At 37.5% G+C, this 72,089-nt stretch overlaps 2 protein-coding genes, 1 non-coding gene and 3 pseudogenes across 6 annotated transcripts; 1 reads left to right on the top strand and 5 right to left on the bottom strand.

Moving 5' to 3' along the window:
* Window positions 1-1,236: 1,236 nt before the first annotated feature.
* LOC107829301 (ATP-dependent DNA helicase homolog RECG1, chloroplastic/mitochondrial) lies at window positions 1,237-30,271 on the bottom strand. 4 transcript variants are annotated; one of them, XM_075248409.1, is made up of 18 exons: window positions 30,150-30,271; window positions 29,892-30,065; window positions 28,866-28,948; window positions 28,644-28,779; window positions 26,810-27,337; window positions 26,618-26,730; window positions 25,224-25,479; window positions 24,425-24,588; window positions 22,342-22,423; window positions 19,448-19,537; window positions 17,978-18,211; window positions 14,516-14,587; window positions 14,136-14,288; window positions 12,471-12,614; window positions 11,037-11,195; window positions 10,278-10,361; window positions 9,330-9,902; window positions 1,237-1,642 (listed from the first exon to the last, which is right to left on the bottom strand). In XM_075248409.1, the coding sequence occupies exons 2-18, from the start codon at window positions 29,931-29,933 to the stop codon at window positions 1,550-1,552; spliced, it is 3,006 nt and encodes a 1,001-aa protein (XP_075104510.1). In that variant the 5' UTR covers window positions 29,934-30,065; window positions 30,150-30,271; the 3' UTR covers window positions 1,237-1,549. The 4 variants fall into 4 exon arrangements, with proteins under 4 accessions (XP_075104510.1, XP_075104511.1, XP_075104512.1 ...); XM_075248410.1 differs by having other exon boundaries at window positions 26,810-26,979; window positions 27,088-27,337; window positions 29,892-30,193; XM_075248411.1 differs by having other exon boundaries at window positions 26,810-27,043; window positions 29,892-30,193.
* Window positions 30,272-42,389: 12,118 nt separating this feature from the next.
* Window positions 42,390-45,612, bottom strand: LOC107829273 (serine carboxypeptidase-like 50; annotated as a pseudogene).
* A 647-nt stretch (window positions 45,613-46,259) lies between these two features.
* LOC142178600 (uncharacterized) lies at window positions 46,260-47,502 on the top strand. The gene is made up of 3 exons (XM_075248456.1): window positions 46,260-46,450; window positions 46,514-46,697; window positions 46,891-47,502. Exons 1-3 carry the CDS (start codon window positions 46,260-46,262, stop codon window positions 47,500-47,502), a joined length of 987 nt encoding a protein of 328 aa, XP_075104557.1.
* Window positions 47,503-51,769: 4,267 nt separating this feature from the next.
* Window positions 51,770-54,786, bottom strand: LOC107829292 (serine carboxypeptidase-like 50; annotated as a pseudogene).
* A 1,919-nt stretch (window positions 54,787-56,705) lies between these two features.
* On the bottom strand, window positions 56,706-58,085 carry LOC107780130 (serine carboxypeptidase-like 50; annotated as a pseudogene).
* A 9,234-nt stretch (window positions 58,086-67,319) lies between these two features.
* On the bottom strand, window positions 67,320-67,426 carry LOC142178772 (small nucleolar RNA R71). Its single transcript, XR_012707025.1, has one exon. It is a non-coding gene; the product is annotated as a small nucleolar RNA R71 (small nucleolar RNA).
* Between the last annotated feature and the right edge of the window lie 4,663 nt (window positions 67,427-72,089).

Here is a 72,089-nt window from a genome sequence, read left to right as displayed (position 1 = left end):
TGCATTAGAGTAGATTATATATATCACACTTCTTGAATGCGGCTCTTCTCGAGATTTTGCGTCAACGCGGAATACCGAATTGTCGTTTTGATCACTTAGTCGGCACCTCATTGTTAAAAGTAAACACAATGGAAATCACAAACAACACGCACACGGTTGGAAAGGAAAACCTAATCTGCATAAAAAGTAGAATTGAAACTTGAAAGGGCTCCCAAAAGACACAATATATGGGGCCAGGGTTGATGATTAGGTTGGAACCCACTCAGAAATATGCACTTAAATTGATTATTGGAAAGGGTACAATAGGGGCCAACCTGTCTGCAGCTTGTCTTATACTTAGTGAATGTCCATTGACACTCCATTATTACCCATCTCAGTTTTTACCACAAGAAGTACGTTTAACAAATTGGGTCGATTATGTGAACATGCTAACATAATTTTAGTTGACGTGTAAAGTATATATAGATTTTTTTTTTCATTGTGGTCCTACTTTTCGCTAAGTCCATGTAAATTTCAAGATATTGTAGATCTTTGGATAACTTCTTTTTAGGCAGTTTCGCACTTTATAAATCGTTATATCTAGAATTCAACGCGGGAACATGATCAAACCATCTCAAACAACCTCTCATTTTATTCGTGATGTGTGCTACTTGGACCTTCTGTCTAATTTGATCATCTTTAATCTTGTATAATATTATATGGTCGCACATCAATCTAAACGAGCATAACTCAGGGATACTCATATTGTGAATATGCATGACTTTAGCCCAGCATTCACTCCTATATGTTATATAATTATTCAACAAAACTTACCTTTTACTTTCAAAGATATCCTTCTACCAAACATCTCGATCGCACTTCTCCATTTCGACCATCCTAGTTTGATAATGTGCAACATTTTCATTTATTATTACCGTTGAGTGACTTCTTCATTACAAGAAATAATTTAATAATTTTTGTAATACTTAAGTAAGGTTGAGCAACTTTTTTGTTACAAAAACGAATTTGGGGACTTTTGTACAATAAGATGACAGTTGAATGACCATTTATAAAACTAATTCAAAAAAAAAAGTTCTAGCTTTGAATTAAGCAAGTACTTTTTATTTTCTGATGATAGGTAACAAAGTAAGATAAGAAGATTAAAAAAAATGTGAGGTGTAACTGCTACTACAATAGTCTTCACTTCAGTACCAAAGCATATAGGGTCATCTCTCTGACATATTAAAACCTGGTATGTACATGTGAAATAGGTCCTCTATATCAAGAAGCAGAAATGATCTTCTAAAGACATAGCTGTAGCAGCTTACAAGAGTCTTACAAAATTGGATATACAATGAAAAACAACCCTTTTACAACATGTACAAAAATGAAGTTTTTAATTGATGTACATCAAGTTCTTCAAATTTTATACATATGTTAGTTTTGCACAGGGATTGGCAAAGACTATGCAACATCTACAGTGGAGTGTACATGACCTGTAAAATTGGAACCACAATGCTTTCCCAGAAACAGTGAAGTAGAAATCTTTATGCCTCGTTATAGCTGGAGATTAGTCGCCTAGAAGACATAGCGGCTGCCTCATGCTAAGTTCAGCCTTGAGGTTTGGATATTTCTCCAGATCAAGAGAATCACCCAAGATTTTCTGCAAGCATGATCAAGAATATCTTAGTTATGTTTGGCAGAAAAAAAGATAAAATGAGGGGATCAACAGAATATACAGAGATGTCAAGTAAACAACAAAGAACTAAAGACCAGAAGCTCTGAATAATTAGCACATCCATCATAACTTTTAATCCCACATTTCACAATCATTTACTTCCTTTTCACAATAATAATATGATAAAGCCAGAGTCAGGTGGGAAATGGGTAAATGAAAGAGAAGGGTATCGAATTTAATAGAGTCAGAATAGCAAATTAGTTTTAACATCAAAACCTATTAGTCACCAAATTACCAATTCACCATCTCCAGCGAGCACCACTAATAGCCTAATCAAGGCATCTAACTAGGAATATAAATCTCTGTTACCATAAGCTGCAAAGCATGAAATTCTGTCACTTCCATCACACAGCTAATGTCTATGAAGAAACTATCTCACTTGCAACCACTAGATCAATAAGCAGCGCAACATAATCTATCCCATATGGTCTCATCTTTGTCAGACTTCATTTTCCAAGTCAAAAATAGTTTATTCCCAAACTTCTTCCTTATTCCAATTAACTTTTAGTTTTTGTTTGTGTTTGTAACCAAGTCACCATGAACTAAAAGAGGTACATTAAGATAATTCGTCATCGAAGAAGAAACTAGATAGATTAGAGAAGGAAAAAAAAAAGACAATGATAAGAAAATGATAATTTTGGATTGATTCAGGAGTCCAAGTTTGAGGCAGTATCAATCTAAGAACCTCCTATGTTATACTGTTCAATTCTCAACGGAAAATTCAGTTGATAGTTTATATAGTAATAATAAATAGGATTTTTTTTTTTCAACAACAAATTAATCTCCATTAGCTCTTTCTGACAATAATTTTTCAAAAATACTTTATTTTTAAAATTGGTTTTGTATTTAAATATTTTGTACATTTGTAATTCTACATAATCTATAAAATAAGTCTCACTATTATACATTAAATGACACCTACTAAGAAGAATGCTTGACATTCGCTCTACCTCAACCACCAAAGCAAGTTCATGAAGTGAAGATTACCCAAAACTAAATAAAGAGACAACACCACATTCCCTCAACCAAAGTGAGACACTTAATACTATGTGAAAAATGTGAAGAAAGAAGAGATTTGAAGAATGGACAACATAACATGGGACCTAACATTAGGTAAACCAAGAATCATGATGGGTCTAACTCTAATACTATGTGAAAAATGTGAAGAAAGAAGAGAATTGGAGAAGGTATTCTTGATTATTCCCTCAAACATGTTGGGATTTAAATAGTGTTTAGAAGTAATCCATGAAATGAAAGAAAAGCAATTTCTACTCATAATAATACAATTACAGGAGTCTAAACCTTTTCCATATTTACAAGGAACGGGTAATTGCCATAAGAAATGGACTTTGGGCCTAACTCAACCTAAAGTTAGCTCATAAGTTGAGAATTGCCCAAAACCATATACGGAGAAAAAACATATTCTCTCAACAATATGGGATACATAAACAACACCAATAAGATGAAATGAGCAGAAATTTGTATATATTGATAGAGGAAATAACCATGTAGAAAAGAAAAAGGTCGTTGCCACTTGAGCCATTTGTTGGGGAACTTGCAAGTGCAATATAACTGGGGTTGGTAGCACGTTTAATTCAGGTACAAACATCACAGTATTAAATCATGTCTACCGAATACTAGTCCTTGGTCGCATTATATGTAATTGCTGGAGAGCTCCTTATCAACTACCATCTACTTCAGACTTCAAAAATCCCTACTGAAATCTTTTTCAAAATACAAACAAACAATATCTTCCTACAATTTAGTGAATTAGCTAGGATTATCATAACTAGTGGTAATTTATGTTACGCGGATCCTTAGAAAATGCAACTACACCCATATAGTATCCTCCAAAATGTTTTGAAGGATCCGATACGGATGCAGAGACATTTTGGACGATCCAAGCAACATAAGTAGAAACAAGTTAAAATATATCTTGATCTTCAAATTTCTCCCAGCGTTAGACTTGATCACATAAAATATGAACAACAATCCAACATAAACATTATTGGATCCATCATAGATAATATGGAATCAATATTTAATTTTTTAATAAAAAATGAAGACACAAATTTCAAAACCTCAGTGGCAACAATTTTCAAATGTTAAAGAATCTATGCTGCAAATTTTGAGAAAAATACATAAATGCTTCCTCAATTCAGTTTGAGGATTAAGTAAATGATTTCACTGTGTGGAATATTATCACGGTATACTAAGTTGTTGAGACAAAACATTATGCAGATTAATTTGTTTCTCACATGCTTAATAAAGTGATACAGAAGAATAAAAGATAAAACCGACACATTTATCGAAAAATTCTAGAAATTTTAATAGGCATACCATACCTTATAACATGTAATCTAGAGAAGAAAGTACATGGTTAAAAAAAGAACAAAAAAGCAAAATACGACAATGTTGCATAAGTATGGAACCAGATAGTAGATTTGAAGATGTATCATGAATATGACATGTTTTTGAGATCTAGGAAGCACCGCAAAAGTTAGTGCTACGTAATAGTGACAGATCAGAGGTAGATCCAGGATTTATACTCTATTTGATTCAAGCTTTATGTTCTAAGCAGTGAACCTATTATATTTCTAAAATTATGAGTTCAAACCTACTATTTGTTGCAATCTTAGTGAATTTTTACGCATAAACTATACTCTGTCGAAAGGACTGGATTCATATGTGTTAGTTTACAGATATGTATAGTGTAGTCTTATCCCACATTGGAATAGGAGTAATATCTCCTTGTAGTGTATAGCTATAAATAGGGACCTCTTGTATTGTATTTATCATCCGATATCAATAACATATTTTCTCCTGTGCCTTCTCACATGGTATCAGAGCATTAGTGAGAAAAGATCGTTGTGCGTCATTCCAGCGTTAACCGGGAAGAAAGAACTTAGTCATCGTGCAATTTTTCCGGTGACCTAAGGCTTATCTAAGTGAAAGTCACTTTCTGTCAGTGTTGTGCTAAAACCAACACCACCAAGAGGTAGATCATCCTCCGACGACCAACCCCTGAAATTTTATCCGGCAGAAAAGCCGCCACGCTCCTCCACGCGCCGGCAACAACTTTTCCGGCGAGGGTTCCGGCCATTTTTTCGCGAAGCTTCTTCAGGACAGTGTGCTCTCCTCAAAATTCCGAACCTACCCATCTAATTCAAATCAAATTCCTACCACTTTTATATTTTTCCGGCGTGAACAGTGACCTTTTCCGGCCATTTTTTGAAAATATTTTTTCAGGACAGCTTGCTCGCAAAGGAATTCCGAGTCTATCCATCCTGGTTACGACAAATTCTGACAACTTTGGAATTTTACGGCGAGCTACAGTGTTTCCGGAGTGAACAGTGTTCCGGCACAGAATAGTGTTCTGTTTTCCTGCTGTAAACAGTGTTTGCTATTTCTTCAGTTTTCTCACAGGAGTTACTTATTTCCACTTTCAAGTTAACCCTACTACTACAAATTGTAGCGATATGGGAACCGATACTTTGAATAGTCGGATGGTTTCTTTAGCAGAGTATATTGAGTTCCTTCAGTATAAAGCATGTAAGCAGACATCTTCTGAGATAGCTTCTTTTGTTCAAACAGGTAATAGCGTGACTTGTTTCTCCCAATCTTCATCCTCTAAGTCTTGGGTCATTGATTCAGGTGCATCAGATCATATTTCTGGTAACAAATCTCTTTTCACTACTATTTCGTATTCTCAATCTCTTCCAAAAGTCATAATGGCTAATGGGTCTCAAACCATGGCAACTGCAATAGGTCAAGCAAGTCCACTTCCTTCCTTACATTTAGATTCAGTCCTTTATGTTCCCAATAGTCCTTTTAATCTCATAGCTGTTAGTCGCTTAGCCAAATCACTTAAATGCGTTGTTTTATTTCTTGATGACCATGTTTTTATACAGGAACGCAGTACGGGGCGGATCATTGATACCGGGCGTGAATCAAACGGACTTTATTACCTTATCCTTGCTAAATCACATGGACTCACATCTTGTTCTCCTTCTACAACTTGTTCTGTTACTGATTCACCAGATTTATTACATAAACGGTTGGGACATCCCAGTTTGTCAAAACTTCAGAAAATGGTATCTGGTTTATCTCACTTGTCAGCTCTAGAGTGGGAGTCATGTCAGCTCGGTAAGCATACCCGCTCCCATTTCCCTCGGCGTCTTGATAATCGAGCAGAGTCACATTTTACTTTAGTCCATTCAGATGTTTGGGGTCCTAGTCGGGTCAGTTCCACCTTGGGATTCCGCTACTTTGTCAGTTTCATTGATGATTATTCCAGGTGCACTTGGATATTTTTGATAAAAAATCGATCTGAGTTGTTTTCTATTTTCCAGACCTTTCACACTGAAATTCAAAATCAATTTGAGGTTTCTATTCGCACATTTCGTAGTGATAATGCACGAGAGTATTTGTCTTCCCCATTTCAACAGTTATGAAATCTGATGGGATTATTCATCAAACATCTTGTTCGTACACATCTCAACAAAATGGGGTAGCTGAAAGAAAGAATAGACATCTTATTGAAACTGCTCGTACCCTACTCATACAATCTCATGCTCCGTTGCGTTTTTTGGGGATGCAGTTCTTACATCTTGCTATCTTATTAATCGTATGCCATCTTCAGCTATCCAGAACCAAGTTCCATTCTCTGTCATGTTTCCCCGCTTATCTTTGTTCTCTCTTCCACCCCGTATCTTTGGAAGCACTTGTTTTGTCCATAACCTTACTCCAGGAACAGATAAGTTAGCTCCTCGTGCTCTTAAGTGCGTATTTCTGGGTTTCTCGAGAACACAAAAGGAGTATCGATGCTACTCTCCTGACCTCCAGCGGTACCTTATGTCCGTTGATGTTACCTTTTTTGAAACCCAATCATACTTCACAGGTTCAGGTCATCACTTAGATATTTCTGAGGTACTACCAGTTTCATCTTTTGGAGATTCAGTCACTCCAGCTCCACCACCTACAACTCCAGTTGTAGCTTCACCACCTATAGCTCCAGTTGTAGCTCAACCACCTACAGCTCTGGTTGTAGCTCCATCACCTATAGCTCCAGTTCCTCCACATAGTCCAGTTCAACCTTCTGCAGCTCCACCACTCTTGACTTATCATCGTCGTCCAGATCCAGCATCAGGCCCAGGTGATTCACGCCCCACATCAGATTCTGCACCTACTGCGGACTAGTCTCCTCTTAGTCAACCAATTGCACTCCGCATAGGTGTACGATCCACACTTAATCCTAATCCCCACTATGTCGGTTTAAGTTATCATCGTCTGTAGTCACCTCATTATGCTTTTATATCTTTTTTGTACACTGTTTCTATCCCTAAGTCTACAGGTGAGGCACTATCTCATCCAGGATGGCGACATGCTATGATTGACGAGATGTCTGCTTTATATGCCAGTGACACTTGGGAGCTTGTTCCTCTTCCTGCAGGTAAGTCTACTGTTGGTTGTCGTTGGGTTTATACAGTCAAAGTCAGCCCGGATGGCCAGGTTGATCGGCTTAAGGCTCGTCTTGTTGCAAAAGGATATACTCAAATTTTTGGGCTTGATTATAGTGATACTTTCTCTCCCGTGGCTAAAGTAGCATCTGTTCGTCTCTTTTTGTCCATGGCTGTTGTACGTCATTGGCCTCTTTATCAGTTAGACATTAAGAATGTTTTTCTCCACGGTGATCTTGAGGAAGAAGTTTATATGGAGCAACCACCTGGTTTTGTTGCTCAGGGGGAGTTTAATGGTTGTGTGTGCAGATTGCGCAGGTCACTATATGGTTTGAAACAGTCCCCTCGAGCTTGGTTTGGTAAGTTCAGCACAATTATTCAGGAGTTCGGCATGACTCGTAGTGAGGCTGATCACTCTGTGTTTTATCGGCATGCTGCTCCTAATATGTGTATTTATCTAGTGGTTTATGTTGATGATATTGTTATTACTGGTAATGATCGGGATGGTATTACTAATCTGAAGCAACATCTCTTTCAGCACTTCCAGACTAAGGATCTGGGCAGATTGAAGTATTTTCTAGGTATTGAGGTCGCTCAGTCTAGCTCAGGTATTGTTATTTCACAGCGGAAGTATGCCTTAGACATTCTTGAGGAGACTGGAATGATGGGTTGCAGACCTATTGACTCTCTTATGGATCCGAATGCTAAGCTTCTGCCTGGACAGGGGGAGCCTCTTAGAGACCCTACGAGATATAGGAGGTTGGTTGGCAAATTGAATTACCTCACAGTGACTAAACCTGACATTTCTTTTCCGGTGAGTGTTGTAAGTCAGTTTATGGATTCTCCCTGTGATAGTCACTGGGATGCAATTGTTCGCATTCTTCGGTATATAAAGTCAGCTCCAGGCAAAGGATTACTATTCGAGGATCGAGGCCACGAGCAGATTGTTGGGTACACAGATGTTGATTGGGCATGATCACCTTTTGATAGACGTTCTACGTCTGGATATTGTGTTCTAGTAGGAGGTAATTTGGTCTCGTGGAAGAGCAAGAAACAGAATGCAGTTGCTCGATCTAGCGCCGAAGCCGAATATCGGGCCATAGCTATGGCGACGTGTGAGTTAGTTTGGGTCAAGCAGTTGCTCAAGGAGTAAAAGTTCGGAGAAATAAGCAAGATGGAACTAGTGTGTGATAACCAAGCTGCTCTTCATATTGCGTCAAATCCGGTGTTCCATGAGAGGACTAAACACATTGAGATCAACTGTCACTTTGTCAGAGAAAAAATACTTTCAGGAGATATTGTTACAAAGTTTGTAAAGTCGAATGATCAACTAGCAGATATTTTCACTAAGTCTCTTTCTGGTTCTCGTATTAGTTACATGTGTAACAAGCTTATGATGTGTATGCACCGGCTTGAGGGGGAGTGTTAGTTTACAGATATGTATAGTGTAGTCTTGTCCCACATTGGAAGAGGAGTAATATCTCCTTGTAGTGTATAGCTATAAATAGGGACCTCTTGTATTGTATTTATCATCCAATATCAATAACATATTTTCTCCCGTGCCTTCTCACAATATGAACCCCATGCTATAAGGCTGCATCCGCCTCTGTGTCAGACACGTGTTGGGCACTATTTTCAGTTTTCCTTCTTTTTCTTTGTTTTTTGGGGCATGCATGTATTCTTTTTCTTAATCGCTATTCGAGGTAAAAGAAGAAGAAAAAGACCTTGATTCCAACTTTACTGCCCTCTAGATGTGCTGTAGTTATCATCCTTTTCCTTTGTAGCTACTTTTCTCCTTAGTTGTTCTAGTATGTTTTGCTTGTTTATCAGATATCATATTTTGCTATATTTTTCTTTCTTTTACGTTTGGCTATAACTACTGCTTCTTGCATACAGAGAATATGATTTTGAGTCAACTCACATCATGTCATAGAATGTGATTTCATATCCAGCTCACGTCGTGTCCCTGTAGTTTCTAAAATTTTGTATTTTAATGACGGTCCATGTCCTCAGTACTAATACCAAGCTGATTAAAAGAAAATGAGACATCTTGCGCGTAAAAAAATGCTTAAATTTATCCAACCTGAATTACTCATAAAGATCCAGAAACTTATGAATTAGATATTGAAGTCATTTGCAGGAATGATACTCACCAGAGCAGCAAGATGTGCCTCTTGTATGATATTTCCATCTATCTCTAACCGAGCAATAGGAAACTCTGGAAGATGTCCTGACTGCTTCCTCCCAAGTAAATCTCCAGGTCCCCGCATTACAAGATCCATGTTTGCAAGGTAAAAACCATCAGATGATTTCTCAAGCACCTTCAAGCGACTTAGGCTGCTGTCGGTCGACGCCACCAATATACACTTGGACTTCCTTCCTCCACGTCCAACTCGTCCTCTAAGTTGATGCAATTGAGCAATTCCAAATCTCTCAGCATTCATAACAACCATCATAGATGCATCTGGAATGTCAACACCAATCTCAATAACTTGTGTTGAGAGCAAGATATTGATTTCTCCAGATCTAAACAGGCCTAATGCTTCACTTTTATCATCACTCTTCATTTTTCCATGTAAGAGACCACATTTGTACCCTGAAAACTTTTGAGATATGGTCTCAAGATCAGCAGAAGCTGCACGAAGCTGAGGCAATTGCTCAGATTGTTCAATCACTGGATAGACAAGATATATTTTACCGCCTGCTTCTAACTCATCAAGCATCATCTGTACCACAAAATAGTGCTACAGAAAGTTAGACAAAGAAAATAAGTCGAAAGCAAGATCCTATAAATGAGAGAGCAGAATGCAAGAGTTGTAGGACTAGCTCTCTTAGAAGATACACAGTTACAGCAAAAGAAGGCTTTAAAGGAAGCTTGAGAACGACAAGTACAAATTGACTGTATTCTTATTTAGTGGAGTAACAATAATAACATTTTGGACTTCAAAAGTCTCATTTCTCTAGTTTCATGATTACACACAACAAAAAGCTGATTATTCTGTCAAGATGGAACAGAGAGCTGTATATGTCACTATTGCCAAACTTCAAAGAAATACAAAGTATAATTGTGCCTGAGACCAAGGGAAAAGAAAAGATACGACCTGATAGACCTTCTCAAATCCAGGTTCATTTCCTTCAATCAAAAAAGTTTCAACAGGAATTCTTCCAGGAGGCAAATCAGTGATCTGTTGTTAAAAGAAATAGCAAAAAAAGCGACAGATAGAAAAAGGTGATTATTCTGAAGTTACAACAAGAAACTAAAACATATAGCAACCAAGTCACTGTTGAATTACCAACAAATCAAGAAAAGCAGGTAAAGAGAGTTCAAAGAGCAAAAGGCTTTCATTGCCCAAACTTTTGACAATATGCCTAACTAAATCATGTAATCCCACCAGTTGAATAACTCGCTAGAAGCTCAAATTTAGATTTAACAAAACTTTGCATGCAACATAATTCACGAAAGAGTATCGCAAATTAAAATAGAACAATAAAGAAGTAAAGTTATGAAAACCCAAGATTACCACTGTTATTGTTCCCTTTTTTTTTCTGCTTCATTACCTAGCACATTTAAATAACCGAGAAATCCCCGAGGCCAGTGGCGCACGGTTCGAAACTCAGTGGATAATGGGTCCTTTCCTTACACACTTACTTTAAGTAACTTCCTTAGAAGTATATAAGTGAGTGAAAAATGAGAATTGAAAGTCAAATTGAATATATGGAGATAGGCTTTGAGCAAAAGCAACTTGAAAGTACTTTACTCCAGTCTCAATACTAAAAGGCACTCACTAATAATCTAAAATGATCTCAGTAAACTGGCAGTAGCATATAAACATAACAAAGTATACAAACTCTTAACATACCTGTGTCAAAGACATGTCTCCATACAAAGCCAGAGCCAATGACCTTGGGATTGGAGTGGCTGACATAGCTAGGACATGTGGAGCCATAATTACACTGTCCTTGGAGGAATCGTCCGGGATACTCGAAGAGAGCTTGGAACTTATTGAGTTGTAATATAACTGCAAGACCACAGTTTTCATCAATTCCGGGTGAAAGACCGACACCAAGTGGAACCGAACATGTGCCCCACATTCATGAGTTTATAGGCTTCCTTCCTTGTTATAAAGAGATCTCATCAACTTAAATTAGTGCATTGACAATGATGCATGAAGATTGTTACAGATCCTTGAAATTAAAGACAATCTCAGATTCAAGTGTTATGGTCTATTCACATAAAAAGAGATCACCATTCACCAGATTGGAGCTTCTGCATTATAGCATAACTGCAAACTGATCATATTAATCACAATAGGTTTACACCAAAAAAAAAAAAATAGAACCGTGAAGCTGCTCACTTAACTACAAAAATCTGGTTAGTTGTAGTAAAAAGCTTTTTCAACATAACTGAAGTAAGGACATACTTAACCAGGATGCAAGGCGATTCCTACTCATTGAAGAAAAACTGTCGCAAATAAATGCAGCAGTATTCTGTTGCTTGGCAGTATACTATCAAGTTTGACTTTGCTGGAGAAAAAAGTTTTTGACAAGTTTATGATATCATATTGATTCACCAAAGTCAAAATCAGGCAGCCCCACATAAAAGCAGTGTAAGTTTTCATCAGTAACAAGTTATCACCAATAAAATTTAACCAATCATCTAAACAGCATATATCTTCAGTACTCCACAAATTTAAGTATACTACAATATCATGCTTTGCATTAGTGCAAAGGATTGCTCCTTTCCTTCAAAATCTCATCAACAGCTAGAGAAACAAGAAGAGCACAATTGACCCAAAAAAGCAAACTCCACCGCGTTACATGCAAAAAGAGAACTAGCAACCTGACACTCACACATAAAACAGTCAGATGACGAATAAGTAAATGATTTTTTTTTTTTTTTATGAAGTAAGGTGTTGTATTACTGGCATCAGGAAGATGCAATAAGTACAAAAGAAGGGATGTTAGCTCCAGTACATCATGTGCTATTCTAGTCATAGGGAGCTAACCACAAAAAAATGGGCCATCAGGCTAGGCTCATTGAGCCAATAAAGTCTAGAAAGGGAATAACATTATTTACAGGGGAGGTATTACTCCAACTAAAAAGATACACTAGACATCTAGCTTTCAAAAAGTGAATAGGAGTTGAAATGCCATCAAAACATTAGACACTAGAAATAAGTAAATGATTTGTTATTATTCCTTGTTTGGTTTCATCGTGATTGCAAAGTGCGCAATCCCCAGAAGCTTCTAGAAGCACAATCACCAATCAGCGCAAGGCAGGTCAAGCACATTACCTTGCTGTTAAATCGTCCTCTCTGGATAACTCCAAACCTATGTTGCTCATCCACAACAGCAATGCGTAAAGCTGAAAATTCTACTTTTTCAGCGATTAAGCTGTGAGTCCCAATGACCAAAGAGATATCTCCAGTTTGGAGACCCTGCCAACAGATGGCAAACAATAAAATAAACCGGAAAGAGAAACATAAAACCACTGATACATAAAGCACACAAGCATCCAAGGGATGCAGCTGAGTATAAAAAGAGAGGTAAGCTCCTGTAAATACCTTGAAGTCCTATCTAAAAAGTCAAGGAGCTGATCAAATCCAAAAACATGCCAGTTATAGGTGATTGTGATACTAAGAGGGAGAATTCTCCAGTTTAGTCCTTCATTGCCGAAAGAATACCCTGAACTCTTTATTGATGAAAGAATGTTCCATATACATATAGAATGAAGTACAATGGGTTTCAAATTCAAAAGGGTAAAAGAATTGACCTACTTTACCTATAATCCATCGGTAATTAATGATGTGGACAAAAAGCCAACCATGTCCAATAATACACCACATAAAAGTTGAGAAGCGATCACAAAAAATTCTAGTAGTTTCACAATTTTTTACCTCTAATTCTAAAATCTAGTCTTCCATGATTCTCATTCCAAATTCATCAACCGTGAGGCCACACCATTCGGTGCCTCCCAATCCAACTTTATCTAATTATCTATTCGAACATTTTGCTTGTGATCTCCACAATCAAAATAGATTCAAGTATTTTGGATAGAAGTATAAGTTACATTATCTAGGTGTTATCAACTTGCCATTATGTCACTTCCCTAGAAGTTAAAGTAACTATTGGTTTCATTGGTGAAAGAGGTGAACATGGATAAAGGAGATGAGTAACTGTTACTTACCGAAATAAAATAAAACAAAGTGTCTCATCTCTAACAGTTTAAAACTTTTAGGTAGGGGATTCACATAATTTCAACATGATACGAGTGAAAGAAAAGGTCTTGGCCTCCCCGTCACTGGTCAACAAAATATCTTCGGTAATCTCCTGACTCGAGAAAAAGAATCAGGCTTGCACGTAATGTCACAATGTCACAGACCTAAGATAAATAAAAGTATCTCCTCTCTAACAACTTAAATTTTGAGATGAGATGGTTCACACAATTCAACATTATTAAATAAGGAGATGAAATTGCCTGCAACATAAATTAGCTTATACCAACTGTTAGCATTTGTTTTCAGAAGTCTGTTAGCAAGATATTGTTCGAGATATGTAGTTATCAACCACCAAAGGTTACAATTTACTCATGAAAAAGTAGTATAACAGTTAGAATTAATATATCGTGTTTGTTAAGATTAATTATGCTTTAAATATTGATAGGGTTTCATAGAGAAACTCATGTAGATTCCAGAAACCTTTTTTCCCTTCAACTCTTCGTTCTTGTTTTCTTTCTCCTTTAAGTACATTTAAGTGCTGCAAAGTATAGACTACAATCAAATGAAATTCTCTATTTCAAACCTTTTAAGCAATAATGTGCTAATGAGTACCTTCTCTCCCAATTTGAAGCCTAAATTTCAAAGTCAGCAAAGCAGCTTTTGCTTAAAGATATCCCACATCAATGGTAACACGAACCATGTAACAAGGAAAAGATGAAGTGCTGCCTAAAGATTTCTTACCTGGCGAATCAACCGTGATTCCCTTGTAGATGTTGAGCCTGTCAATAAAGCAACTGATGGCTTGCATTCTGCCTCTTCCATGTTTGCTAATAGGTTCTGAATTTGCTCATAATGCTGAACAGCAAGCAACTCGGTTGGGACCATAAAAGCTGCCTAAAGATGAGAACAACTTAGCAATTATTACATGTGGCACCGGGTATACAGAAGGTTGAAAGAGTTTATAGCACCAAGCCACCAAGCTTGCATTTATAAAAAGGATGTATGCGAAAAAAATTGTGATACTTGTATTAACAATCATAATATAGTTAATAAAACAAACTAAAATATAGCCACAGAGAAATTACATGTTCATGCAGCAAGAAATATTGGTGTGGACTAACCTGGTAACCTAAACCAATAACCTCCAAACATGCTAAAAAAGCAACCACAGTTTTCCCGCATCCAACATCACCCTGAAAAAGAGTGCAAATTTGCAAAACACACACATCAAATCAGCAAAGAACCTCTCTAGTCTCCCAAAAGAAAACCGAGTAATTCTACTCTAGAAGCAAGATTATCATTTCTGAGCCCATATCTGAGAAAAAAGAAGTTAAAAGAAAAATCATTTATTGAGAGAAGACAAGTAAAAATTGCTCGAACACGGTGCGAGTGTCCGACATGGGTGCAGATCTAGAGGGCGGATCCTTCGAGATTTAAATTCTAAAATTCGGGGATATGGATCCTAGGACGGATACAGGTGCGGGGATCCGGCTAAAAAATAATTTTAAAAAATAAAAAATCTCTAAATTAAGAAAAACTTTTGAAATACTTACGTATAGCTTGTAAAGTGTGGTTTTCTTTTTAATTCTCAAGTTGTAGAAAAATAAAGGATTGATTTCCTAGCTAATATATGTTATTTTCTTCAATTTACCCTAGTTTTGGTTCTGATTTCAGGAATCAAATTGTATCTCATCTCGAATTCTTTTTGTCCGTCGTGGTCAAAGTACCCAAAATTGTTTGACCAGATTCGGTACGGATCCCATACCCACACTCATACTAGTGTCGTGTCGACACGGGTGCGGCACTTAAACTGCCGTGTCGGAGCTACTTAAGAGTAAAATATCCAACCGGCACAACAAATTTTAAATTGTCAAAGTAGATTTGAAATTTTATTTTAAAAAGTCAAATTCTAGGAAAATGTTGTATTTAACTTATGCAGATGACATGTTAACCTTCCACTAAAAATCAATTGTGTCTTTCTTCAATGGAAAGTTTACATGTCATCTGCATAAGTTAAACTTTGGAGAAAAAAGACAGATGATTAAAAGCCTTGGTTACTCATAATTCTACTCCTCCCCAACATCCTCACTTAAATTTGAAAAACTGCATAAAAAATATCCACCATCAAATCTTAGCGGAGACAAAAAACGCTCTAGCGTTTTCTTTCTATCTTTGCCTAAGCCTTTTGTGGACAGAATTACCCTGTACCTGTGTTGGTGGGAAGTACCAAGTACCCGGTGGAATAGTCAAGGTGCATGCAAGGTGGCTTGGACATCGCCATCATAAAAAATAAAAAGATGTCCATCATATTTGCCACGAGCAAATGACCGGCGCATTTGCACAAGTTTAATTTAGCCGGGAAAAAAATGAAAAAGATACCAATAATTTCATCTATATTTAGTCATTATTTTACCTGGTAGTACAATGCATAGTATAAAAAGTTCTTTTTAATCTCACTCGTCGTAGAAGAATCAAGTAGCAAACATTGATAATGAAAAAAGGTATAACGGCTTTCCTTCATCTTACACAATCCTATAGGTACTTCAACGAAGGTCATTGCAAGACAAAATAATGTTATATAGCAAAAAAGCCTAGTAAGCAAGAGGCACTTCTTGCTATAATTTTTTTCCTTTTCCTTAACTTCTTGCTATAATTTTTTTTGAGAAGGTTAAATTCTTGCTATAATTATTTCACATAGAAAAAAGAAAAAAAAAATCTCTTTAGACGTGGCTTGCTACCTATTGAAACAACTAGTCTTATCCTTTCACTTTCCAACAAGTCTTATACCTTGTTTTTCTTGCTCTTATTTTCTCTTAGCATTGAAATGCTCATTCTGCAACTCGTTTTACCCCATAAATTGACCTTTTCTTCTTTATTGTCCTAGGCCACCACATTCATTCTCCAGTTTTTTCTTTTTCTTTTTCCTTCTGTTATGCTCTGCAATGCTAGTTTACGCAGCATCATTATATCTTCATGGTATGCTACTTCTTCTCACTATGCTTTAATCCTTTTCTAGGAAGAATAGAGGGGATTGCTAATTTGGGTTAATATTACTCCCCAGGTTTGTTTTTTCAAGTTTAAATTTTCCATTGTGATTAACATTGGAAAGGTTTTGCCTTCTTCTTGTTCATTTTTTTTCTCCTCGAGGGTTCGTGGCGAATGGTGGTCTTTGCGTGGACTTTTTTCTTCCGTTTACCAGGCCATTTTGAATGTATTATTGTTCTAACGTGTTGTGCGCCTGCAGATATGCAAGTGTCTAGATGTGAGCTAGAAAAGGTGAAAGTGCGAGTTGTTCTTTGAGAAATATTTTTTGCACTTAAAAAAAAAAGTCTATCGTGCTTTCCAAATTTGTTTATCGAATGTTGTAGAATTTACATGGATTTTTGAGTGATCTTAGGCGAATAAAATTTTATGTAGATGTGCCTAATTTTGGGGTTAATTACAGAGAGTTTCCTTTCTAGTTGGTTAAGGCTCAAGATTTTCTCTGTAGTCTAAATAAGGAGAAGCACCTCTCCTCTACTTTAGAAAGTTCATTCACTTAATATTAGTTTCTACCACAATTTAGAGTGATATCGGCAAGGACAACTGTTTTACCAACCTTATTCTCACAATGCAGTTCTCTTAATGCAATAAATCTTTGGCCGTTAAACAAAACAAAGGGTTCTTGAAAATATAGCTGTGGTATCCTGGCCCTATTAAGGATTAATCGCTGGAAACTGATGAACCTATCCGTTTAGATATTCAAAATATTGTGATCTTTGGTCTACTTGTGGGATTTATCGGAAACAGCTTCTCTACCCTCCCAAGATAGGGGTAAGGTCTACGTACACACTACCCTCCCCAGACCCCACTTGTGGGATTTCACTGGATTTGTTGTTGTTGTTGTTGTTGTGGAAGAGTTGCGATGACAAATTTTCCATTCAAATCTTAACCGACACTCATTCCTTATAGAATTTAATGATATTCAATGATAAGAAAAGTTATGTAGGAAGATGGAAGAAACTTATTTAGAATCTTAAACTTATGAATAGAAGAGCTTACAAGAATCATTACACACAGACACAGACACACATCGTAGCACACATATACACATTATACGTATGTATATGTATGTTATGTATGTTTGTGTATGTACATAATGTGTGTGCGTGCGTGTGTGTGTGCGTGCGTGTGTGTGTGCATGCGTGTGTGTGTATTAATATCATATAATAACATAGGAGTGCCTTCAACTAAAAGCTTGAGTCCCAATTCAATGCAAGCCAACAACATTACTTCCAAACGAGTATTCACTAAGGCAATGACAGAAACAAAAGAAATGGAATATGCAGATTAAGATTGAAGACTCGTACAGTAAGGAGCCACCAGATTACAACGTCCTGAATGGATGAAATTTATAATCAAACTATTAATAGAATAAAGAATTAGTTAATCTCTCAGTTAAATGTCTAAAGAATAAAAGCCAATGGCTTGTAATAAGAATGAAAAGTGTGATGTTAGAAGAAATGGACAAATACCAAAGATAATTCCCCCTTCCCCCACCCCAAAAACAACTTGCAAGTAAACAGTAAAGCAGATCCCACTACCTGTAGTAGACGATTCATTGGGACAGGTTGCTTTAGATCCCAAATAATTTCTGAAGCAGCTCGCAGTTGACTGGATGTAAGAGAATACGGAAGAGCCTTCAGAAATTTCTTAGTCAGCATGGACCATCCATCTATATTGACCAAATTGAATTCAGATTTCCGATACTTATCCAGCAATCCATCTTTCTCTACTTCTGTGCCAAGACCTTCAAGCATTTGGAATAACCGCCCTAGCTGAAAGACAACAAAAACAGTGGGTGATATTAAAAGCATCTCAAGCCTCACGGATCATTGACAAGCATCCATGACTCGGGTCAAAATCTGAAAGTCTCTTATTGTGCCTCTATTTCATGTGATTAAATTCTCCAGCAGCCAATTGACCGTCAAAAGGTCACTTCTGTTAAAATCAACATACATACTCAAGCTCATCCCCTTCGAACTCTACGGTAGATCAACAAGTCCCACTGAAGCAATCAAATCAAGTCTAGAGGGAGGAGAGGAAAACTTCAGACCCAACATAATGGCTAATGGGTACCCCAGTTGGGCTCAACAGCACCTTGACAGAGTTGATCATCTTATAAGCATCCAGAAAGCGGAAACAGCAATACTACTGGTCCCACATATAGGTTTTTGATAAAAATCAGAGACTTCGTACTACATGTTACCTATAGACATCTGGTGCAAAAACAGCGCTCTTGCCATATTACCCAAAGATGGAATCTCTTTTTTCGACTTAAGTCTTTTTTGTGATGTAATCTACCTCCATACCCATCCCTCTATTTTAAAAGGTAAATTAGATTTATATTATATGGAATGATGGAGGAGTAGCTGCTTACAAACAAAGTTCTACAAGAAACCATAATCAAACACGGAAAGAAAATCTGGTGCAGATTTGCTACACCTTCCTCTCTGATAAACTAAGGGAGACTAAAACCTTGTCCAGAAAACAAAAGCATTTTGCTGTTAAATACTTAGAACAGATTGAAATCCTAAAGAGCGATGCTCTCGCTCTTATTTTCTTCAGTCAATTGGTGCCAGGATGGTCCCAAAAACTAAAGCATTTGTTTTTAGAAACTTAGAACAGCATGATATCCCCCAAAAAACAACAAATGAAGAACTATAATGTTTTGGAGCTTTGCAACTTGCAAAGTATGATTTTGGAGAAGAGGTTTAAAACCTCCCATCATTACAGTAAAATAAAGGCACAAGAACGATGCTTATTAAAACAAGAGCGTAACTGTTCCAGCATCACGTGCATATAACTAAAGAATAAATGCAAAAAGGAAAAAACGAAAGAGGAAGAAGAAAAACCAAGTGCAGCTTAGAATCCAATTCACAAGAATACAAAAATCAGACGTCTTATGATATTTTAGTTCTTCCTTTATGCAGAAATTGAAGAAGGAAAAGAAAGCAAGAAATTTAACAACTAAGAAACTATTTAGCTCCTCTTAGATCCAAAACTATGATTACCTGGAGATAAAAGAATTCATCAAATACAAGCCTTTTGCGAGCTAACTCAGCCTCTTTTAGACTTTTTGGCTGGTGAATTCGTGCATATGCCTGCTTATCATAAAGCCACAAAAGGAAAAAGAAAAAATCAGTCTCACCAAAGATGCACACTGGGAGTAAAATGGCCTGTCATTGACATAGAAAAAATTAATAAAAGTGTCTCCTCTTTAACGATTAAGCTTTCAATAAGGTCGTTCACACAGGTCAACATAATACCAGAGCAAACAAAAGTTCTAGGTCTGAGTCCCACCGTCACCCATTAACAAAACATTTTTCATGTGCTTGGCGAAATGAATCAGGCCCAACAAAAAGATCTTCAGCGGTCTCATTATTATTCTCGCACATGATACAAACATCAGAGAAAGGGAACTGGAGAATCTCCAAATTACTATTAGGAGACGGGTACTAAAGGAGGAGGAATGGAGAATATGGCAGAGAAAGATCCATAGACACTGTGAAGAAGAGTGAGCTAAATTCTGAATTTTGTAAGTCAATAGGTAAATAAATGAAGAAAGACTCAGCTGTAAGTTTCTAACACCACAAGTATGGGACGATGATTTAGGTGTGTAAAATACTCAACCATGAATAAGACTATCCATCATCGATGGGAGAGGAAATGCACGTCGCAAGAAATATCAAGTCTGTTATAGAGATCTGAGAGTGAGATCTTTAGGTGTCATTAAGTAAGATCGTAGATACTTCATAACTTCATCAGCTATTGGACAGTTCATGTATTTTCTCCGGAAAAGATTGATTGTATCACTATATACTTAACCAATTAACCTAACTTTCTCTCAGAAAAGACCGGTCATTTTATGTGAAGGAGAAAGAAAAAGCACAAGTAATTATTAAAGAAAATTTGATAAGTACTTATAAAAGTTTTTCTTTAAGTAACTGAAAAAGCATTAAGAAGTGCGCGAACAACAACAACAACATACCCAGTGCAATCCCACAAGTAGGGTCTGGGGAGGGTAGTGTGTACCAGACGTCACCTCTACCTTGTGTGAGGTAGAGAGGCTGTTTCTGATAGACCCTCGGCTCAAAGAAAAAACAAACCAAGTTTGAGAAAAAAAACAGTAGTGAAGAGGTCATGTTGAAAATAATGGAGAAAAGAAACAGTAATAACAACAAAATAATAAGATAGCCTACACAAATGAACCAACAGGTAATATAAAAAATTGCAGAATAGGATAATACGAGAATAGCATTAAGAAGTATGCCATATGTTTTATTTCTTAGTTAGTTGAAATTCAGTTGTACAGAAAATAACATGAAAACTCGTGTTCTTTTTTTTCCAGATCCTCCTCAGCTTTATCATTGTTTCACTCAAAAGAATGTTACGCAACATGTTGCATCTTTGCAGAAACAGAAAATAGGACAACCAGAAAACAAAAGAGATAAAGGAAAGGGGGAATGTGAAGTTGGACAAATGAAGAGTTCACTAGCCTAATTTGGTAGCAATAGTATTAAGGTTTTTAAGCTAGTATGGAGGGTAATTTATGAAAAACAATATACTTCAAGGGATTTTATTAGTGGAAAGATACGGAGCTTATTTTAAGATGTGAAGAAATGGATCTTGGGCCTAACTCAACTCCAAAAGCTAGCTCATGAGGTGAGGATTGCCCAAAACCTACACATCCCTCCGCAACTGATGGGGGACTCTTCTAACAACCCCCACATGCCCAAGTCTGGACATTTGGAGCGTAGACAAAATAACATGGGGTTCCAACATTGGGAAACCAAGAGTTGGGACGGGTCTGGCTCTGATACCATGTGAAGAAATGGATCTTGAGCCTAACTCAACCCCAAAAGTTAACTCATATGGTGAGGATTGCCCGAAACCATATAAAGAGACCTACCTATCCCTCCATGGCCAATGTGGACTCTTCTAACATAAGACAAAAAGTTCGAAGAATTAAAAGATATTTATGCACAATCAACAGTCAGATGCCATAAAGCCTGATGTGTAATCTTCACTTTCTCCCTTTCAATACCTCCCCACCAAAAATTTTGTCGAAAATCACCAAGTAATCTCCAACAAATCCTGAGGTGTGAAGAGTGAATTACAGGATAAACACCTCCTTAAGTGTTTCCACATAGAAGATTTACGAAGGTATACAGAGAAAAGTCTATCGACAACCCAATCGTTGAAGTTTTGAATAACATCTTTGATGGGTACTTATTCACTAAAAATCAGTTCAACCACCAGCAGCACAACAAAGTACTAAATGTAAATCTCATTGCTTTACATAAAGCAATTAGAAATTAATAGTTTCATAGAGGGGGTCTGTAAAATTGGACGGAAGAGGAATGAGAACCAAAAAGAAGAAAATGAAACAGCGAAATTTGATCCAATTGTCGCTGAAGCCTTCTTTCATAAGGTCAGTATTGCAGTAACTGGATTTCTGACCAGATTCTTCAAGTGGTCTCTTATCTCTTCCTATTGGAGCGCTGGTTATGGAAGAAGGCATTAGCAACAACTGGATTTATTACGAGACAACTCATGATCTGTTATGTCTCTGCATCTAGCACTGAGTAGTTATCATATAATTACCACCCTCACTCCACGATATCTTTTGTTTCATTTCCTCTGGAACCAGAGGCACTTTTACTATGGATTAAATTCTAATACAAGAAACCAAATGTGTAAACTCAGCATTTAATGTATATTTCCTGAAAGATCTCATTTTCATTGTTAGTCACAGGGCCATTGAAATGAAGCAAGCAATTCTTTGCAACAAAAAAGATGTAAAAACTCAACACCATACACGTCATTTCCTTTTCCAGTATACACGGTGCAGTATAAAACTAGAGAAGACGACGTAAAGCTGAGGAGGAGGCGAGCAATAACTTACGTCACGAAGGCTTAGGAGTCCAAAATCATGAGCGAGAGCTTCAGGTATGGGATCGATATTGGATGGAAGCACCTTGAAGGCTCTATTTAAATATTAAAAGAAAGACATATAGTACTTCAGAAGAATGGTAACAGAGTTAAAATCAAAATTACAAACAGCAATAAACAAATAAACCACGCAATATGACAAAACACATTCTTTGTACAACTACCACCTAGAAACTATGTCCATGTTTCAATTAGGAAAACAATCAAATCTCAAGATAACATAAAGGAATCAGCTGGAATATTTGCTACAGGCAGACACTACAAAAGAGTTCGTGCAGAGAACGGATGCTGAAAATGATAAATTTGGAACCCTAAGACCAAGTTAAAAGAAGCCAGACTCCACATTTGGTACATGATTACTGTTCAGCTTTGTACTTTCATTACTCTTATATCATCAACTTATGTATGTTTTAACTTCAAAAGAGAATGAAGTTGTCAGACCACCACAGAGAGTACAGGTGCTAATACTGGTATTAGAGGCATTATTTGATTACATTCCATCATTTAGGACAGTTCAGTTAGAGCTTTTGACAGAGGAATAAGTAGTAATGCTAAATCTCAATTCACAATATTCTTTGTGAGAAAGCACGGGAGAAAATATATTATTGATATTAGATGAAGAATACAATACAAGAGGTCCTTATTTATAGCTATACACTACAAGGACATATTACTCCTATTCCAATGTGAGACAAGACTACATATTATACATATCTGTAAACTAACACTCCCCCTCAAGCTGGTGCATACAAATCATATGTACCGAGCTTGTTACATATATACCCAATACGAGGACCAGTGAGAGACTTGGTGAAAATATCTGCAAGCTGATCATTCGACCTCACAAACTTTGTAGCAATTTCTCCTGAAAGTATCTTTTCTCTGACGAAGTGACAATCAATCTCAATGTGTTTAGTTCTCTCATGGAACACCAGATTTGATACAATATGAAGGGCAGCTTGATTATCACACACAAGTTCCATTTGACTGATTTCACCAAATTTCAACTCCTTGAGCAATTGTTTGGTCCAGACTAGCTCACATGTTGCCATAGCCATTGCTCGATATTCTGCTTCCGCACTAGACCGAGCAGCTACATTCGGTTTCTTGCTCTTCCAAGACACCAAATTTCCTCCTACTAAAACACAATATCCAGACGTAGAACGTCTATTAGAAGGTGATCCTGCCCAATCAGCATCTGAGTATCCAACGATCTGCTCATGACCTCGATCCTCAAACAGTAATCCTTTGTCAGTCGCACCCCTCTAGTTTTGGGTCTTGACACTTCCCTAGGTATTTTAGGTTCTTCCTTGGATATTTCCTTCTAATTAATTACTTGGTGGAACAATGACTAGGAATCATCATTTTACTCCATTTGGTAAGATCCCTAAATGAAAAAAATTCTGGCACTTCCTCTACATTTTTACCTGACCTTAATAAGATATTAGTACAACAATGAGATCTTGTCTCTTTTCCAAGCCTTAGTTTCTGTTCTTTTAGGTTGTCCACTGATTCCATTATCAAATTGACTACTAATTCATAACATCTCGTGACAAGTTCAAGCTTGTCTTTAACCCTCCTGTTCATGCAGCCTATGAAAAGTTTAGAGTTCTTTTATTAAGATAAAATGCTTGTGCAATTTCAAACAACTAAGGTAGGTTAATGAGATCATCAAAAAATATGCATATGCATTTCTTCCTGCTACGTCATGCAGCCTATGAAAATTTTGGAGTAATTTGATACGAAGTTTAGTGCTTCTTGAGCAATTTCAAGAAACTAACGGAAGTTCAATGGAATCAACAACGTATATCATGTGCCTTAAATAAAGTAGTTGTCCTTATTTAGACAATGCCTTACTGATAACATACAACATAAATACATGTAAAACTAGAACAAAATAAACAGATACCTGAAGATTAAGAAAGTAAAAATTGAGAATGTAAACAAATAAGCTTCTCATGACAAAATGGCAAGAAATGGCTTCTTAAAGATTACACTATGCGCATACTACCAGAAAGCATCATTTGAGATCTGACCTTGAAATCACATCCCTAAGGAAGTTAGGACTTAAACCTCCTTTTGAAGGATATATAGGATACGGCCTCCCTTGTGCACAAAATGATGGATCCTTTTCATCTTGTAGCACATCCATATTGTATTCCCTCATCTCATAATGATTTTTTGACCGCATAATCCGCACCTTTCAAATAGTAACATAGAGATTACAGTATGTGAGAAACTAAGAAAAACAAAATAAGATGCAGTGCCACAATGATAACAACTCCATGTTTTCATAAAGACAATAAACCATCGATTACTCCACATAACGGCCTACAATTATGTGCAACCATTATAGATCGCCATGTGCTCATCCACTCAAAAGACTAAGACACTAAAAAGGAATAGTGAACCTGTCATTTGTCTCATTATTAACAATTAGAAAACTGAGAAATCTAAAAACTCTGCCCTGCCCCTATTGACTTGTACTTGTATCAAAAACGAATGCCTGAATGTCGAAAGCTGCTATTTGACATTTAAGATTCAAGTTGCAACCATAGCAAGGAGTTTCCCATGACAAAGCTCATCAAATCGCACAAGGCATAATAAACACATTATTAAGTTTGGGAAATATTAGAAACTGAAAAAACATATAACTAAGAAAAGTAACCAATTGTTTCCAGATCACGTAATAGACCATAACAGCTTCAGTTTAGCTCAAGAGATCACTTGTACAATGAGTACTAAAAATTTGTTATCATTAGCATTAAAGTTAAAATTGCTAGAAGAAAACACCGAGATACATTCCAATGATGGATTAAAGATTGATCAACTCACCTTACCACTGACACATACAATGTCTCCCACCTTTTGCTTCTCCTCTATGCTCTTGAGAAAAGGTAGATATGTGAAACGAGTGCCTCGGAAAAACTTTTTCAAGTGTAAAAATACTGTTTTCTTCCTTCCACTATCAGCTTTATCACTCTCTAAAGCAGCACCATCATCCCTAGAAGTGGATGGTGATTCACTATCTACAACATCACAAGCGACAACCACCTCAAGGAATGACAAAGAATAACTAGCTCTTACTCCCCTGCATGGAAAAATACGAAAAGAAAATTTATTCAACTTAACAAAAATTATTTTGTATATTTGACGAAAGAAGTATTAGATGACTTAACACTGTTTTGAATGCATATACACCAATGAAAGCAAGAGAATCTACTTACACATTAGGAGCTGTTTGCTAAAATCATATCACTGTTTCATCAGGTACTATATAATTATACTTCAGTCAAAATACAGGAACAACAAATTCCAGACAAACTTGATATTAAGAACCTATTGGAAACAGCAAATAGGTTTGAAAAGGAAAAATAGAAGAAGAAAATAAAACTAAAAGTTACATCCTGCCATATGATATATGGAAACCACTTATGATAAATTGACTGAAGATTGTCCCAACCCATCCACCCACCCTCCCCAAAAGAAAAGTTTCATCTACAGTAGGATGCTTAGATTTATTTCTTTCAGCTACGGCAAACTTGATATCCACCTACCTAGAACATAGTGCCTCATCATTCGCACAGTGAAAGTTTAGCAATTCCCACTTTTGCACTCCCAGCATCAAAATGAATAAAAGGAAATGTCGCCTTAGTTACGAACCCACTTGCCGTAAAACAATCCGTGGTATACTGGAAAATGGAAACAATCCACATCATATTCGAATATCCACTATTATTTTCTTTTTTTATCTGAGTAAGCAAAAGAGTCATCCACTCTGTTTCTTCTTACCAAATCTAATGAAATAAATTAGCAAAAAGTTGAATGAGTGCCGGATATTCATTGGAGATCCATGATCATGGCATATAAATGATAGAGCTAACCGGCCTCAATGGCTTTAGGATAGTGCTAACCAGCCTCCAGGGCTTTAGTTCAACAGCAAAGGGAGTATAGTAGGGAATATGTGGTAGGCGCACGCTACAAGTCCAAACTGTGGCTATTGAACCAGATCCGTTATTTAAGTGGAGAAGAGTAGCGGGCTCATTATACCCAAGTTTCGAAGCTGAAAAACGGATTTCTCAATCCAAAATAATGGTGCTAACTATTCCACATTCCAAAGAGAAATTGAAATAATCTTACATTCATAACTTATTAGAATCAATAACGAAGCATGAGTCCTCGTGCAAATCATAAATGCTAAGGTAAGAACTTCTGAAAAGGTAATTCACCTCGAGGATAAGATTTTTCCAACAAAAATCAAGTATTGCCCATCCTCAATTCCAATCTGTGCATTTTGTAGATCAGCATATGTCCGAGGAAAATGCTGCAGCAATTTGCGCAACTACACATATACCAGATGATCATTAGAGTTGTGAGTTTGCGAGCAAAATGATAGTAGTCTAAATAGTTCCAAGTCTCACTGTGTGAAAGCCACAGTTTTCCAGCTGACGAGAATGCCGTTTGCTGAGCCCAGGAATAAAGCTAATAGATTGATCGAGCATTACTTCAACCAATCCATCATTCTGTTTGACCCCATGCTGAGGCAGGGTAGAAGGTTTATCCACATTGAACTGCAAGTCTTGTCTTGTTTCTGTCTCAAAAGTATCAGGAATATAAGTGCTGGAAACCATATCAGCAGTCCCCGAATACAAAATCTGCCATGTTTCAAACAGGGAATCAGGACTGACCAATTGTTTACCCGCAGAGCTAGAGAGAAACTCTTTACAAATTTTAGTGGCCCAAAGCCCACTGTCTCCATGGTTGGATGGTGCCCCATCGTATAATTCTATAGGTGGAGAAGAACCTAAAGTGATTGACGAGAACTGTTTACACATTAAGGAGATATCAAAATCATCTGCTCCTCCATCAGGATGAAGATCAGATTGGTTTTCAGCTCCTTTATCATCAATTAGGTCATCCAAACCATCATAACCCATCACCATAGAAACCTAGGAGAAATTCAAATAACTATCACTCGTTGAGGGGAACTTTCTGGGAAAGGAAGATGCACAAGAAACAATTAGAAAATTTAACAAGTTGGAGAACATCTTCTCGTCTACATTGCTATTCAAGAAAACCACCACAATCTCCCAAAGGAAAGAAAATAAAGTACAAACAAGGAACCAAAATAGTTCATTCAATTGGGTTAAACAACATTGAGGTAGCTCAAGCATGAGATAAGCAAATAGAAGAAACGCATGCAATCAGTTGAGGCACCTTCTGAAGAAAGAAGGGTTGCGGCATGTTGATGGCCAGAGTAAATATAGTAAAATTCTGACAAATCCTCTAAGTACGGATACAAAGGTGCAATCCATTGATGATACTAATTGACTACGATTTAGGCACCTTCCCCGTATACCAAAACAAACTGATAATATCTGCATTACACCATGCATATTGAATCATTAAGAAGAGAAAACGCATTTGCAGACATTCACCCTACACTTTTACCCAGATCACCCAAGATTCTAAGACATATCAAAAGGAAAAACGACTCCAACATAAACGCATCTATAATCCATCAAAGATCACACTTATAGAACATCTCATCGTCTAGTATAATTAACTTAAATGGATAAAGGACAATCGAATAGAGCAAAAGATTGTAGGTACCACACAAGCTCATTTCTTAGTAATGCCAAATTAACAGAAAAAGTATCTGTTGTCTTATGGGCACCTATAAATGATATGCTTGACATGTGTACTTGAGCTACCATTTTCGAGCTCCTCCAGTATATGTACATATCTGTATCATTGTTTATTCAAATTTGGAGCAAGTTTATCCCTCGTGTAACAGTGAAAGAAACAATATGCTCATCTTTACCCAAAATCATATCATATCGTACTTCATCATTGAAGGCATATTTTATCGTTAAAGGTATAAGTTTTATGTTCAAACCAACACTATGCTTGGTTCAAGTCTTAAGATACATTATGATGACAGATTATCAAACATGAGACTTGATATTTCAAGTTCTTCTACACTTGTTTCTCATTTTACTGATTGTTTTCTTTTAATAAAGTCTTAATTGTTTCCTCTTTACTGCAAGCTTGAGCCACATTCAATCATTTGCCAGATAGCACAAACATTAATCAACAAAAAGAAAAGCAGAGAGAAGGATAAGAAACCATCTTGAGGAGGAGGCCGGGGGAGTAACTAAGAAAAAACACAATACATATTTCCCATTCATCAAGAATTTAGACAGATTCTCTGAAGCAACAAGATACATGTTGGTGATGCTAGCTGAGTTTGACCTTATTTAGCAACTTAGACCTATCGCTGACACTAGCACGGCCATGAACGTCTACTTCCTTCAACAGCTTTTCTGCAAGCTTATGCTTCGACCTAGAAAATACAGTTGACATCTTGGAAGAAAGAAAATTGTTCAACCTGCATGACAGTAGAGGGGTTAAATATAGTATTCAAGTCACAAATCGGAAGAATTTATGTAACGATAAAACTACCAATGTGAGTACCTCATATCTTTACTCACAAAGTTCCTATATCCTCTCTGAGCTTCAAATATTAATGCACTTCTCAAGCACTTCTCACTTGAACACTGGAAAAGGTAAAGCCACATATCACAAGGAGTGGAGCAGGTGACCAGAAAAGCTTGTACTATTGACATGTTCCACATAAGGAAACTTGGAAGAACAGCAAAAAAATTAAATGAAAGAAGCCTATGTCTTGAGCTATGCTACTGCATAACCACTTCACTTAGCATTCCTGGAAACTACTAAAGTTCTCAAATCTCTATATGAGCAACCAGGTCAGTTTTCATACTCATTCATTAAGATGTCCCCCTCCCCCTAGAACACTAACTTGGTTACTCGGCATTGAATTAGGTAGGACACTCAGTCTTACTTCTTAGTAATTAAGTTGCCGAAGCGTGACCAGGCAAGAAGCAGAGCCGGGATTAGAAGCTTATGGGTTCGACGTTCTAGCCCTTTTATGTTGTTGGGTTCTAAATTAATAATGTGTACATATTAAATAGATTTCTTAAGATAAATATAAAGTTTGAACGAAAGTTACTGGGTTCAGCAGAAGGCGTATCTTACACACTAGCTTCGCGGCTCCACCCCAGGACCAGGGGGTCAGGTCAAAGCCATGTAAACAACCTCTTGCAAAAATGCAAGGTAAGGTTGCGTACATAAAACCCAATGGGGTCCGACCCTTCCTCGGTCCTCACCCCCCCCCCCCTCCCAGCATAAGTGGAGCTTAGTGCGCGCTGGGCTGCCCTTTGCACAGTCTTACTTCTTAGCAATTAAGTTTACGTATGCTTGTCAAATTATCCTTTAACAGTTACAGGACAGCAACTAACAAAACGGGGCACATCCCAATTCAAGATAGCAGCTTTGCTAATTACTAGAAAGTAGAAAAGAAATTTCCAATTCTACTAACTTCTGTGTAATTAAGCAGATGTATTATATGCCCAATTGACAAAATGAAAGAATAAAATCATACGGCTACAAATGAAAGGAATAGAAATGGAAGAAGCGTACCATAGTAGTACGTGATTGCACAGCCAAGGTTGAGACTGCCATGTGCTTTAACAAATGAAGGAAGACTGAATAGTATAGACATCAAAATTCTCTCCAAAATTAAACTGTCACGAGGATTAAACTGCCGGAGCAATCTCTAGGCGAGTATAATTTGAGAAATTGTTTTCCCCAAAACTGTGAGAATTCAAAAAAAATATGTAAAACCATACAAAGGAGCGAGACTTGAGCACAAAAAAGGAGATATAGTTAAAGGGATACTCTTTTGCGACTTATGTGTGACCGCGACTTCGCATTTGCTGACCGGAACTTATTTTTGCTGACCGAAACACCTTGTATTTTTTTATACGAGGTACTGCGTTTCCTAAATGGGCTGAACAAGCTCGCCTTTGGACAAACCCAAGATTAAGGGTGTGTTTGGTATAACAGAGTGTTTTCGTGGAAAATTTTCTTGGAAAACAAGTACTAATCTTATTATTTTTTGGTGTTTGGTATGCAAATTAAGAAAAATAACTTCTCAAAATTATTCATAAATTATAATTTAGATACAATAAACATGAAGCCATAAACTTTCGAATCAACAACCTTCCGAACCCACTAATATCATAAACTTCTGAACCGCTAAACTTTCGAACCCGTAAACTCTATAATTTCTAAATACGCAAACTTCCAAACATATAAATCTCTGAACTCATAACTTTGGAACTCGTAAAATTTTGAACCTGTAAACTGAAATATAAAAGAACCAGAACTGAAAATATAAATAAAAAAAATGCGCGAAGAGGGGGAGGGGGAGGGTGGGTGGTGCATAAAAACGAAAAAGCAGAAAACAAAAAATTGAAAATACAAAAAAAAAAAAAAAAAATCAAAAAAAAAATTGCGGGTGTGGGAGGCTTTACCCGTAAAACGATACAGTTGAATTTATATGTGATTTCTAGACAAGTGAACTAATTTGATCCTGAAATAATATAATAATTGAAAAAATACACAATATTTAGTCTTAAAAGTAGATGAAACAACAAAGACGACGATTTCATGAATACAGTTCCCGAACACAGCAATGATGAGATCTAAAAGCAAGAAAGTGAAATTGTACAAAGCTTTGTATAGAATATAGTATATGCTCTTGCCGGAAAATTCATGTCCTTTACAATGGTAACTGAGCTCACTATTTATAGTTATGCCTAGGGAAAAGGTCCTAGGATCATGCCCTCCTTTAATGTCAATTATGAGGGTCATTGATTGAGATGTAACGTTGAGTATAAATGCCAAATTATCTATAACGGACCGTCGCTCTTAATGTTGTAGAATATTCCTTAGTAAATGCTACCGGGCGCAAAGCTTTTAATACACTTTTATGAACGTTATCCGTTCATGTGACAAGCGTAGTGGCTGCGGTCGGTCCTCAACCATCCCATCTTGTATTCCACGTGTCCTCCTTTTTTAGTCAGCCACGTGTCATATCATATTTTACCCTATACAGATAGTCCCCCTGCTTTCCGGTGACATACCTTTGTATTACCGGAAAGTTGGTAGAAACACCTTTTTGGCGGGAATTACTATAACTCCCTTTGAATGTCTCTGACAATTTATTAGACGCACGTCTCTCCGCATTTAATGCTCCGAACACGCGTCATCCCATGATTCAGCACAGCTTTTGCTGATTATCGAGATAATCATGGCCATGAATTTAGCCGCCAGAATTTTACGTATACGCAACTTTCTTTTCATTTACGCTTCACAATTGCTTGAGTTTCTGATTTGCATCCTTGTTTTTCATCCTTTTCATATTTTTCTTCAAACACAAACTCTTTGCCTTCTTTTTTTCCAATGGCTTCTTCTTCCAAACGTGGTGGTTCTTCAAAGAATAAGAACAAAACCGAGGACTCCATTTCTCCAACAATGGATTCCATCATCCCAATGAGGCTTAGTACTTCGAAGGATTTTGAAAAGAAAATCCTTACTGCTAACCCTCGTACATGGGCTATTAGTAGGTACCATTCTTCCATTCGTCCTTCCAGTATCCCTGCTGTAAAGGAGGACTACCGCTGCAATGAGTTGGAAATCATTGCTCTTGATCTATCGGAGCGAGTGACCCTTCACAAGGAAGGTTTTACATACTTTTTCACGTATCCCTTTACTTTGGGTGCATTTTCTTTGAGCGGAGAGCTTGATTCCGTAATTGCGGAGTTTTGCCTTCGCTACCAGGTGAGTTTGGCACATGAAAGTCCTTTAGTGTGGAGGACGATCACCTGCCTCCGGCGCTTGTGCAAAGAAACTGGAGAGGATCTAACCTTAGCTCATGTGATGAATCTCTATTCCCCCAAAATCTTCCGCGGGGGGATGATAAACCTTTGCAAGCGTGGCCACCATGCTTTGTTGTCTAGCATGGATGATGACAACGACCGTGGGTGGATGGAGCGGTTCGTTGCAGTTGCTACCAACGACATCGTTCCGATAATGGTTTCATCCTTTCTGGTTGCAAGGAACCGCAGTCGTAAGTTCTTTGTATAATATTCCTATTACTAGATATTCTTTTATGGTTGTATCATATTTTCACCCTCCGCATGCTTCAGCAACTCGATGGCTCCCACCTGTGGTGGAAGGTTTGAACCGGTAGGTTCAGAAGATTTTGGACGTTACAATGCCCGAAACTCGTTTGCGGAAAGAACAAGCCCTTAAGTACGGGTGGAAGGCCAAAAATCATAGTAACTCTAATTTACCTTGCTTCCATTTTTGTATATGAAGAACTTGGTTGAACCCTTCTGGCTTTGTTCATGAAATTAGGTCTACCTACGGGCTCTGTTGTTGTCCCCGAGATGGACGTCCTGGCTGATCCTGCTAATGCAGTGAGGCTGCTTCAGCAAGCACTTACTCGAACAGGTATCTCCGGGCCTGTTTTGGGTGCAAATATTTCTTTACGGAGTCCCCGGCCGGAGGATAAACAAACAAAGAGAAAATGCTCATCCGCGGCTGGGGAAAAGAACACAAGGGCAATGACGGATGTCTCCGAATCGTCTCCGGTGGCGATGATGACTGGTCCTCCTTCTGGGCCGGTCGTAGACACCGTGATGATTGATGATGATGAAGAAGTTGTTGATGAAGGAGCTTCTTTACACATAAGGCAACGATCTTCATCATCTCAACAAGATGCTCAACTTGTTGAGATAGTTGCACCAACTGAAGACAACGTCTCAGCACTTTGGAGAGAATCTGATTTAGTAGAATATGCCAACTCCTGCTTTCGGACCCCAATTACTGTAACCGGTGCTGCGAGGTTGAGTATCTGGTCCCTGTCATCTTTGGTTGGCGAGCATCAAACAACCAACACTGCATTAGATGCAGCTGCTTCTCACTCTTCAACTCCATCTCCACCTTCACCAACACCAGCAATTGCTACATCATTTTCATCTTCATCCACTCTTCCACCAGCAGTTGCTATATCACATCCATCGGCTGCACCTGACCGTGAAGAAGGTTTTCATCTTCCATAGTCCTCAGTTCATGGGAATTTGGGGCAAAATTATGCCGCCCCTTCTGAAGATCCACAAAAGAAGAGGAACGTTACTCTTTCAGTCTTTACCGGGTGCAACTTGTTGTCCCGGCCGGTGGAGCTTGCTAATTATTTAAAGCCTTTGGCTTCAGAAAAGGAATGGGAAAAGATTCAGGCACTCTCAGAGGAGTGCTTGTTGAACAATGCCATGCACAATGCCGTAGTCGTACGTTCCTTCCTTCCAATGTTATTTCTTTTACTTTGAACGAATCTATTCTAAATTTTACCTTTTCTTATTTTATAGGCCAACTTTCTTGCTTCTGAGGGCCTTCAAAGGTTGATTCGTGAGAAGGAAGAAGTTACCTCTGAATGGGGTCAGCTTTTGGCGGAACGGGACCAGATTGTTCTCCACCTCATGAAACTGGAAACTAGAGTTGATGATGCCATTGTTTTGGAGGTCGTTTGCAGCAAAGCGAGTAAGAAGTGATAACCCTCAGCCAAGAAATTGGACCGTTGAGGGTTAGATTTGATGAGGCCAAAGCCAAATGGGCAGAAGTCCAGAGCGTCGTTCTTGCTGCAACCGACCGTGAGGTTGCCTCTGCTAAAAGAGTGATTAACTTGGAATCAGCCTTGAACTCCAAAAGTGAAGAGCTTGTTGCCCATGGAGGCAAAACATGCTCAGCTGGAAGAGAAGTACAGGAAAACTATCGAGCATAATAGGCTCTTTAGTTCAACTGTCTGTAAGCTCGATATCAGCCTCTAATCTGCTAGATTCACCCGGGAAAACCTTTCCGCCAAGGTCACTCAACTAAAATAAGAACTTAAGCACCGAGCGGCTTCCCTTATTGTTGAAAAAACTTATTCCATGTATAGCATGAGGAGAAAAACCTTGGAAGAAGCCAAAGCTAGTATCATTGATGTTGATGCCGAGATTGCTAAGGCCCGAGAGCTTGAGTTGGCTACAAAAAATGGACTCCCGGCGCAGTCTGATGCTCCAGGTTCTTACGATTCTGATTCCGAGTTTTCGAAAACTGAAGAAGGATCGAAAGGCGATGAGTCCAAAGGCCAAACTAGGGAAAGCGCTGAGCCATCGGCGGAACCAATTACTCTTTCCGGCAATGCGGATACTTCTCTTCCTCATGGTCCTGGAGACGTTGCAGTTTAGCTTTTCCTTTATTTTCTCATTTTGTACTTATAACGTTTTGGCCCGTTCTTATGGATAAAGACATACTTTTTGTTCAAATATCATTTGAGTCTTACTTTCATTTGAGTATCCATGCAAGCTTTTAACTTTTGCATTTGCTCAAGTATTCCACACATGTTGTTCAATTTGCGCTTTACTATGTGTAATCTCGGATGCCTTTTCTTCGAAGCATTTCGGTTCTGAGTATTATCCCTTTTACGTGATGGTTTTCATGAATCTTTGCGCAAGTTTCCCTTTTACATGAGGGTTTCTATGAATATTTGCGCAAGTCTACTTTTTGTGTCCTTTTCATATGTGACTTTGGGTGTATTTTTCCCGATGACATTTTGGATTTCGGGCATTGATTCTTCCGGAACCAACCCTTTAACGTGAGGATTTTTATAAGAGAGGACCCTCTTATGTTTACGGTGCTCTTGAAGAGGACATCTCCTGTTCATTACGGTACTAACATTTGAAGTACTTGTTTAACTTTCAAACGACAAAATCAGCCTATCGCTCAGACTAGAAATAAGATAAAAGCAAAATGATTTCATTTTATTCCTTCTATTTTCAGAAATTACATAAGCATTTTGCTATGCAGAAAAGAAATCGCCATTACTTGTGGCTATCTTGTACAACTTGTTTTTACGGGGTTGGCTGCACAGTCCCCAGTCCCGATGATGCATTTTGTTTCCAGATTTTCATTCCTGGTTGACGTAGCAGCCATTGTTTCCGTATCCTCATATCATACCCCCCAGTGTTTGAATGCGAAAAATGCAAATTGGAATACTGAAAGTCTTGTATCCTCGAAGTTCCAAGTTGACTAGCATTGCTTCGTTATTCGATTCTCCATTTTTCTGAGAATATCTCAAAGTGGGTTCGCCCACTTCAATAGGGATTAATGCTTCAACACCGTATACGAGGAAAAAAATGAGTTTCTCCTGTACTTGATTTGGCCATTGTTCGGTAGGCCCATAGAACTCCGGGCAACTCTTCGGGCCATTTGCCTTTTGCTGCTTCTAGCATTTTCTTGAGGTTTTGAATGATTACTTTGTTTTTTGACTCCACTTGACCTTTTGCGCTCCGATGATAAGGCGAAGATATGATTCTCTTTATTTTCAAGTCTTCGAGGAACTTTGTAACTTTTGCACCGATAAACTGTGGCCCATTATTGCATGCTATCTCTTTTGGTATTCCGATCCTGCAAATTATATTTTCCCACAGGAAATCGACCACTTCGTATTCTCCGATCTTCTGATAAGAACCTGCTTCCACCCATTTAGAAAAATAATCAGTCAAAATTAAAAGAAACCTTACTTTCCGGGAGGCGATGGCAGCAGTACGACGATGTCCATCCCCCATTTCATGAATGGCCATGGGGACAGAACCGAATGTAAGGGTTCTACCGATCGATGTACAAGTGATGCGTAGCGTTGGCACTTATTATATTTTCGTACGAAATCTTTGGCGTCTTATTCCATGCGGGGCCAGTAATATCCTGCTCGTATCAATTTCAGCACCAAAGACTCTGCGCCTGAGTGATTGCCGTATATCCCTTCGTGGATTTCTCTCATGACATAGTCAGCTTCTGATGCTCCTAAACATCGGGCCAGCGGGCCTTGGAAAGATTTTCTATACAATTGGCCTTCCCTAAAGCTATAACGTGCAGCTTTAACGCTCGTGATGCTTTGGGATCGTCGGGCAACTTTCCATGCTCGAGGTAGTTGATTATTTCGTTTGTCCAGTCCCAGACCAGACTAGCCGAATTCACTTCATAGTAACCATTTGTATCAAGGACTGAACTCATTAGTTGTACCACCATTCCAGACTCTGATCCTTTATTTTTATTGTTGAACCTAAGTTTGCTAATGCACCCGCTTCTGCGTTATCCTCTATCGAGATATGAGTGATTGACCACTCACGGAATTGTCCCAAAAGAGCCTGGACCTTTATCACGTATTGCTGCATACGTTCTTCTTTGGTATCAAAGATCCCGTAAACCTGATTTACCACCAGTTGCGAGTCATATTTGATTTTGATAACCTCAGAATCAAATCCCCGGTCCAATTCGAGCCCTGCAATCAAAGCTTCATATTCTGCTTCATCGTTAGTTAAAGGAATTGTTCTGATAGGTTGCCTTAAGGTTTTCCCCGAAGGCATAATTAAAACTATTCAGAGCCCGGACCCTTTTATATTCGAGGCTCCATCCGTAAATAAGGTCCAAACCCCTAATGTCGATTCCGACACCATGACTGCCTCCTTGGTTGCCAAAGGTAGCAGTCCTGGACTAAAATTGGCCACCAAGTCAGCCAAGACTTGTGACTTAATTGCAATCCTCGGTTTATATTCTATGTCGAATTCACTCATTTCGACATCCCATTTGGCCAATCTGCCCAAGAGTTCGAGTTTATAAAAGATGTTCTGCAAAGGAAAAGTAGTCACCATAGATATTGGGTGGCATTGGAAATAAGGCCTCAACTTTCGAGCGGCGACTACGAGAGCTAATGCCAGTTTTTCCAAATATGGGTAGCGATTTTTGCTCCCGTTAAAATTTTGCTAACATAGTAAATAGGAAACTGCATACATTCGTCCTCTCGGACTAAAACCGCACTTCCCGCAACTTCTGAAGCCGCGAGGTAGATCAACAATGTTTTGCCTTCTTTTGGTTTCAAGAGCAATGGAGGGCTTGATAAGTACTTCTTCAGGTCCCTCAAAACCGACTGGCACTCCGACGTCCATTCGAAATTGTTCTTCTTTTTTAGCAATGTAAAGAAGCGATGACACTTTTCCGATGACAGGGAAATGAACTTGCTCAAGGCTGCTAACCTTCTTGTGAGTCTTTGGACTTCCTTCACGTTTGATAATTGATCATGGATATCGTATATGGCCTTGATTTTGTTGGGGTTTACCTCAATTCCCCTTTGTGAGACCAGAAACCCTAGGAACTTATCGGAGTTGACCCTGAATGCGCACTTTTCGGGGTTGAGTTTCATGTTATGCTTCCTCAGGATATCGAATAATTCTTGCAAATGCTTAAGGTGGTCACCTGCATTCAAAGATTTAATGAGCATATCGTTTATATAAACTTTCATGGTTTTTCCTATTTGCTTTTCAAATATTTTATTTACGAGCCGTTGATAAGTGGCTCCGACGTTTTTCAATCCGAAAGGCATTACATTGTAACAATATTTACCGAAATTTATTATAAACGAAGTCTTGTCCTGATCTCTCGTGTTCATATTAATTTGGTTGTACCAGGAATAAGCATCAAGGAAACTCATTAACTCGTGCCCGGACGTGGCATCGATCATTTGATCGATATTTGGCAGTGGAAACGAATCTTTCGGGCATGCCTTATTAAGATCTGTATAGTCTACACACATCGGAAATTTATTGTTCTTCTTAGGAACTAATATTACATTGGCTAGCCAGTCTGGATATCTTACCTCTCTAACCAAACCAATTTTAAGAAAACGAGTTACCTCTTATTTGACGAATTTATTCCTGGCCTTGATAATAGGGTGCTTCTTCTATCGTATCGGTGGTACGTTGGGATCCAAACTCAGCTTGTGTATGGCTATTTCCATCGGGATACCTGTCATATCCTCGTGCAACCATGCAAAATAATCAACGTTAATTTTAAGGAATTCAATAAAAACAGACTTGAGCTCGGGGTGCAGTCCTATTCCCAAGCGAAAATTTCTTTCTAAGAATTCTTCAAATAATGATACTTGTTCTAGTTCCTCTGTCGTGGATTTCGTTACGTCCGTTTCTTCCGGTACTTGGAAATATCTCGGCACCTGATATTGTTCTGACGATTTTGTCTCTGGGATAACCTCTTCTAACTCGGGAGTAGGCATCAGTTCCTGTAATTGCTTTGCCGTGCGCTCCTTCCCTTTGCTACTGGAAACTAAGATTGCTTTCATCTTCCATGTTGCCGGTTGGTCACCTCTTATCTGCTTGATTCCTTTCGGCATTCTAAACTTCAGTAGTGATACGTCGAAGGTATGGCTTTCATTTGTGTAGCCATGGCCTCCCCAAGATAATGTTGTATCCCATATCACCATTCACTACTTCGAAGAGAATTGTTTTCATTACTTCTTCAACGTTCGTGGGCAGCAGGATCTCTCCCCGGGTCGTCACACTCGCAAGGTTGAATCCTGCGAGGAGTTTTGTTGCCGGAATAATGCTTTTGGCGAGTTTAGCTTGTTCCAATACCCTCTATTGTATGATATTAGTCGAACTTCCTGGATCCACTATAACATGCTTAATTTTAAAATCTAACACATTTAAAGAGATTACCAGTGCATCATTGTGTGGTAACAGTAATCCGTCTGCGTCCTCCTCCGTGAAAGTGATATCATCCTCCCAGAGTTTTTTGCTGTGAGTTATCGACATTTTAGTCTTCTTTGCCACCGAAAAGGTGACCCCATTAATTTCATTCCCCCCAAAGATTATGTTGATCATCTGGCGTAGAGTTTCTTCTCCTACTTTCAAAGATTCTGCGTTGTTGCGACCGTAATTGTTCTTAGATCGATCACTCAAGAATTCTCGGAGATGACCATTCTTTAATAGCGTTGCCACCTCATCCCGAAGATGTCGGCAGTCCCCTGTCCGGTGACCGTTCGTCCCGTGGTATTTGCACCATAAATTGGGATCCCTCTAGCTGGAATCAGATCTCATAGGTCTTGGGAATTGTGCTTCTTTAATATTCCTCATGGCTGACACCTGTTCCAATACACTAACATTGAAGTTATATTCTGATAACCGGGGGTAAGAAAGATCTCGAGACCCCGACGTTTGTTTATCTTGAAGTGATCTATTATTTCGACCACGGTAGTCCCCCCATCAATGGTGAACTTGTTTGTTGCTCGAAAATTTCTGCCACGGCCTTCGGTATGCTCGTAGGGCAAAAACTGACCCCTCGTAGTCCGCCTATCCGCGTCGTATTCATCCTTTGATTTTTCTTTGTTCTTCTCCCATCCTTTGGCTGATGATGTAAAACCGACCTGGTCATCTTCGATCCTTATCTTTGACTCGTATCGGTTGTGAATATCTGCCCAAGTTGTTTCTTGAAACTCAAGCAGGCTCTCCTTCAGCTTCCGGGAAGTGTATGAACTTCTCGGATTCAATCCTTTGTTGAATGATTCAGCTCCCCATTCATCCGGGACGCCCGGGAGCAACATTCTTTCTTTTTGGATGGTTGACAAACTCTCGTAACAATTACGATTCTCCTTGTGTGATTCTGAATATGCCGGCCTTCCAGGCTTGTACCTTTCTAGCCCCGGCATGAGATTTAATGAAAGAATCCGCAAGTATCTCAAAGAAATCTATGGAATGCTCGGGCAATAATGAATACCATGTTAGGGCTCCCCTCGTGAGGGTTTCACTGAATTTCTTTAGCAACACAAATTCAATTTCGCGAGGAGCTAGATCGTTTCCTTTCACCACCATTGTGTAAGTGGTAATATGTTCCTATGGGTCTGAAGTTCCATCATACTTTGGAACTTCAGGCATTTTGAAACGCTTCGGGATCAGTACTAGTGCTACACTTGGCTTGTACGGTAATTGAACATACTTCTTCGAGTTCCGGCCTTTCAATACTAGTGGTGCACCCGGAATTTGATCCATGCAGGCGTTCACTTCCCTCATGAACCATAAAAGCTCATCTTTGAATGAATCGTTCTCGTTATTAAGACCTGATCTGCTCCCCCCAGGCATATCGAAGCCAACTTCACTCATGGGAGTGTTGTTATCGATTCTCTATGTTGTTTGGTCTGCAGGAACAACGGGAGGAATCGGTTCGCGCCTTTTCGCGTTATTCAAAGCACCTGATAGCGCCTGCTTCAGTTCCGTCATAACATGATTCTGCCGAGTGAGATGACCTAGAATGATTGCTTATTGCTCTTGCAGGATCCTCACAGCATGCTCTACTTACTCCTCGTCAGCATCATCGAGAGTTCCCCTCATTGCGGGTGTCACTGATTGGTCCTCGAAATGAGGTTGATCCCCTCGAATTTCAGGGTTGTGTGCATCGTTAACCATGTTGTCTGCCATTTTTTGCGATTTTTTCTAAGATAAAAATAGTCAAAACACGTTAGTAAAAAGGCAAGGATCAATTAAATTGCACGACTGTCTAGGCCCCGCGGTGAACGCCAAATTATTTACCCGTAAAATGATACAGTTAAATTTATATGTGGTTTCTAGACAAGTGAACTAATTTGATCATGAAATAATATAATAATTAAAGAAATACACAATACTTAGCCTTAGAAAGTAGATGAAACAACAAAGACGACGATTCCGTGAATATGATTCCCGAATACAGCAATGATGAGATCTAAAAGCAAGAAAGTAAAATTGTACAAAACTTTATATAGAACATAATATATGTTCTTGCCAGAAAATTCGTGTCATTTTACAGTGGTAACTGAGCTCACTATTTATAGTTACGCCTAGAATAAAAGGTCCTAGGATCATGCCCCCTTTAATGGCAATTATGAGGGTCATTGATTGAGATGTAACATTGAGTATAAATGCCAAATTCTCTGTAACGGACCGTCGCTCTTAATGTTGTGGAATATTCCTTAGTAAATGCTACCGGTCGCAAAGCTTTTAATATACTTTTATGAACGTTATCCGTTCCGGTGACAAGTGTAGTGGCTGCGTTCGGTCCTCAACCATCCCATCTTGGATTACATGTGTCCTCCTTTTAGTCAGCCACGTGTCATATCATATTTTACCCTATACAGGGGGTGGTTTAGAAAAACGAAAAAACAGAAAATTAAAAATATAAAAAAATAATTTTTTTTTTGTGTGTGAGGGGGAGGAGTGGGGTTTTGGGGGGTGGGGGTGGATGTCATAGAAAAACGAAAAAAACAGAAAATTGAAGTTGGAGGGGATTGGGGTTAGATGTGAAAGTAGGTGGAGTTTTTAGAAAATGTTTTCCTAACTTTTTTCAGGGAAGTCATTTTCCTCCAATTTCAGTAAAATATGATATCTAGAAAAACATTTTTCAAACTATTTTTTGCAACAAAATAGTAAAAAATGGGAAAATATTTCATACCAAACACACCCTAAATGCAATGGGCTCAAGTCCACTCACATATGACATAACCATAAAAGCCCATCCCAACATTTTTCTCTCCAAACGCCATTACATTTTATTTATCATTTTCGCTTTTCTTTTACTTTTCTTTTAACTTTTGAAGAATTAGTTTGTTAATGTTAAATTGGTAACAGATATTTTTGATTAAAATGGGAGCAGAAAATTAAAAGAAAAAACTATTAAATGGTTGTGGATACATTATATTTTTTTCCAACCGTTCTTAAAAGCTGTAATGTTGATCTTATTAAGAAATTAAATATTCTACTTTCTAAATGCATAATTGCTATTGGTTTTGCAAATAATTTTGGAATGACGATAAATTGTCAACATGGCGATGGACTATATATTTTTTGCCAGAGTATTAAAATAATTTTATAGTACAAACAGAATTTCTTTTTGTGTCCCCCGAACTACAAATTACTCCTTAATATATCTTCTCCTAAAGAAAATTGTACTCGATAAATGATTTAGGCAAATAAAATTACTCTTAATCAATTTGGCCCAATAGAATAAACAAAGGAAAATGAAGTACTAACAAGGACAGTTGAAATAATACAGAAAAAGAAACACAAAAGACACATGAACCTGTAATCCCAATTGCGTTAATTCAAGAAATATCAAAATGAAATGAAGGAGCTAATGAGATATGATCATGAGAATAAGATAAATGATTAATGAAATCAAAAGAACACAATGAAATTACGTTTTTAACGCTTTGCATCCCTGAAATAGGAATATACCAATACACACTATGATCTCTTACAAGTTACTATAACAAATTCCTATATTGCTCGGACTCTCCGAAAATGTCACCTAGTATATTTTGGATCCGACACACGAGCATCAACATTTTGAAGAGTTCGCACAGTATAGAGAAATACCATGTTAGATCTTAAAGCACTTCAACCAAAGTAGTAGACAAGTTCTCAATTTGATCATTAGCAAAATGACCCTTTTCAAGAACCCAATCTTCAATCATGGCTTGAGAATTCAATGGCTGATCATGAGGAACCAAATGCCCAGCACCTAATACCACAACATGGCTTACTCTCCCCCATGTTTGCACATACCCTGCTAGCTCACCATTTACTCTCCATTTTTTTCTATCTTCTTCCAAGAACTTGTCAATTCCCTCCCACTTCATTCTCGTCACTCAAGCCTCAAATCCAACTGCCCTTCACACAACAAAACTTTGATATTCTTGACAAGATACTCCACCATGTACTTCACACTTTTCATCAAATCTTCATGTAATGCTTCCCCCACCACCTTACTGCACACCTCGAAAATCATAGTTTCGTTCACTCCTAACGCCTTTTTATGTCGACGTTGTTCAAAAACTTGACTACCAGTTGGTTTTGGTATGGCTTTTGCCTTCTGATATTATACAAAGTTGCCATTCCAGTCATGTTTTGTAATATGTTCAAGACTTTACTTCTAGCATTTGTTTCTTCACTCCAACTGCCATTCTGTGCCAATGAAATGGCCTTTGCTTGAAGTGACTCTAATTCGCTCTTTCGCTTGTCATTAATTAATCCAATGTAATATGCATTTGCAGCATGAGTGGCCACTTGGCTAACTGGATCAGTTAGGCCTCATTTGTTTGCACTTAATGGAATCATTCAGATCTCAAATATTAAGTGCGTTTGTTTTTAAATTTTGAATCTTAATTATTCAGATCTTAATCAAAAGTGTGTTTATTATTTTTTAATTCACAACCACTTAATGAGTTTGAATAGGTCTGCATGATTAAGATCCATAACAGAGACTTAATTTCATTAAGATGCTATCATCCATATTCATTATTAATTGTCACCACTGCCTACCATTATCAACTACCACCATGCCACCACCACCACCATCATCATCCTCAATCATAGCCACCACCATAATCGACTACCAACACCCGCCATTCGCACCACTCCCACCACTATCATTCTCAACCACAAACAACACTCATCCACCTCAACTACTACAACTAACCACCCCATCACCATCAATAACCATAACCAATATTGCCCATCGTTATAAACTACCACCCACCTACCACCACCTTCCTCAATCATAACTACTACCACCACCCTCAATTATTAACTATCACCACTGACCACCACCATCCTCAATCATAATCACCACTAGCTACTACCCTGAACCACCACTATCAAACAAACCTACCACCAACCACCGCCTCTAGTCGACATTCTCAAGCACTACCGTTATCCATCACCACCAGCAACTACTATATTTTAAAATATATATAGAATATTAGATTAATTATTATTTCATTTGAATTTTATATTTATTAATAAATTTTATACATTCGCCTTACCAAATTCACCTTACTATGAACAGACAAGTGAGCATTTTTTTTTCAACACATGATATCCAATTGCTGGAACATATTTGCCAACATAAATCTCACCCGTGATATAATTAGGCCGATTCTTAAATGACGCATTTAGCTCGAGAAACTGCTTGATCGCGATATATAGGTGTTTAGCCACATCTTTTTGGTTCCTCGGGATTTATTCAGGTGTTGAAGCAATGCTAAATCCAACACCAATGGAATTATCAAGAAAAAGGAGGCCAAAAATCCGATTCCAAGATGTAAGATTAGGCTTGAGTGAGATATGTTTGACGTTTTGCCCGTGAGAAGATGTCGCGCACCAAGGGCCTAGCTCATAGAAGTTGCCAAGTATAAAGGAGCATCTAGGGCCACCTTGGAGCCAAATGAGAATTGGCGTTTTAGGGAGCTGTATGGTAAGATTTCGGGCTTCATAGAAGGTGTAGAAAATGGCGGAGTTGGTGGTGGAATTGACGATGAGGTAGCCGGACTTGGTTGGGAGATCTTCTTTGGGAGTAGAAGAGATGCATAGGTTGATGAATTGATTAGGAAGTAGTTGAAGATGAGAAAGAAGAGGAGCTTGAGGAAAATGACGGAGTTGGTGGTGGAATTGACGATGAGATAGCCGGACTTGGTTGGGAGATCTTCTTTGGGAGTGGAAGAGATGCATAGGTTGGCGAATTGATTAGGAAGTAGTTGAAGATGAGAAAGAAGAGGAGCTTGAGGAAGCTGGGATTGTTTCTGGTGCTACTTTTTTTGAATCCATCTATGGGAAATCTTGATGGAATGAGCACTAATGCACTGAGCAAAGAAAGATTCCTGTGGGAAAGGTTCCAAAATAGAAAAAAGAAAAGAAAAGGTATAACAACTTAAAAGATAGTTTATATGAATTAAATATTGTGCTGGAGTTGAAGGGTACAGTGCCACTACATGGAGAAATTTTACACCATCTTAAGGTTGTGTTTTGAGTTATTTAGCAAGATTCCAAAAGCTCAGAACATAAGATGTCTATATTACAGTATTATTTTTCTTCTTTATAGATAAATTACCAACCCAATCATTAGCCAGTTTTTACCAGCTTTAGAGCAGTTTTTTCGGCATTCTGAAAGCTGGGAAAAAGGATGCGATAACATCTAATGAATTAAATGATACTTATCATGCGCATGCATATGAGGTTAAAATTTGACTATCACTCTAATGTTAATAAAATAATATGTTAACTGATTGAAGAAAATATAAAGAAAAGGTTACCGGAAAAAACTGAATTAGATGATGGCATTTATTCTGTTCATTCTTAAAAACAAAGAGAAGTGCTGCATTTTTTCATCTTGAGAACATTTTTACTTTCTCTTGGATTAGATAACCATAACATTGATTTTAGTCAAAAGGCCGATAGAGATGTTTTAAACTAGATAAACATTGTCTAAGTCATGAGCAACTATTACTCACTCAATTTTGAATAAAGTGTTGCGTTTTTATTAAGGGGTGTGAATGGTAAATGGAAGAGGCACCTCTTGGATTGCATCTCTTCATCTCTCTTTCATTAGGGTGTGAATGGAAAATGGAAGAGGCATCTCTTGGATTGCACCTCTTCATCTCACCCTTTCATTGTCTATAAATAGAGAGGTTTAGCCTCATTTTCCACAACTGAAAAATCTGAAATCTCTCCCCTCAATTTTCTGCATACTACATTGGTTATTCAAAAGCAAAACGTAAGCATTTTGTGTGATTTGCTCCGCCATTTGAGTTCGCTGAAATTCTGTGATTTGAAGTGCCGCTATCACAGAATAGTTATTCCGATCTATCCTGGGAGGAATTAATCCGCCACCTTGGATATTGTGAGGGGATTTAATTCCTTAAGGAAACACAAGAAACTTGTGGGCTCGGAATTTTCTCTGCTTTGTTTTTTCCTTAAATTAACATTTATTGATTTACTGGTTTTGAATACAGACAAATGACAATAAGCTTAAGGAATTTAAAATTTATTTCTATATTCATCTTACATTCTGTCTTGGGAGACTAAAATCTTATTGATTTTCTACTTCTATTTTTTCTACTCCCATTTGAGATTAAAGTCTTTGTGACTTTCTACTCAATCTGATATATAAAAACTCGGTTGCTTTTATTCAGTTTGAAGATATAAAAACTTCACCGAGATACTAATTCTGTTTGTCAATTTCCTTTACAGAAAAATAACAACAAGTGCGGAACAACAAAATAGTTCTGTTGGGACTACTGCTGCAATGACAACTACGTCTTCAAGTTGCACAACTCCTGCACCGGCGATGGCACCGACAGAAAAACCCGAAAAGTTTTTCGGTGTGGACTTTAAGCGTTGGCAGCAGAAAATGTTCTTCTACATGACCACACCCAGTTTACAGCGCTTTATCAACGACGACGTTCCAGTTCTGGGAGAAGAAACTCCTGAAAATGAGTGATTTGTGGTCACCGAGGCATGAAATCATTCTGACTTCTTATGCAAAAACTATATTTTAAGTTGCTTGGAAGACGGCTTGTACAATGTTTATAGCATCATGAAAACATCAAGAGAATTGTGGAATGCTCTTGAAAAGAAGTACAATACTGAAGATGCTGGACTAAAGAAGTTTGTGGCCGCCAAATTTTTGGATTTCAAAATGGTTGACGGTAAATCTGTCATAACGCAAGTCCAAGAATTGCAAGTTATTGTTCATGACCTCCTAGCTGAAGGTATAAACCGAGTCAATATTTTTATTCAAGATATTAATTATTTTACTAATTATAAATTTATGATTGAAGGTATAGTCATAAATGAAGCGTTTCAAGTTGCGCATTTATTGAAAAGCTGCCTCAGCTGTGGAAGGACTTTAAGAATTACTTGAAATATAAGTGCAGGAGATGACGCTTGAAGACCTTATTGTTCGTCTACAGCTTGAAGAGGACAACAAGGCTGCTGAGAAGAAGTCTCGTGGAAATTCAATAATTATGGGTGCAAATATTGTCGAGGAAGCTTCAACGAGCAAAAAGAGAAAGAAGTCGTCTGGTCCAAAGAATTACCCAAGCAAAAAGAAGTTCAAAGGTAATTGCCACAACTGTGGAATGGTTGGACATAAGGCTGCTGAATGTCGTGCACCAAAGAAGGACAAGAAGAAAATTCAAGCAAACATGATTGAGAAGAATGATAAAATAGACGATTTATGTGCCACGCTTTCGGAGTGCAACCTAGTCAGAAATCCTAGAGAACGGTGGATTGATTCGGGGGCAACTCGTCATGTTTGTGCTAACAAGGAGTTGTTTACTTCTTATGCTCCTGCTGGACCCAACGGGACAGTTTTTATGGCAAATTTCGCTACTACAAAAATTGAAGGAACGGGCAAGATAACTTTGAAGATGACTTCTGGCAAGATTGTGACTCTAAATGATGTCCTTCATGTTCTTGAAATGCGGAAGAATTTAGTATCGACATCACTTCTAGTCAAGAATGGCTTTAAGTGTGTTTTTGTTTGAGACAAAGTTGTAGTTAGTAAGATTGAAATGTATGTAGGAAAAGGCTACCTTACGCAGGGACTTTTCAAACTCAATGTAATTGCCATTGATATGAATAAAATTTCAGCTTCTTCTTACTTACTTGAGTCAAATAATTTATGGCATGAACGTTTAGGCCACGTCAACTTCAAAACTTTGCGAAAAATAATTAATTTGAAAGTATTGCCTAAGTTTGAATGCAATAACTCGAAATGTCAAATATGTGTGGAATCAAAGTATGTTAAACATCCTTATAAGTCAGTTGAAAGGAATTCAAATCCTTTAGACTTAATTCACACAGATATTTGCGACATTGAAGTCAATATCATCTCGCGTTGGGAAAAAGTATTTCATAACTCTTATTGACGATAGTACTAGATATTGCTATATTTACTTACTTAATAGTAAAGATGAAGCAATTGAGGTATTCAAGCTATACAAAAATGAAGTTGAAACGCAACTAAACAAAAAGATCAAAATGATAAGAAGTGATAGGGGTAGTGAATATAAATCTCCTTTTGAAGAAATATGATTGGAATATAGTATTATTCACCAAACAACTGCCCCTTACTCACCGCAATCTAATGGGATTGCAGAAAGAAAGAATAGAATATTAAAAGAGATGATGAATGCCTTATTGATAAGTTCGGGTTTACCCCAGAACTTGTGGGGGGAAGCTATTCTTACAGCGAATCAAATACTCAACCGAGTTCCCCATAAAAAAAACACAATCTATTCCATATGAAAAATGGAAAGGTTGGAAACCCAACTTAAAATATTTTAAAGTGTGGGGGTATTTGGCTAAAGTGCACATTCCTAAACCCAAAAGGGTGAAGATTGGACCGAAAACGGTTGATTACGTTTTCATAGGATATTCAAGAAATAGTAAAGCATATCGTTTTCTGGTTCATAAATCAGAAAATTCCCATATTCATATTAATACGGTAATCGAATCCGATAATGCTGAATTCTTTGAGAATATTTATCCGTATAAAAATGAATATGAGTCGTCTAGTAAAAAATCTAAGCGACCTCGAGAAGAAGAAAAGGAAAGTACGTTTAATGAGGAAAATCCAAGACGTAGTAAACGTCAAAGGACAACTACTTCCTTTGGATCAAATTTTCTGACATTTTTGTTGGAAAATGAGCCTCAAACGTTCAAAGAATCAATGTCTTCCTTGGAAGCACAATATTGGAAAGAGGCAGTCAATAGTGAGATAGGATCCATATTAAGTAACCATACTTGGGAATTGGTTGATCTTCCTCCGGGAAATAAACCTTTGGGTTCTAAATGGATTTTCAAAATAAAAATGAAAGCTGATGATACTATTGACAAATATAAGGTAAGATTAGTTGTTAAATGGTTTAGACAACGAGAAGGCCTTGATAACTTTGACACATACTCACCGGTAACAAGGATTACATCTATCTGGGAGTTAATAGCGTTAGCCGCCGTGTATGACCTTCAAATCCTAGATGAATGTAAAGACAACCTTCTTAAATGGAGATTTAGAGGAAGAAATCTATATGTAACAACCTGAAGGGTTTGTAGTTTCCGAAAAAAAAGAAGAAGGTGTGTCGACTTGTTAAGTCATTTTACGGACTAAAACAAGCACCAAAACAATGGCATGCGAAATTTGACCAAACAATGTTGTCAAATAGTTTCAAGATCATTGGGTGTGACAAATGTGTTTACATTAAGAATACTCCAAATCAAATAGTCATTGTTTGTTTATATGTGGATGATATGTTGATAATGAGTAACGACATCGCTAACATAAATGCTACTAAGCGCATGCTTACTAGTAAGTTTGATATGAAAGACTTAGGAGTAGCCGATTTAATTTTGGGAATTAAGATCCTTCAAACTCCTCAAGGTCTAGCTTTGTCTCAATCTCTTTATATTAAAATGGTACTTGAAAAGTTCAAATATTTGGACTTTAAAGAAGCAAAAACGCCAATTGATTAAAACCATTCTCTTGTAAAGAATAAAGGTCAAAGCAAGTCTCAATTGGAATATGCTCGAGTGTTGGGAAATTTGATGTACATTATGAATTGTACATGACCTGATATAGCTTGTGCGATAAGTAAGCTTAGTCGATACACAAGTAATCCCAACCAAGCTCATTGGATAGCAATGAAACGAGTTTTGGGATATTTGAAATATACCCAAGACTATGCATTGCATTACAATAATTATCCCGCAGCTACTGAGGGATATAGTGATGAAAATTGGATCACCGGATCAACGGAATCAAAATCCACAAGTGGATACGTGTTTACCATTGGTGGAGGAGCAGTGTCTTGGAAGTCGTCCAAACAGACATGCATCGCTCGCTCTACAATAGAGTCTGAGTTTATAGCTTTAGACAAGGCCGGTGAAGAAGCTGAATGGCTCCGGAATTTCTTAGGAGACATTCCATTTTGGCCCAAACCTGTGGCACCTGTATGCATACATTACGACAATCAAGCAACAATAGGAAGGGCTGGGAGCGTTATGTATAACAGGAAATCTCATCATATTCGACGAAGGCATGATACCGTTAGACAACTACTCTCTAGTGGAATTATCACAATTGACTATGTAAAGTCAAAAGATAATGTATCGGATCCGCTTACAAAAGGCTTACCTAGGGAGGTGGTTGAGAAGTCATCAAAGGGAATGGGACTATGGACGAGGACAAGTCACTGTGGCGGTAACTCTACCTAGAAGACTGGAGATCCCAAGATTTAGGTTCTAGGAGATCAAACAACTCATTAATGACGGTTCAACATTGTAAAATAAAATTTCTTTTTGGTCCATTCTCGTGATGAGACAATGTTCAGTACCAAGGATAAAACGTTAAGGCTTTTTAATAGTTTCTAAATTTGATACGGGGTATATCAAATAGTGTATCTACGGGATAATACGCTTAGGAATCACCTATGTAAGTGTGAAGTGTAAGCCGCTTCAAGGAGAATTCTGTAAGGCAGTTCTCTACACACTTATGAACCAGGTGGTGTTCATGGCTGAAACGAACACAACAATGAGAACCAAAGACGGTTAAGGGTTGATTGTGTGACTTATAGTTGTCTAGGTATATAACAAAGTTCGACGGTTCAAAGATATCAAATCTACCGATTGACCGAGTATATCCGACATAAGCTTACTGCGGAAAGTTCAAAGGAAAACCTACTTATCCAGATGCGATTAATCCTTAATTGCGAATCACACAGTATGTTCATGCATGTTTTTCCACATATGTCCATTACCCATTCATGTGGGGGATTGTTGCATTTTTATTAAGGGGTGTGAATGAGAAATGGAAGAGGCACCTCTTGGGTGTGAATGGGAAATGGAAGAGACACCTCTTGGATTACACTTCTTCATTTCACCCTTTCATGAGGTGTGAATGGGAAATGGAAGAGGCACCTCTTGGATTGCACCTCTTCATCTCACCCTTTCATTGTCTATAAATAGAGAGGCTTAGCCTCATTTTCCACAACTGAAAAATCTGAAATCTCTCCCCTTAATTTTTTGCATACTGCATTGGTTATTCAAAAGCAAAATGTAAGCATTTTGTGTGATTTGCTCCGCCATTTGAGTTCGCCCAAATTCTGTAATTTGAAGTGCCGCTATCACAGAATAGTTATTCTGTTTTATCATGGGAGGAATTAATCCGCAACCTTGGGCATTGTGAGAGGATTAAATTCCTTAAAAAAATATAAGAAACTTGTGGGGTCAGAATTTTCTCTGCTTTGTTTTTTCCTTAAACTAACGTTCTCGTTTTGAATACGGAAAAATGACAACATAAAGATGGTATAAAATTAAACAAGAAAGTACCTTAGCTTTATTTTCCTTGTTTTGTCTTTTATTTTATTTTGGTTAGGAGCAAAACTAAAGTTTTTGTTTGTTTGGTCTGGAGAAGAAGCAAAAGAAGTTGGGAAAGAGCACTATCCTATTAACTCTCTTTGACAACTTCAATAGAAGTAGCTAACACAAGAAAACTCTTCTCTGTAAGCCTCTTATTTCCTCTGAGGTGTTCTGTTGCTATGTTTTGGGATACAAAGTAGCAGATGAAGAAAGAATTACTGAGGGAGACAAGAAATACCAGTCAATGATCAAATTCACTTGTAGCTATCGGAATCTTTTCTTAAATCATATTCCTAGGAGTAAATTGGCAACCTTTGTGTACATGGCACATATCCAACTAGTCAAAAAATTGAATATTCAGAGTACAACCGCCGAATAGCATATAGAACAAAGAACTCATAGTACATTCCTCAAAGTAGTTGGCTTTTGCTTAATCTGATCAGTGGCAAATAGTCCCCTTTCTGATATTCAATCTTCAATCATTATCTGAGAATTCACTGCCTGATCAGTAGCTACAAGATGTCCAGCATTTGACACAAAAACATGGCTTAAACTCCCCCATTTTTGCACATATCCAGCTAACTCTTCATTCACTCTCCAAACCTTACGTTTCGCCTCCAAAAACTTGCCAATTCCTTCCCACTTCATCTTCTTCATCCACGCCTCAGTCGACACCACTTTGTCTTGAAAATCACACTGCCCCTGGTACAACAACACTCTAGTGTTCTTAACCAAGAATTCGACCATGTATTTCACACTCTTCATCATATCATCATGCAACACATTGCCTACCAACTCACTACACTCGTCGAAAACTATCGTTTCCTTTGCTTTTAAAACCTTCTTAAAATCTACATTGCTTAGAAATTTTACTACCAATTCATCTTCATATGGTTTGAGCCTCCTAAAGTCATGTATATCCGCGAGTCCTGTCATGTTCACCAATGTCCTCAAGACCCTTGATCTAGCTTCCGTCGCCTCACTCCACTTATCATTTTTGGTTAGCATAATAGCCTCATCTTGAAGTTTCTCCAATTGTGTCTTTTCCTTTTCATTGATCAAACTAGAATAGTAAGCATTCAGAGCATGAGTCCCCACTTGAGTTACTGGATCAGTCAGTCCATTTCCAATGGCAATACCAGCTAAATTCACCCGGCTTGATTCAGGCAAACGCGCATTCCTTTTAAGTGTATAATATCCAAATGCTGGTACATATTTGCCAGCATAACTCTCACCAGTGAAGTAAATAGGCCAAGTTTTGAACGACCGATCCAGCGAAAGAAATTTCCTTGTTGCTACAAAAAGGTGTTTGGCAACGTCATTTTGGTTCCTAGGAATCTCTTCTGGACTTGCAGCAATGCTAAATCCAGTTCCTATAGGATTATCAAGAAACAGGAGGCCAAAAATCCGATTCCAAGAGCCCGGATTGGGCTCAAGTGAAATGTGTTCGATGTTATGTCTCAGAGAAGAGGACACACGCCAAGGGCCAAGCTCGTAAAAGTTTCCGAGCATGGAAGAGTAGCCAGGACCACCTTGGAGCCATATAACAATTGGGGTTTGAGAAAGAGGGTTGATAGGCTTCTGAGCTTCATAGTAAGTGTAGAAAATGGCGGAGCCGGTGGTCGAGTTGACAGTGAGGTAGCCAGAGTTGGTAGGGAGGGCTTCTTTAGGAAATGCGGAAAGAAAGAATAGAACGTTAAAAGAGATGATGAATGCCTTATTGATAAGTTCGGGTTTACCCCAGAACTTGTGGGGGGAAGCTATTCTTACAGCAAATCAAATACTCAACCGAGTTCCCCATAACAAAACACAATCTATTCCATATGAAAAATGGAAAGGTAGGAAACCCAACTTAAAATATTTTAAAGTGTGGGGGTGTTTGGCTAAAGTGCACATTCCTATACCCAAAAGGGTGAAGATTGGACCTAAAACGGTTGATTACGTTTTCATAGGATATTCAAGAAATAGTAAAGCATATCGTTTTCTGGTTCATAAATCAGAAAATCCCGACATTCATATTAATACGGTAATCGAATCCGATAATGCTGAATTCTTTGAGAATATTTATCCATATAAAAATGAATATGAGTCGTCGAGTAAAAAATCTAAGCGACCTCGAGAAGAAGAAAAGGAAAGTACGTTTAATGAGGAAAATCCAAGACGTAGTAAACGTCAAAGGACAACTACTTCCTTTGGATCAAATTTTCTGACATTTTTGTTGGAAAATGAGCCTCAAACGTTCAAAGAATCAATGTCTTCCTCGGAAGCACAATATTGGAAAGAGGCAGTCAATAGTGAGATATGATCCATATTAAGTAACCAAACTTAGGAATTGGTTGATCTTTCTCCGGGAAATAAACCTTTGGGTTCTAAATGGATTTTCAAAATAAAAATAAAAGCTGATGATACTATTGACAAATATAAGGTAAGATTAGTTGTTAAATGGTTTAGACAACGAGAAGGTCTTGATAACTTTGATACATACTCACCGGTAACAAGGATTACATCTATCTGGGAGTTAATAGCGTTAGCCGCCGTGTATGACCTTCAAATCCTAGATGAATGTAAAGACAACCTTCTTAAATGGAGATTTAGAGGAAGAAATCTATATGTAACAACCTGAAGGGTTTGTAGTTTCCGAAAAAAAAGAAGAAGGTGTGTCGACTTGTTAAGTCATTTTACGGACTAAAACAAGCACCAAAACAATGGCATGCGAAATTTGACCAAACAATGTTGTCAAATGGTTTCAAGATCATTGGGTGTGACAAATGTGTTTACATTAAGAATACTCCAAATCAAATAGTCATTGTTTGTTTATATGTGGATGATATGTTGATAATGAGTAACGACATCGCTAACATAAATGCTACTAAGCGCATGCTTACTAGTAAGTTTGATATGAAAGACTTAGGAGTAGCCGATTTAATTTTGGGAATTAAGATCCTTCAAACTCCTCAAGGTCTAGCTTTGTCTCAATCTCTTTATATTAAAATGGTACTTGAAAAGTTCAAATATTTGGACTTTAAAGAAGCAAAAACGCCAATTGATTAAAACCATTCTCTTGTAAAGAATAAAGGTCAAAGCAAGTCTCAATTGGAATATGCTCGAGTGTTGGGAAATTTGATGTACATTATGAATTGTACATGACCTGATATAGCTTGTGCGATAAGTAAGCTTAGTCGATACACAAGTAATCCCAACCAAGCTCATTGGATAGCAATGAAACGAGTTTTGGGATATTTGAAATATACCCAAGACTATGCATTGCATTACAATAATTATCCCGCAGCTGCTGAGGGATATAGTGATAAAAATTGGATCACCGGATCAACGGAATCAAAATCCACAAGTGGATACGTGTTTACCATTGGTGGAGGAGCAGTGTCTTGGAAGTCGTCCAAACAGACATGCATCGCTCGCTCTACAATAGAGTCTGAGTTTATAGCTTTAGACAAGGCCGGTGAAGAAGCTGAATGGCTCCGGAATTTCTTAGGAGACATTCCATTTTGGCCCAAACCTGTGGCACCTGTATGCATACATTACGACAATCAAGCAAAAATAGGAAGGGCTGGGAGCGTTATGTATAACAGGAAATCTCATCATATTCGACGAAGGCATGATACCGTTAGACAACTACTCTCTAGTGGAATTATCACAATTGACTATGTAAAGTCAAAAGATAATGTATCGGATCCGCTTACAAAAAGCTTACCTAGGGAGGTGGTTGAGAAGTCATCAAAGGGAATGGGACTATGGACGAGGACAAGTCACTGTGGTGGTAACTCTACCTAGAAGACTGGAGATCCCAAGATTTAGGTTCTAGGAGATCAAACAAAGTCATTAATGACGGTTCAATATTGTAAAATAAAATTTCTTTTTGGTCCATTCTCGTGATGAGACAATGTTCAGTACCAAGGATAAAACGTTAAGGCTTTTTAATAGTTTCTAAATTTGATACGGGGTATATCAAATAGTGTATCTACGGGATAACACGCTTAGGAATCACCTATGTAAGTGTGAAGTGTAAGCCGCTTCAAGGAGAATTCTGTAAGGCAGTTCTCTACACACTTATGAACCAGGTGGTGTTCATGGCTGAAACGAACACAACAATGAGGACCAAAGACGGTTAAGGGTTGATTGTGTGACTTATAGTTGTCTAGGTATATAACAAAGTTCGACGGTTCAAAGATATCAAATCTACCGATTGACCGAGTATATCCGACATAAGCTCACTGCGGAAAGTTCAAAGGAAAACCTACTTATCCAGATGCGATTAATCCTTAATTGCGAATCACACAGTATGTTCATGCATGTTTTTCCACATATGTACATTACCCATTCATGTGGGGGATTGTTGCATTTTTATTAAGGGGTATGAATGAGAAATGGAAGAGGCACCTCTTGGGTGTGAATGAGAAATGGAAGAGACACCTCTTGGATTACACTTCTTCATTTCACCCTTTCATGAGGTGTGAATGGGAAATGGAAGAGGCACCTCTTGGATTGCACCTCTTCATCTCACCCTTTCATTGTCTATAAATAGAGAGGCTTAGCCTCATTTTCCACAACTGAAAAATCTGAAATCTCTCCCCTTAATTTTTTGCATACTGCATTGGTTATTCAAAAGCAAAATGTAAGCATTTTGTGTGATTTGCTCCGCCATTTGAGTTCGCCCAAATTCTGTAATTTGAAGTGCCGCTATCACAGAATAGTTATTCTGTTTTATCATGGGAGGAATTAATCCGCAACCTTGGGCATTGTGAGAGGATTAAATTCCTTAAAAAAATATAAGAAACTTGTGGGGTCAGAATTTTCTCTGCTTTGTTTTTTCCTTAAACTAACGTTCTCGTTTTGAATACGGAAAAATGACAACATAAAGATGGTATAAAATTAAACAAGAAAGTACCTTAGCTTTATTTTCCTTGTTTTGTCTTTTATTTTATTTTGGTTAGGAGCAAAACTAAAGTTTTTGTTTGTTTGGTCTGGAGAAGAAGCAAAAGAAGTTGGGAAAGAGCACTATCCTATTAACTCTCTTTGACAACTTCAATAGAAGTAGCTAACACAAGAAAACTCTTCTCTATAAGCCTCTTATTTCCTCTGAGGTGTTCTGTTGCTAAGTTTTGGGATACAAAGTAGCAGATGAAGAAAGAATTACTGAGGGAGACAAGAAATACCAGTCAATGATCAAATTCACTTGTAGCTATCGGAATCTTTTCTTAAATCGTATTCCTAGGAGTAAATTGGCAACCTTTGTGTACATGGCACATATCCAACTAGTCAAAAAATTGAATATTCAGAGTACAACCGCCGAATAGCATATAGAACAAAGAACTCATAGTACATTCCTCAAAGTAGTTGGCTTTTGCTTAATCTGATCAGTGGCAAATAGTCCCCTTTCTGATATTCAATCTTCAATCATTATCTGAGAATTCACTGCCTGATCAGTAGCTACAAGATGTCCAGCATTTGACACAACAACATGGCTCAAACTCCCCCATTTCTGCACATATCCAGCTAACTCTTCATTCACTCTCCAAACCTTACGTTTCGCCTCCAAAAACTTGCCAATTCCTTCCCACTTCATCTTCTTCATCCACGCCTCAGTCGACACCACTTTGTCTTGAAAATCACACTGCCCCTGGTACAACAACACTCTAGTGTTCTTAACCAAGAATTCGACCATGTATTTCACACTCTTCATCATATCATCATGCAACACATTGCCTACCAACTCACTACACTCGTCGAAAACTATCGTTTCCTTTGCTTTTAAAACCTTCTTAAAATCTACATTGCTTAGAAATTTTACTATCAATTCATCTTCATATGGTTTGAGCCTCCTAAAGTCATGTATATCCGCGAGTCCTGTCATGTTCACCAATGTCCTCAAGACCCTTGATCTAGCTTCTGTCGCCTCACTCCAATTATCATTTTTGGTTAGCATAATAGCCTCATCTTGAAGTTTCTCCAATTGTATCTTTTCCTTTTCATTGATCAAACCAGAATAGTAAGCATTCAGAGCATGAGTCCCCACTTGAGTTACTGGATCAGTCAGTCCATTTCCAATGGCAATACCAGCTAAATTCACCCGGCTTGATTCAGGCAAACACGCATTCCTTTTCAGTATATAATATCCAAATGCTGGTACATATTTGCCAGCATAACTCTCACCAGTGAAGTAAATAGGCCGAGTTTTGAACGACCGATCCAGCGAAAGAAATTTCCTTGTTGCTACAAAAAGGTGTTTGGCAATGTCATTTTGGTTCCTAGGGATCTCTTCTGGACTTGCAGCAATGCTAAATCCAGTTCCTATAGGATTATCAAGAAACAGGAGGCCAAAAATCCGATTCCAAGAGCCCGGATTGGGCTCAAGTGAAATGTGTTCGACGTTATGTCTCAGAGAAGAGGACACACGCCAAGGGCCAAGCTCGTAAAAGTTTCCGAGCATGGAAGAGCAGCCAGGACCACCTTGGAGCCAGATAACAATTGGGGTTTGAGAAAGAGGGTTGATAGGCTTCTGAGCTTCATAGTAAGTGTAGAAAATGGCAGAGCCTGTGGTCGAGTTGACAGTGAGGTAGCCAGAGTTGGTAGGGAGGGCTTCTTTAGGAAATGAAGAGTGTAGAATTGCTGCTGATGAGCAGGGGAGGAAGCAATAGAAGATGTTGAATAAGAGGAGCAAAAGGAGGAGACATTGTCCTAGTCTGCACTCCATTAGTGGTAGATGGAAATGAAACTAGAAGGCATCCACCAGTATTGAGTGATGAAGTAGGCTAAAGTAATTGGGAATGAGCTAGATAACAAAGGTCTATCATACACAATCTTACATATATTTTTGCGAGAGTCTGCTTTCACTGTTCGAACCCGTAACCTCCCGATCACATAGCATCATTTTTATCAGTTACGCCAAGACTCCTGACTCCCTTTCAGAATACAACAACAAACTAAGGTTGAAATTCCAACAGAATACAACAACAACAAACCCAGTATAATCTCACAAAGTGAGGTTTGAGGAGAGGAGTGTACTCAAAGATAATGATGCTGTTTCGAGGCAAATTCTTTTTATCTTTCTAAGTCTAAGTAAAACTTGTTTAGCACTAAGGTTTGAATCCAGCAAAAGACACTGGCCAAAGTCTTTTCATCTATTTAGCTACGTGTATTAGCGGAAATGTAGAAAATATATGGTAAATCAATCCAAATGCGCACTAGTATGAATATCCTTCAAAAGTATACCGATAGTGAAGGAGTAGAGTACAAAGTATTTTACTACCATTTCTTAAATGAGTGCACATGTTGAGAGTTCCAAACGTGGTAGCAGAACTTGCAGCTGCAGGAAATAAAATTGCCAATCAGTGCGCATGTTGAGAATCCCAAAGTTGAATCTTGAGTCAAGAGAGCAATTCTGCTTTTGGGTTAAACAAGAAAATATTTTCTCTTGTTTGGACGGGACAAAACACATTATATTAATACTACATAAACATCACATACAAATTTGAGCGAATTAATCTCTTTCTTTTCTTTGTTTTTAATTTATGAAAGTCATAAAAAATCTGTATTTGTTAAGATTGTTGAGTTGACATAATTGAGATGTAAATCAAGCTTTGTTCCTAAAAACACTTGTAAAGCTGAGAAAATTAGACCTTGTCCAATATATATCGATAAGCATAACAGAAAAATCAAAAATAGAAATAACAACCATAGTTCGCTTTTATTTTTGTCTTTATTCTTCATTCACTCACTTTTCCATAAAATCAGTGTTATTCAAATTACAATTGATTAAGTCAGTGAAATATAAAATCGCATTTGGATTGCATGTGCGCCTGTTTTAAATAGTAAGTGGACTATTAATTCTCTATGTAAACATAAATGATGATTCTGATCCAATGCTGAAACTTGAAGGACTATTAATTTGATAAAGAAATCGCAATAGATGAATGCGTTATATAAGTCTGCATTCTGCCAATGCGACTTATAATTGAAGTCACTTAATGCGACTTATAAGTCGTATTCAGCAGTGAAATTTATAAGTCTCATCCAACAATATCATTTTCATAGATTTATAAGTCTCATTAAATGTGATTTATAAGTCACAATTTTGTACGTCTCATCCAATTTTCCCTATTAAATTCCCACCCCCTCTTCCTTCTCCCTCTCTTTTGCCGCTTCATTCACTAATTAACACTTGCATCATTACATTCTCTTCTATAATTAAAAATACAAGATATCGCTGGGTTAATGGAAACGATTGTCATTTTGCTTCTGTTCAGTTTGATGTATTTCTTTGAAACGTTGCTTTCACAAACTAAAGTTTTTCCCTTCGTTTATTTTTGTTTGTATTTATGCTTATTTTTCTATTCTTTATTTTTCTTGTGTGTGTAAGAGATGCTCATAAGGTTGAGGATGCAAAAACTTTTCAAGGTTTCTGGCAAAATCCTAAGCTAGTAGGATTAGCGTAATCTGTATTTTATTAAAATTTAAAAGCAGCAGGAACGCAAGGCTAATTTTTCAAATGATCGTCATTCAACTTGTAATTATTTGTACAAAAGTCAATAAACTATTTTTTGTCACTTTAAACTATAGTGTATTACTCTTGAGGGGGAGGTAGTATCATTATGTTCGTGATTCAAATGAAATGAAGAAGATGAATGATACTATTATGAAAAAGGTACTCACTTCAAGTTGCTTTTTAGCTATTGTGAACATATTTTAGGCCTTTGGTAGTGTAAAGCCTTAGTTGTAGCGTTCAATTTATTACCTTATTGAATATGATGTATTTGTTGGATAAGTTTCTATTGAAAGGTTCGACGTTAGACTTGTAGTAAGCGTAAACATACAAATGTATGATTTTGACTATATTAAGACTTTTTTTCTTGTAGTTAAAATGACTATTGTTTATTGCATAATTGTTATAGTCATTAGTTCCCTCATTCGCGTTGCCTTCTCTCTTGTTTTGCAGGCTAAGAAAGCCTCTTATATGGCCTCACTCTACACAATGTATCAAAGAGTGAAGCATAACGGTGTAACGGTTAATGAATCGCGTGAAAATCCAACAAAAATCTTAAATTCTATACGAAGATTGATCGTCTACAATGTTGTACGAACGAGTACAACATATCCAGTAGTCACTATCGGAAGTACAAGCACTAAAACACCAACTAATTTGAGGGAATAGCCTCTTGTTGATTATAAAGAGATCATGATCTACATCCAGTGAAGTTATGACTTGTGTCTTTGAAATCCACGGCACATTGACTGAAACATTTCATCATTATAATTATAAAAATCAAATTCTGATTAATGCAACATTATAAAAACACACTACTAGATTATAATGTAAGGCAAGCACAATAGTGTATGATTAGAATCTAGAGATATGTCTAAATAGATGCTGACAAGTGATTGCCATAAGGAGAATAGTGAGAACAAAACAAAGCTTTAGGGATGCCATAATAGGAATGATACTCCACACGTTAGAAAAGTTTTTTTTTTTTTGGTCAAAATACATAGTTTACCATCGATCTTGCATCCAAATCCCTGTTACACACCTCTTCACCACGGACAACCTTTTACACACCCAACCTTTATCGAGTGTGTCTAAGACACACTATTTTTTTCTTCACCAGATTTTCAAAACATGTGTATTGTCACGTTCCAATAAGCCGTGACACGTGTCACTGAATAATAATAAAAAGATAGCACATAAAATTACAATTATATCCATATCCTCTTCATCCTGTCTATCATAACTGCCATCACCATGCTTTCAATTTCTGTTCGTTCTCTTTTGATTTCCTCAACTGAAGCAGCGTGGTAGTAATAATAAAGAGGAATGTGCATTTCTTTGCGAAGAAGATTAAGAATTTTACAATTTAATTATTTGTAAATTTACCCATTAATAAATTTAAAGAATATGCTTATTTGCAAAAGCTTGAGGTAAGCTTTAATGGCTGGGGATATTTTCGAAAAATTCACTCTTTGGAAAAATTTAACTTAGCCATGACAAAAGCTCAAGCTAAGCTTTTCTAGAAAAGAAAATAATTTTCTGTACATACTCTTGAGCCATGCTTTAATGGTTGGTGGAGCTACAACCAGTTTTAATTGTTGAATTCTAATTATAATTTCTTAACAATAAAATCTACAAAACTAAATACTAATGATCAACAAGAAGAGATATGAAAATTCTTAGTAAATCTATTTGAGAAGAGTAGATCGGGTGGAGAGAAGTGGGTCTAAGTATCAAGGAGCAGCCATGGTAGGTTTGGTAGTGATTTTTAAACAAGGAAGAAGATGACTCTATTTAAAATTTTAAAAAAAGACTAAAAAATTGAAATCTGATACAAAAATTCTCTTGTTCACGCGCTTCATTCGATGGTAAAGATACACACTGACCACACGGGTAAAGTGGTGTGTCTTAGACACACTCTACAAAAGTTGGGTGTGTAAACGGTTACCTGTGGTGGAGAGGTCAGTGGGTAAACTATTTGCCTTTTTTTTTTTTGAACATCTCTTTGCTTTCCAATGGTCATATAATTTATAGCCCCCACCCCACCCCCTCCTTTAATTGTGAACTAGCTGCATCAGTATAATAATGTTGAGAATTTTCGAGAACATATATATATATATATATATATATATATATATATATATATATTGTATATAGTATACATATGATTGTTAGTTCCTAATCATAATTTGCACATGATTCAATTAATGAATTAACTACTTGTTAATCTTTACCGATGCTCTGGGGTAGAAAGACTATTTTCAATAGAAACTCGGCTCCCTCCCTCCAAGAACTCCCACTTTACTTTTTGGGTGACTCGAACTCAACCTCTTGGTTGAAAGTTGAGGGTGTTCATCACTAGAGCAACTTATTCTACAAGTCTGGATAATAAAGTTACATTAGAGGTAAACGCGGCATGTTATTTTCGAAAGCATTTTATTCGAGAATTGATGCATTTGCTACTCATTTATAGAGTCATACTAGCTACATTAATCCGCGTGAACTATTTATTGGACAATTATTTATTTATTTACTTATTGTTGCAGTAATGTGAACTCAAGGCTGGATTATACTCTCCCATCTTGAACCTAAAAATAGTTTTTTTTTTTTGCTTTCTGAACTTGAAAGACAATGAAACAAGTCTCCATGGAAATTAGAGTGGCTACTTTTGGCATGTAAGGAATTGGGTATGAAGAATGATGTTCATAACCTTTTGCCTTTTTGCATATGTTTTGCAATCATTTGTCTACCAAACTTTTATCCTTCCTCACAAATATCTTAGAAAGTAAAGAACCCAAGACTCAAACACAGCTCTCAAAAATTACTTCATTGTACTATATTCAAGTAAGAGTTTACCTCTTTGTTAGAACAAGTTATAAGGAAGAAGAATTGTGGTATTATTGCTGATATATAACGAGGGAAAAACAACTGTGCAAAATCGTTGTTGGTGGATGAGTGAAAACTAATTTGATCCTTGTAATTGGTGAGAGGAAAGACCAACACCGAAGTGTTAGTGGTGAACTCTAGAAAACCATCAGCTATAGTCAGTGGCGGAGCCACATGTATTCAAGGGGAGTCAAACACTCAACCGACATTCCTTCTTTGAAAAATTTCACTGTATATGTAGGTAATTCTTTTTTGCAATGTATACATATACTATGTATTGACATCCATTAACTTTTTCATGAATTTACTTCTTTATATCATGACCCTTTCAGTGAAAGTCCTGATTCCAACGCTGGGAGCTCATAATAAAACTCCCTTGTAATTTAAGAAGACTCAGACACTGGCTTGCCGATTATAAAAATTTATCCTTATTAACATTAAATGCAATTTATTATTTTTTGTACTTTACACTTGTTTAAATCTGCATTACCAACTCTGTGCAATTGCTGAATTAGTCTGTTTAATTGACTCAGCATAAATCGACTAAATTTGCTTAATTCAGCTGATAATTTAAAAGGACTCAGTATAATACGTAATAAGGAGCAAGGAGAAGGAACTTAACATAGATAAGTTTTGATAAATAAATTCAGTAAATGTATGATGAATCATACAAGTACAAAAAAGGCAGTCCAACCAGCCTTTGCAGTGGAATACATTAGTGTTCTTGAATAGAAAGCTACTTACTAGCTAGTTTTTCTTCATTATTCGTACAAAGTATGTTGACGAAGAAATAAGCAAAGACGAAATCACACGCGTATCTTACACATATATATATTATCCACAATGTCATATGTACAACTACAACACACCCAACAATCACTGCAATCACTATCCGAAGTACAACGACTATAGCAAGTCATAATACTATTAATTTTAGGGAATAATCTCCTCTTGAGCTCATGATTAATATCCAGTGTAGCTAGGACTTGTGTCTTTGAGATCCACGACATATTGACTGAAATATTTCATCATCATAATAATAATTATCAAATTATGACTGGTATAACATAAAAAAAAACACGTGACGTTATTTTCATTCTATATGTATGTATATAAACACATAATTGCAAGCATAATAATGTAGAATAAGAATTTAGAAACAAGTAGAAATAGATACTAACTAGTGATTGCCATGAAAAGAATAGCGAAGATAGAACAAAGCTTAAGCAACGCCATAATAGGAATAATCCTTCGCTTTCAGAATTTTTTTGTGTGAATATTTCTTTGCCTTCCAATAGCCATAATTTATAGGCCTCACATTAATTGTGAACTCCTCTCCAACATGTGCTGTAGTTGTTTTTTCTTTTGTTTTTCTCCTTTATTAAATTTTACAGTAATTTATTTTTTATGTTCAAGGCTTGCTGCTGTTGACCTTTTCTTAAATAATACAACCTATTTAAAGTTCCTTTCACCCCCACACCTCCCTAAACTCTTGAATGCACTCAAATATCCTAATGCAACTATTAGTGGGGTTAAACCGTAGAATTAACGATTAATATTTTTATTAGGGTAAGTTGTCTACATCGTACTCTTTGGGGTGTGGCCCTTTCCCTAGCCTTGCATGAACATGGGATACCTTGTGTATTTAGACTGCCTTTTTTTTTTGTTTACTCAAATATCTTGCCATAAGATAGTACCATATCATGAATTGTGCTCGCTAGTTGTTCTAAATAAAATTGCACCTGATTTTGGATCCACTAATATTTTCGTAAGATGCATGTGATATAAGAATGTCAACCTGATCAATAGTATTTGAAATATAATAGTTCACTTCTTGAAAAATCAGCACATATTTTCTTTTTAATTGTACACTTTCTCAAGTTGTTAGGATTTCAGCTGGCTAGTAGCTAGGATTTACAATCAAATAAAGCTTTAGTTGAACTTTGTAAATTTTCTCATTAGTATTCTATGTGTTGAATTAATGTTTGAAATGTACATTTTTGAACACTATTGTGGTTTATCTTTATATTGTTCTAGTGAGTAGACTAACTATTTAAAAAGTCATCTTCGACAATTCTTAATTATAATTTTGCTTCGTCGTAGCTGATACCCTGGAAATCCTAACATTATTCTTCTTGTTATATTCCTACTGGCACATGATTCAATTAACGAGATAACCACTTGTTAATTACTTATTCTACAAGCTTGGGTAATAAAGTTACACAAGTTTAATTAAAGGTAAGCGCGGCAAGTTATTTTCAAAATAATGCATGTGAGAATATTGAAAGCATTTCACGTGAGAATTAATTCATTTGCTTCGCATTTACATTAATCATCTTTCCCTCCTCGCTAATACTAATTGTTATTTTACAGAAGCACTACTAGTTCAGCTAGTCTGTGCGATGAATTTTTTGGAACAAGTTTTTGTGAATGGAAATGCTTTGTTTGCTAATCTTGCAATATAATTCCTTAACCATTATATGCAAAATATTCTAAGGCATGAGGAGTCTATAATTAATAATCTTATGCGGACTAGGTGTTGCAATAGTAACTAATTATTAATGGGTATTGATGTTGGGCATATTTTTATATATTTTAATATTACTTTACCCATGTATTAACCACTTTTTGGTGCTATTTGGTGTTAAAAATGCCCAACATGTGTTAATTATTGGTTTTATGACTAATTGAGTTGTGTGTGATGATTTAGGGTGTTTGGAGTGCAAAAATATGAAGAAAAGATGCTCCAGCTATATGAGAAGACGGTGGATGCGTCGCATCCAACATAAGAAAAATTGTATTTGGTGTACCCTTAGCAGTGAAGTCGGGCTAAGGCATCCGCACCTGGGCACAACAGAGATGAAGGAACAAAGGGTGGATGCGAAGCATCCACCCTAGCATGCGATGATGGGAAGTTGAAGCTGAGGCGGACGTGAAACATCCACCCCAACATCAATCCCTAAAGCTGATTTGGACTAGGAAAAGGAAAACTTTGGCCCATGACTTTTGTACGCAATATATAAGCCAAAAATATCTCTTTAGGTCATCTAACACACGGGGAAGCGGAGAAAAGCCATCACAGAGTTTGAAAACCACAGAATTCGTCTTGAGTTCTTACTTTTCCCTACTTTTATTGATTTTTATGTATTCTTGGAAATTAATTGAGATTGCTACCATGACTATGCGTGGCTAAACTCGTTTGTTCTGGGGTTATGGTTTTACATGAATGTTGATATTCGAATATTGATTTGACGAGTTAATTTATCATATTGGGTTGTTTATTCATATCTTGAGTTTAATTATTTTACTGCATAGCTAACAGTGAAATACTATATATGAATCTTGAGTCGAACTTGAAAGAGGTAATTCTTGATTGCAATAGGAGTGAATAGAGCGCGATCTTGAACCTGGTCATTGAGAAATTGATTTGCGAATACAAATAGAACTATACTCATTTGCCGTGTTTAGCCAATTGTGCAAGAGATTGTTAATGCGTTCTTTTTATCTCTAATCTCATAGAAATATAGGGTTTAGAATAAATTGAATAGGCGAGTAGAAGTTGTCAAATTTATACGAGTATTATTGTCCTTGCAGGTTAATAACCCAGATAAATTAATAAATCGAGTTGATTGAAGAATTCAACAGGATTGTTACATAACCATGACCCTGGAATATTATTTTTCATTGAATTAAAATCCTTCGTGTTGAGTGTGCTAGTTCATTAGTTTTTCGTTTACTTGCAATTATAATTAGTAGAATTAATCAAACAAAAACTACCTTGAAATTGTTCTTGACTCGATAAATTAGAATTCGCTTGATTTAGTTGATAATTAATTACAAGTACTCGTGGGAACGATACTCTACTCACTCTTTATTACTTGATTGACCGTGTATACTTGCGTGTGCGATTTTGGGCAACAAGTTTTTGGCGCCGTGGCCGGGGACTTAGAAATTGATTATCTTACTACATTAAGTTTTTACTACTCATCGAGTTTAGTATTTTTTTAATCTTCTTTTTGACTGGGTGTTCGATCTCAGGTACTTTGCTTGAATGCGACGAGCTAGAAGCCAGGATAGACTACAAGATTTTGACTCAGAACCTGAGAGAGCATTTCGTAGAAAGTTGAGAGAAGCTCAAGAAACAAATAATCTATAAGCACTCATCCAACTTCCCGTGGAAATGGCGGAAGAACACCCTTGGAGGTACAAGAGGTAGTTATGCCCAGCATTGCTAATATCACCTCAAGTATTGTTAAGCCTAGGATCACTAGGTATTTTGAGTTTAAGCAGAGCATGATCCAGCTACTTCATCCAAATGGACAGTTCATGGGACTGCCACACGAAGACCCCCAACAACATATTCTGAATTTTATGGAGATTAGTGATACCTATATCACTAACGAGGTCATATCTGATTATGTCAGGCTCACATTATTCCCTTTTTCTCCGTTGGGAGAGGCCAAGAGATGGCTGAAGTCTGAGCCAGCTAACTCTATTACATCGTGGAATGATTTGGCTCGCAAATTCCTGGCTAGGTTCTTTCCCTCTGGTAAAACCGCAAAGATAAGAAGTGGGATAGTTGTATTCAAACAGAGAGAAGGTGAATCATTTTATGCAGCTTGGGAGCGATTCAAGGGGCTACTAAGAGACTGTCCACATCATAACCAAACCAACGAAGTACTAGCTTACACCTTTATTGAAGGTGTGCACCCTGAAACAAAAATAGTGGTAGACGCAGCAGCTGGTGGTCAAGTATTGGAAAAGAGCTTTGATGAAATTTACGCGTTGTTGAACAAGTTTTCCAAAAGCAACCCAGATTGGCAAGGGGAAGCAGGTAGACACACAACCCATAAAGCTGCCGAGGTACTTGAATTGGATGTTATATCAGCACTATCTACACAAGTAGCATCTTTAGCAAATCAAATCAGCAAGATGAATGTGACCCAGAACCAACAACAGTTCACACCAATGCAACATGTTCAACTAGTACAACAAGTGCAGGTGTTTTGCGAAGTCTGCGGCGAGGGTCATGCCAGTGATGCCTGTCCAGCGAATCCAGAGTCAGTATACTTTGTGGGGAATGCAAATAGAGGTCAAGCTAATCAGAATCAGTATGGTAATACTTATAATCCAAATTGGAGGAACCACCCAAATTTCTCATGGGGAGAAAATCAGGGTAATCAGAATCAGTTCAAACCACAAGGCCAATACCAGCAGTTTCGCCCACAACAAGCAGATCAGTCTGCAAATCCGATGGGTAATATTGAGGATATGCTCAAGAAGATTATGGTTGATAATGAGAATCAAACTACTGCTATTCGAAATTTAGAGCGACAGATAGGGCAACTCGCTAGTGCCCAGAACACCAGACCAACGGGAGCATTACCTAGCGACACTGAGGCTAATCCTAATACCACTATTAATGCTGTGTCATTGAGGAATGATAGAGAATTATAAGACGTCCCATTGAAGAAGAGAAAGCAAGTGACATTTAATGAAAAACAACCCACCACAGAAGTCGAATCGGAAATTGCAAAGGAGTTAGAAAAGCCAATTGAAGAGGCCATGGCAAAGCAACCACAACCAATAGTTGCGAAGCCACCCCCTCCATTTTCTCAGAGATTGCAGAAAGTGAAAGATAATGCAGCGTACAAGAAGTTCCTTGATATTTTGAAACAAGTACAGATTAACATTCCATTGGTGGATATTCTGTAAGAAGTGCCAAAGTATGCAAAGTACATCAAGGAAATTGTGGCAAACAAGTGCAAACTAATTGAGTTCGAGACTGTAGCACTCACTGAGGAGTGTAGTTCCAGAATTCAAAATAAGTTGCCTCCTAAATTGAAAGACCCATGAAGCTTCACAATTCAAATTTCAATTATGAAACATGTGGTTGGGCGAGCATTGTGTGATCTTGCGGCAAGCATAAACCTGATGCTGTTGTCTGTATTTCGACAGCTAGGTTTGGGAGATCCTCGACTGACTATGATGGTATTACAATTGGCCGATAGATCATTAGCCAGCATCGAGGGCGTCATTGAAGATGTGCTGGTCCAAGTGGGCACACTCATATTCCCAGCTGATTTTGTCATCTTGGATTACGAGCCTAATCAGGAATTCCCATTTATTTTGGTACGACCATTTCTAGCCACGGGTCACGCAATTAATCATGTATGTGAAGGACAAATGACCCTGAGAGTGAGTGACAAGATGGAGGTCTTCAATGTATATCGAGCACTTAAATTGCCAACACACAATGAAGATTTGGCAATGATCACAATTGTAGATGATGAATTTGCAGGCACAACACCATACTTGGTATCTGAAGATTCTTTGGGAAGAGTTTTAATTGACGAAGAAGAAGAGTAGGATGAGCTGATGGAAGAAATTGTACAAGTTTTGAACATGACATGCAAATACGTCAAGGGGTTGAAGAGATTTGAGGATTTCGACAGGCCATTGACATTGACACCACCTAAGCCATCGATTGAGGAGGCTCCAAGGTTGGATCTCAAGCCTTTACCTTCTCATCTGCGATACGCATACTTAGGTGTGTCAGAATCCTTACATGTGATCATCTCATATTCATTATCACATGTGCAAGAGGACAAGTTGCTGCGGGTTCTGAGGGAACTCAAAGGAGCCATTGGTTGGACTATTGCCGATATCAAGGGAATTAGTCAATCATTTTGCATGCATAAAATATTCCTGTAGGATGGACACAGACCAAGTGTGGAGCAACAAAGACGATTGAATCCTATTATGAAGGAGGTGGTAAAAAGGGAGATTATCAAATGGCTGGATGCGGGGATCATATTACCTATTTCTGACAGCAACTGGGTGAGTCCTATGCAGTGCGTGCTGAAAAGGGGAGGCATGACAGTTGTGGAAAATGAGCAAAATGAGTTGATACCTACCAGAACGGTGATGGGTTGGAGGGTATGCATTGATTACATGAAACTCAACAATGCTACGCGCAATGACCACTTCCCTCTCCCTCTCATTGATCAGATGTTGGACAGGCTAGCCGAGCATGAACATTATTGCTTTCTTGATGCTTACTCTAGTTACAATCAAATAGTGATAGCGCCAGAAGACCAGGAAAAGACTACATTTACTTGTGTCTGTGGCACATTTGCCTGATGCCATTCGGGTTATGTAATGCACCAACGACTTTTTGAGGGTGTATGATGGCCATCTTCACCAACATGGTGGAGAAATTCGTGGAGGTGTTCATGGATGAAGTTTTAGTCTTCGGGTCGTCTTTGGTTCCAGAATGATCGATCTGGTTTGTGGGTTGAGAATGAGATGTAAATATGGTTAATTTGTTCTATTGTATCAGGATGTAAGGACAAACATAATCTGTTGAGAAACCAAGAATGGTTAGATATAATTGATGATATTGTTAATTGTTTCTCCATGTGGTGTAAGAGACCCTGAATGGAGTTGCGGAGACAATTATGATTTGGTATTCTATTATCAGTCCAGAGGTTGATGTTTGTTCTATCTCATATGTTCCAGGAGAAGCCTGGTTGGAAGAGGATAGTGGCTTTGGTCATACTTTTCCATAAGTATGAATCAGATGGCACCCTAGTCGTCTATGCTGAACATATTTTTCTTGAAGAATTCTTGTCCACAAGGAGTTTGCACTCATATGAAAACACCATAGTAACCCTGCTAGCATTGCATAATTTTTATCATTAGTTTTATATAGTCCCAGTCCCCCAAGTGATTTTGGTGTGGTTACTGTCTCCAAGTTAACAAGGTGGATTTTCTTTTTTCGGGGGTTGATCCCCAAAGAAAATTTCGTTGAATACGGTCTATGTGATTCCTAGTGGAGGTTGGTAGGAGATTGTTTTGCATGGAGTAGTTAGAGATGGTGGCCAGGACTGAGTGTATAAAGGTATTTCTTCTGTTGAAAGTTTTTTCTTTCCAACCTGATAGTTTGTTGTTCATTTTATCGATGATGAATTGGTAATCCTTGCCTTTGGGGAAGTGGTTTGATAGATGAAAGCCAAGCTATTTACCAAAATTGGCGGACTGACAGATGTTTAGAGCACTAGTTAAACAATCTTATATGTTTATGGGAACATTTTTGGAGAAGAATACTTTGGATTTGGAGAAATTAATTTTTTTCCCTGACTGGAGGTGTAGGGAATTGAATATATTTATAATAGTGCTGGCGTTATGTAGGTCAGCACATTATCGATCAATGTAATGCACTACGAATGTAAGTTCGATATGCAGTTTATTTTCTCTGCCTTCTCTCTAAAAAAGTAGAGAGAGATAAACAAATAAAATCAAATGGAAGAAATGAGTAAAAATAGCACGGGCTAGCCAGTTTTTGGGCTGGTAATTCAAAAATAGCCAGCGTTTGCAAAGTCAATTAAAAAATAGCCACTATTTTGCTGCAATACGAACCGGTTCAACATAATATACTGGAGATTGGTGCACCTGTGTATAAACTTCCAGCATATTATGCTGGAACTCCAACACGCGGAAAGTTCCAGCACAATATACTGGAGATTGGAGCACTTGTGTTTGAACTTCCAATATATTATGTTGGACCGGTATATTATACTGGAACTCTTGTATATTATGCTGGAATATTTTTCCGGATTTTGAACAATATTTTCATTCAGATTTATCTTTACATGAAAAATGACTAAATTTTTATTACTTTTGAAACTGTGGCTATTTTTCAATTACCACTTGTAAATCTGGCTATTTTTGAATTTCTCCCAAGAAATGAACGATACAGTTATGAATGATGAAGAAGCAGACCAACTACTGAGCAGCATAAGCAAGCCAAAGGAAGAGAAACGGAAAAGACAGCTTCAAGGAAAAATTGATCTCTTCTGATAACACTAGTACACCATTGGACTTTGACTGCAAGTCTTTCAGCAAAATATCTCTTGATGATGAAAACACAAATCCAAAAAATCACCCAAACTTCATTCCTATTTCAGCACAGGACAAAGAAAGATTATATCAACCATGGAAGCAATCCATCATCAAGCTGCTTGGGAGAAGGTTAGGATATGATCAACTAAAGGACAAAATACATAGGCTATGGAGGTCATCAGAAGCTTTAAATCTAATAGATATGGGTAATGATTTCTATCTTATAAAATTAAGTTCACAAGATAATTACACTAAAGCTCTGAAACAGGGGCCATGGTCTATTGGTTCGCAATATTTATCAGTAAGACAATGGGAGCCAAAATTCAACCCATACGAGGCTAAATCACTTATCGCCACAATATGGATATGATTGCAAGACTTATCGACTGAGTTTTATGACATCAAAATTCTAATAAGGATTGGTCA

This window comes from Nicotiana tabacum, chromosome 24 (assembly GCF_000715075.1).
Source record: "Nicotiana tabacum cultivar K326 chromosome 24, ASM71507v2, whole genome shotgun sequence".
Lineage (NCBI taxonomy): Eukaryota > Viridiplantae > Streptophyta > Magnoliopsida > Solanales > Solanaceae > Nicotiana > Nicotiana tabacum.
Note: the sequence above shows the minus strand (reverse complement) of the source record. Positions and strands in the feature narration are given on the sequence as shown.

What these genes read in the sequence shown, in the direction of transcription:
- LOC107829301 (XM_075248409.1), bottom strand. Translation starts at nt 29,933, where the DNA reads ATGGCAGTCTCAACCTTGGCTGTGCAATCACGTACTACTATG. An exon ending in TTGTATGTGTCAGTGGTAAG is followed by an intron (nt 24,589 to 25,223) that starts GTGAGTTGATCA and finishes ACTATTTGAAAG; the next exon opens with GTGCGGATTATGCGGTCAAA. An exon ending in ATGAATTCTTTTATCTCCAG is followed by an intron (nt 18,212 to 19,447) that starts GTAATCATAGTT and finishes GTTGTCTTTCAG; the next exon opens with CTAGGGCGGTTATTCCAAAT.
- LOC142178600 (XM_075248456.1), top strand. Translation starts at nt 46,260, where the DNA reads ATGACAACTACGTCTTCAAGTTGCACAACTCCTGCACCGGCGATGGCA. An exon ending in GAAGAAACTCCTGAAAATGA is followed by an intron (nt 46,451 to 46,513) that starts GTGATTTGTGGT and finishes CTATATTTTAAG; the next exon opens with TTGCTTGGAAGACGGCTTGT. An exon ending in CGCAAGTCCAAGAATTGCAA is followed by an intron (nt 46,698 to 46,890) that starts GTTATTGTTCAT and finishes ATATAAGTGCAG; the next exon opens with GAGATGACGCTTGAAGACCT.